Here is a 71,786-nt window from a genome sequence, read left to right as displayed (position 1 = left end):
CAAGACCCACATGTTTCCAAAGCCACCAACTTAGCGCCAAAACCCACAGCCTGTGTATTGTGTATATGAAATGTTCTATTTGATGGCCACTAGAGAAGCCAATAGGTGTTCCATCACTCTATTTTTTGACAAGTTTATGGTTCTTACTTTTCCTAACGGCTCTAAGGGAATCTCCATGTTTGTGAATATTATTCCTTGTTGATTTTCAACCACAAATTTGCATTTTTTTTAAACAGATTGAATAAATAATTCTTGTGAGCTTGGCTTTTTATTTTGTATCATTAGTTTAGGTAAAAAGACAGACATTCAGTGTTCAAAAAGAAACACACACAGTATATATCCATTCATTAATGTGGGAGCCCATAACGATATGATGTAAATTCTTCATTAAGATAAACAATCACAAACGTCTACCTGGGATCACTCTGAAATGCGATCCACTGGCTTGAATCCAACCAATCTTGGGGGACGGTGCTTGGTATGTTCCGTAATTAACTCTGTCTCACAAAGCCAAGCAGTCCTTTCTTTGGGGCTCCCAGCCGCGTGCTAAACGCAGGAATAAAGCAGTTCCCAACAAAAATCAAGGATACAACGTGCTTAAAAATAGTATATTTTATTAGCCATACAAAAGATCACTCATTAATTACAATACTAACTTTATTATCTATTTACTTCCTTGTGGTTGCGGTAGAAGTTGGGAGGACAACTAGATCCCTGAATATCCGTATAATGGAGCGTGTGTATCTTACTGTATGTGGTTAAAGGATCAATATATTACACAAGAGAAAAAGATCCACCTTCAAATAAATACAAAATACCGTTTAGGAGACAATGCATTACCAGGGGCCTTCCTGGGACTAATCAAACGCATAGAATCCACCATGATCCCAAAGGAAGGATCAGTCAGCAATTCCACACTGGAGCACTCACTATTAAATAATTAAATATTTATTGGCATGCAAAATAAAATAAAAATACAAATATAAATACGCAACTTAATCAATACATCGGTTAAAAATACAACTCCCTACAGAATCTGTGCTGGTAGTGGTTAAATTACTATACATAATTGATCTAAAGAATCATCAGAAAATGTACTTATTATAAGTAGGTGGCTTCTCCAAAAATACTGGACACAATTGTGAAAGGTGCGATATGCTCGACACACACACACACACACACACACACACACACACACACACACACACACACACACACACACACACACACACACCCCCCCCCCCCCCCCATCTCACCTCTCTCCACTCCATGCTGTTTCTTCCTCTCCTTGTCCCAAACCCCAGGCTCCTGACACTTCCTCCTGATTGGCTGCAATCAGGATGGAGGAAGCTGCCCAGCCCCCTAGAAAAAAACCTGCTCTCTCCCTGCTCGGGGAAATCCCGCGGCCCCCCAAGCCGGTCAGGTCACTATGTTCACAGAGGTAATACCGGTATACACCTACATGTGCAGTATTACCTCTAATGTTTTATTATACAGAGTGTCCAAATACAGGACAGTCCGGTTCAATACCGCACACCTGGCAACCCTAATTATGATGTACAGCTAAGAAGGAACTAACAAAGTTCCTTGCTGCTACAGAACGGTATCCTGGGTACCATAATTAACGGATGCATGCGCCATTGAGGGTGGATAGGATGAGCGTGAAAAGGGGCAGGGCTAGCACATTATGGCGATTGCCAGTTGGGGAAATAACGTCCGCTACACTACTCTGCAAACATCAAAAACTCTTGAAAAAGGCGCCATTGGGAAGACGATTTGGTGTGCCGGCTTTTTTGACCTTTCCACACAGTACAATTTAGTTAGTACGTTAGCAGCGCCCGCCCCGATCTTTTGGATTATTTCTGTTATTGTGTGCCCTGACTCCTTTACTGGATATAAACATGAGACACAGCCATTGACGTCACTCCTTGATAAAGTGCCAGTAGGCACAAAACACGTTGGGCAATTCTGTGTGTCCTATTTAACAACGGCTAAGGAAAATATACTATGTTTGTGTCCATTGTATCTTTGATTTTAGCTGCGCACTGCTTTTTTTTAACCTTTTCTTTTCGGTTTAGATAATCATTGTTGAGCACACTCCACGTGTCACTTTGCTCCCATGTGGGACTGACCCTTTAACCCCTTAAACACGTCACTGTCATTAGGTCACTTTGCTCCTATGTGGGACCGACCCTTTAACCCATTAATCAACTCACTGTCATTAGGTCACTTTGCTCCTATGTGGGACTGACCCTTTAACCCATTAAACACGTCACTGTCATTAGGTCACTTTGCGCCTACGTGAGACTGACCCTTTAACCCATTAAACATGCTGCTGTCATTAGGTCACCTTGCTCCTTCAGTCTCCTGGATGGGACCCAGTTCTCTGCCTGCACGTATCGACTTTTACCAGGGAACGTGACTCAGGGAGTCGGAATGTAAACAGAGAATAGGTCTCTCGGAGCACACAGCCCTAAAACTGCGCCGGATCTGTGCTGTGACACTAAGGTCCCCGCTTTGGCGTGCGCTGCAGGGAGCCGCCCCTCAATGGGGCCGGGCCCACTGCCAGGGTTGGCCGGCGCATTGCGCGGTCAGATTTTTCTGAAGACAGAAAAACTGTGTTCAGATCTGGCGACGGAGTGCTGGCCACGCCCCCCAGAGGTTCAGCCAATGAGGGCGATCCTGCCGGGTGACGTCATGGCTACACCCCCCGCTACGCCCCCGTCAGGCCCCCCTCTCCGTCTTTCCCACCAGGAACGCCGACACCGCTGCCGAAGCCTAGTCACAGAGTACCGTACCACTGCTGTTTCTTTACATACCCAGGAGTACTACTTTTTAATTTACACCCGCAGGAGTACCTATACTTTTTATCCACAGATTCAGGAGTACTGCTACATTTTATTTACACAATAAGGGGTAGCACTACTTTTTTATAAGCTGCTTTCACAACATGATTACTGGATTTCTGCACAGTACCACTCCTTTTTTATTTATTTTTTTAACAAGGCACGGGTTCTTAATTAATATATCAGAATGTGCTTTTAATAGCCAAGGAGCAGAGTTAATTTTTGACAACATGAGAGACCTTCCCAGGATCTTATCAACCCAGCACAAAGCAAATATTGACCGTGAACCAAATATAATATAATGCGAAATTTATCAGCAGAGAAAAAAGTAAAGAGCTAGAGTACGTGAGACTGCCTTCTAGTGAGTGAGACTGCCTCCCAATTGAGACTGCCATCCAGTGAGTGAGAATACCTCCCAATGACTGGGACTGCCTTCCATTGAGTGAGAACGCCTTCCAATGAGTGAAACTGCCTTGCATAGTGAGACTGCATTCCAATAAGTGAGACTGTCTACCAATGACTGGGACTGCCTTCCATTGAGTGAGACTGGCTTCCAATAAGTGAGACTGTCTACCAATGACTGGGACTGCCTTCCATTGAGTGAGACCGCCTACCAATGAGTGAAACTACCTTGCATACTGAGACTGCCTTCCATAGAGTGAGACTGCCTTCCAATAAGTGGGACTGTCTACCAATGAGTGAAACTGCCTTGCATAGTGAGACTGCCTTCCAATGAGTGAGACTGCCTTCCATTGAGTGAGACTGCCCTCCAATAACTGAAACGGCCTTCTAATGAGTGAGACTGCCTTCCCTTGAGTAAAACTTTCTACTGAGTGAGACTCATCTTGCATGTTTCCAGATAGGAGTGATGTTTGGCTCCCCCTGCTTGGGGGTACTTTGTTCATTACTCATGGGTATTAGAAGCATTCCGATCAGTACACTAATGCTCCCCATATTTGTTGCAGGTTCTGCCAAACTCAATCATACACACCGCATATTGTAAATATTTTCTTCTGGAGCTTAAAAATAACCTCAGAATGAGAACCGGAGCCAAGTACAAACTATCCCCACCCTATACCCACACCTGGGAATGAGGTAACATCTCTAGAGATAACCCCTTCCTGCCTGGTAAGATGCAGGCTTTCTGTAGGGTAGCCTCCATAAGAGTTATTGGGGCAACGGGTGTGTGTAAGGCGGTGACCCTGAATATTATCGGTTATCCAGGGTGTTCCTATGTAAATATTTAGGGGCAGCAGATGTGAATCAGAGGGTTATCCTATTGAAGTCTATAGGGGCAGCTGGTGTGTGCAAGATGGTGATCCAATTAAAGTCTATAGGTGCAGTTGATGTGTGTAAGAAGGGGCTCCTACAGAAGTTTATAGGGGCAGCTGATATATGTAAGGGGGAGATCCTATAGAAGTTTATGGCGGCAGCTGATATGTGTAAGGGTGTGATCTTAATGAGAGTGTCATGTTTTAAAGAATCAGTGTGACCTCGGACCAAAGTGACCTAATGACAGTGACATGTTGATTGGTTTAAACATATAATGTGGGTTCCATTACTGAGATTTCCAGACGCGGTCCTATGACACTATTGTTTCTAATTGATTCTCACAACTGCCCAATTTTCTATAACTCTGCTCAGAGCTAATGTTTAACCACGGATTCAGCAGAAACTTGTATGGAAAAAATGTAACCATGTTTACAAAGTTCAGTCTAAACTTATTAAAAAAAAAGGTTTCTGTGAAACAATTCCTGGGTTTATATGTAATGTAGGGTGACTGTCACTGTCCCCAATCTCTGTCACCCTATAATCCTCCTCATCATCCATGTCCCGTTTCTTCCTTTTCACCCCTTCTCCCCATGACCAAACCTTGTGGGTCTTCTTCAGGAGTCAAACAGGTCAACGATTACGATTTCGATAACGATTTCAGGTGGGGGAGGAAAAAATGTGTACGGGCTACTTACAAGTCTACTTTTAATAAGAATATTACAGTATAAAAGTCCCGGCTCAGTGTTGTCTTTTCATAGTGCTGACACCGGGCCCACAGTTAAAGTTAAACATTACCCAGAAGCCTTTTCATTGGGCCAATAAAAGATGTTATAACAGGTCAGCTGGGATTACAGTGCCTTTTTTCCGATACATTTTTTTCTCATCCCGCAAACGTGGTTAAACATCACCCAGGTTATATGATGCTGTGAGGGCCGCCCAAACATCACCCTAAGTGGTGCTTAATATGATGGATGCGTAAGTTATAGACAGGGAAAATTCTTAGTTAACCTTTGGAGATGGGTCTCAGGGCAGAGCTGAGAGTGGTACCGGAGTCAGGGGGGAGGGGAGGGGGATGGGTGACAATCCAAAAATATCTATGACATTTCAACTCCGAAATTTACTGACCCCCATTCAATGTCAGAGGGGCCAGCGATGTGTTAGCGCAGGGATCGCCAACTTCAGTCCCCCAGGGCCAACAGCAGGTCAGGTTTTAAGGATATCCCTGCTTCAGCACAGGTGGCCCAATCAGTGGCTCAGTGGCACCTGTTGGTGGCCCTTGAGGACTGGAGTTAGTCGCTCCTGTGTTAGGGGCGTTGGGACTGAAGGGGTTAACTGAACCCCCCACCACCACCCCCCACCACACATACACACAAATTACAGCACTACACACTCCCTCTGTCACTGTCCTCTCTGCTTCTTCTCACTGTCACTGTCTCTTTTCTCTGTGATCCAGACGATGACCCTATTGAAGTTAACGGGGACAGAGGATGTATATAAAAGGACGATCCTGGCTTTTATAGGGTGATACCATTTAAGTCTTTATAAGCCTCTGATATGTGTAAAAACAAATAACCTTGATTGTAACACAGTGATCCCGTGAACATTTACAAGGCCAACTGATGTGTGTAAGAGAGCGATCTTGATTTTTATTGAGTGATCCTATTGATGTTGGGTAATCCTATTGAAAGCTGATGTGTGCAAGAGGGTGAGCCTAGTCATTTCTATAGGGGCAGCGTGATGTGTTTAAGAGGGTGATCCTATTAAAGTCTAGAGAGGAAGTTGATGTGTGTAAGAGGGGGATCCACTTAAAGTCCATGGGGGCAACAGATGTGTGTAAGAGGGTGACCCTATAGAAGTCTATGTGAGCAGTTCATGTGTGTAACAGGGTGATCATATTAAGAGTCTATAGGGGCAGCTGATGTGTGTAAAAGGGTGGTCTTGACTTAAAGGTTGATTCTATAAAAGCCTTTGGGGTACACTGATGTGTTTAAGTTAAGAGGGGGATCCTATGAAGTTTTTTGGGGGCAGCTGATTGGATCTCAATAAAGCCTGTTATGTGTGTAATAGATGAGTGTGATGAAGTGTGGGTGAGGTGAACGCTTTGTGATTAGCACAGTGAGGGCTGTGAATGTTGGCTCTCGTTGTGCAAACATGCTAATGGACATTACCTAACGTGCAAACATCCCCTAGTCTATCTGCGGTTAATTCGAAAGCGAAAGGCAATCGCAGAGGTGAGGGAGCTGGCCAGCTTCTCACGCATCCCGGCAGGTCACTTACGCACTGCTGAAATACACGTCATGGGAAACTAGGACGGAATATACGTGAGAAGAAGTCTTATCATTTGTTCCCTTCAGTTAGTTTAACTTGAGATAATATTTATCATGGAGATATTAGAATGAAGATACATTTTATAGATAAAATTAGGGAGTTTGAGAATGTTGGAGAAATAACTATGTGTGTGTGTATATATATATCATCATCATCTTATCCGTTCAGTTGAGTATGACTCTCGGCCACTCTATGGATCAGTGTTCTCCATGTTTTCCGATCTCTCACGGCTTCTTCCAATTCTGCTATGTTCAGTCCAGTATCTTTCTTGATGGTATCTGGCCAGCGAGTTCTTGGGCAGCCTCTTCCTCTTTTGCCACCGATCATTCCAAGCACGACGTCCTGCTCAAGCGACTCGCTTCGCATGATGTGACCAAAGTAGGAGAGCTTTTGCTTTGCTATCTTGGCCTCCACTGAGATTTTCGGTTTGGTCTGTTCCAGGACTGCTTGGTTCGTTATTCTGGCTGTCCACGGAATGCGTAGCAGACGTCTCCAGCACCACAGTTCAAATGCATCGATCTTTCGCCCGTCTGCCTTTCCAGAGTCCAGGTTTCACAGCCATACATTGCTATTGGGAAAACGATCGCACTGACCAGTCTGCATTTGGTTTCCAGGCTGATGTCTTTACTCTTCCAGATGTTGTTCATACTGACCATCACATTTCTTCCAAGTGTCAGCCATCTCTTGATCTCAGGGGTGCAGTCGCCATCGCAATCAATTTTGGAGCCAAGAAAGATAAAATCTTTAACCACTTCAATTTCCTCATTATTGATCTTGATATTAACATTCGCATTGTTTGCTGTTGCCATGATCTTGGTCTTCTTAATGTTCAGGCGCAGTCCAACCTTCTCACTTTCTTCTTTGACTTTCATGCTCAGATGTTCGAGATCCTTCATGTTTTCAGCCAGCAGGGTGGTATCGTCGGCATATCGGAAGTTGTTGATGTTTCTGCCGCCTATTTTCAAGTCAATCTTGGGCTCATCCAGGCCTGCTCGTCGCATGACAGCTTCTGGGTACATGTTGAAAGCTGCTGGTGATAGGATGCATCCATATGGGACATTATAGCCTGTCCCTCCCTTCGCAGGGTGACAGTGACAGACAGAAGGGACTTGTAATAATTGATACACTTTCAGAGGATATCAACATTTAGTGGATGAGGAAAATGCAATCTTAAATTTCGCCACGAGGTGGCAGTGCTAACCTGGCATTGCACGTCTTAAAGCCACTTTGTGTACATTACAGTGACATTCAGCTGTAAGCACCCACTTATAATCAGGCATATTTATGTATGTCACAGAAGGGTGCTACATTTATTCTGATAATAAAAAAGCTTTGTACCTTTGTACATAAACATTTGCGCAACATTGTAACCCAGTAAATTCGCTTCTCCCCTCCACTCGTGATTTGTCAGAGGTCATTAAGGGACGTCTGAATGTCAATACACACGGACTCATCATTGTAGTTCCAAACACACATATTCTCCCATTGTTCTGCTCCTTCTCGCTGCCACTGTCCCCTTTGTCTGTCACGGTCCCCTGTCTATCCCCTCGAAGCGCCCCCCCACCCACAGACATTTCATCCGCCATCAATAAAACATGCCCCTTAAAAAGGGCACCGCTGGCATGGTAACAAGGTCTGCGTAAAATTGGATAAAGGGTAGGCCATGTCCCAGGCCTTAAATGTCAACTACAAGCTTGTCACACAGACTGTCCCCCTGCCTTCTATAATACCCACAGTAAAAGATAAGCACGCCATCAATATTACCAATGGCACTCGAGAGAAGGTGGGACACGCTTTTCTTGTAACTCTTATTTGGGGGGTTCGAAGCTATATGGGTGTTTAGAGAGAGGATTCGCTGTATTTTTAACCCATTCGCTGTCAGAGGGGACCGCAAAGCATTGCTCTGCATGTTATTAAATCAATCTGTATGTTATTATATCACCCTGCACGTTATTATATCTCTCTGCACGTTATTATATCTCTGTGTGTTATTATATCTCTCTGCACATTATTATATCTCTCTGCACATTATTATATCTCTCTGCGTGTTATTATATCTCTCTGCGTGTTATTTTATCTCTCTGCGTGTTATTATATCTCTCTGCACATTATTATATCTCTCTGCGTGTTATTATATCTCTCTGCGTGTTATTATATCTCTCTGCGTGTTATTATATCTCTCTGCACGTTATTATATCTCTCTGCACGTTATTATATCTCTGTGTGTTATTATATCTCTCTGCACATTATTATATCTCTCTGCACATTATTATATCTCTCTGCGTGTTATTATATCTCTCTGCGTGTTATTATATCTCTCTGCATGTTATTATATCTCTCTGCATGTTATTATATCTCTGCATGTTATTATATCTCTCTGCGTGTTATTATATCTCTCTGCATGTTATTATATCTCTGCATGTTATTATATCTCTCTGCATGTTATTATATCTCTGCATGTTATTATATCTCTGCATGTTATTATATCACTCTGCATGTTATTATATCTCTCTGCATGTTATTATATCTCTCTGCACGTTATTATATCTCTCTACGTGTTATTATATCACTATGCGTGTTATAATATCACTTTGTATGTTATTCTATATCTCTGCATGTTATTTCTCTGTGCATGTTAATACTGTATATATCGCTCTAAATGTTATTATATATATTTGCATGTTATCTGTCTGCATTTTATTATATCCCTCAGCTTGTTACTATATCTCTGCACGTTATTATGTCTCTGGGTGTTATTATATCTCTGCGTGTTATTATATCTCTGCGTGTTATTATATCTCTGCGTGTTATTATATCTCTCTGCATGTTATTATATCTCTGCATGTTATTATATTTCTGCATGTTATTATATCTCTGCGTGTTATTATATCTCTGTATGTCATTATATATCTCTGCATGTTATTATATCACTCTGCATGTTATTATATCCCTCTGCGTGTTATTATATCTCTGTATGTTATTATATCTCTGCGTGTTATTATATCTCTGTATGTCATTATATATCTCTGCATGTTATTATATCATTCTGCATGTTATTATATCCCTCTGCGTGTTATTATATCTCTCTGCATGTTATTATATCTCTGCATGTTATTATATCTCTGCGTGTTATTATATCTCTGTATGTCATTATATATCTCTGCATGTTATTATATCTCTCTGCGTGTTATTATATCTCTCTGCGTGTTATTATATATCTCTGCGTGTTATTATATATCTCTGCGTGTTATTATATCTCTCTGCGTGTTATTATATCTCTCTGCATGTTATTATATCTCTGCATGTTATTATATCTCTCTGCGTATTATTATATCTCTCTGCGTGTTATTATATCTCTCTGCGTGTTATTATATCTCTCTGCGTGTTATTATATCTCTGCATGTTATTATATCTCTCTGCATGTTATTATATCTCTCTGTATGTTATTATATCTCTCTGCGTGTTATTATATCTCTGCGTGTTATTATATCTCTGCGTGTTATTATATCTCTCTGCGTGTTATTATCTCTCTGCGTGTTATTATATCTCTGCATGTTATTATATCTCTCTGCGTGTTATTATATCTCTCTGCGTGTTATTATATCTCTCTGCATGTTATTATATCTCTGCATGTTATTATATCTCTCTGCATGTTATTATATCTCTGTGTGTTATTATATCTCTCTACGTGTTATTATATATCTCTGCATGTTATTATATCTCTCTGCATGTTATTATATCTCTCTGCATGTTATTATATCTCTGCGTGTTATTATATCTCTGCATGTCATTATATATCTCTGCATGTTATTATATCTCTCTGCGTGTTATTATATCTCTCTGCGTGTTATTATATCTCTCTGCATGTTATTATATCTCTCTGCGTGTTATTATATCTCTCTGCGTGTTATTATATCTCTGTATGTCATTATATATCTCTGCATGTTATTATATCACTCTGCATGTTATTATATCCCTCTGCGTGTTATTATATCTCTCTGCATGTTATTATATCTCTGCATGTTATCATATCTCTGCGAGTTATTATATCACTCTGTGTGTTATTATATCTCTCTGCGTGTTATTATATCTCTCTGCGTGTTATTATATCTCTGCATGTTATTATATCTCTCTGCGTGTTATTATATCTCTGTGTGTTATTATATCTCTCTACATGTTATTATATATCTCTGCATGTTATTATATCTCTCTGCATGTTATTATATCTCTCTGCGTGTTATTATATCTCTCTGCGTGTTATTATATCTCTCTGCGTGTTATTATATCTCTCTGCGTGTTATTATATCTCTGTATGTAATTATATATCTCTGCATGTTATTATATCACTTTGCATGTTATTATATCACTTTGCATGTTATTATATCCCTCTGCGTGTTATTATATCTCTCTGCATGTTATTATATCTCTGCATGTTATTATATCTCTGCGTGTTATTATATCACTCTGTGTGTTATTATATCTCTCTGCGTGTTATTATATCTCTCTGTGTGTTATTATATCTCTCTGCATGTTATTATATCTCTCTGCGTGTTATTATATCTCTCTGCGTGTTATTATATCTCTCTGCTTGTTATTATATCTCTCTGCGTGTTATTATATCTCTCTGCGTGTTATTATATCTCTCTGCGTGTTATTATATCTCTCTGCATGTTATTATATCTCTCTGCGTGTTATTATATCTCTCTGTGTGTTATTTTATCTCTCTGCGTGTTATTATATATCTCTGCATGTTATTATATCTCTGCGTGTTATTATATCTCTGCATGTTATTATATCCCTCTGCGTGTTATTATATCTCTCTGCGTGTTATTATATATCTCTGCATGTTATTATATATCTGCGTGTTATTATATCTCTGCATGTTATTATATCCCTCTGCGTGTTATTATATCTCTCTGCGTGTTATTATATCTCTCTGCATGTTATTATATCGCTCGGTGTGTTATTATATCTCTCTGCGTGTTATTATATCGCTCTGCGTGTTATTATATCGCTCTGCGTGTTATTATATCTCGCTGCTTGTTATTATATCTCTCTGCGTGTTATTATATCTCTGCATGTTATTATATCTCTCTGCATGTTATTATATCTCTCTGTATGTTATTATATCGCTCTGCGTGTTATTATATCTCTCTGCGTGTTATTATATCGCTCTGCGTGTTATTATATCGCTCTGCGTGTTATTATATCTCTCTGCGTGTTATTATATCTCTCTGCGATGCTCCGGTGGCCCCTCTGGCAGTGTAGGTGTTGCTGTTAAACTGACTGATGCCTGCGGTGCATTATAGATTAGAAGAAAGCTGCGATTGTTCGTTTCCAAGGATCGATGGGCCTTGAAATGAAAATCCATCATTCTTAAGGTCCAATTAATTTACTCACTTCCTCAAAGACTCCAAACTTCAGGTGGTAACACTGCCTGCTAATGAGACTGCCTTCTAGAGAGTGAGACTGCCTTCTAGAGAGTGAGACTGCCTTCTAGAGAGTGAGACTGCCTTCTAGAGAGTGAGACTGCCTTCTAGAAAGTGAGACTGCCTTTCAGTGAGTGATACTGCCTTTCAGTGAGTGATACTGCCTTCTAATGTGTTAGACTGCTCTCAAATAAGTGACACTGCATCCTATTGAGTTAAACTGCCTTCTAATGAATCTGACCACCCTCCAATGAGTGGGACTGGCTTCTAATAAGTGAGCCTGCCTTCTAATGAGCGAGACTGGGCACCAATGAGTGAGGGAGACTGTCTGCAAATGGCTGACATTGCCTTCTAATAATGGAGACTACTGTATCTGCTAATGAGTTAGAGAGCAGTCTAATGAGTGAGACTGTCTTCTAATGACTGAAACTATCTGCCAATTAAGTGACACTGCCTTCTACTGAGTGATACTGTATGCTACTGAGTGACACTGCCTTCTACTGAGTGACACTGCCTTCTACTGAGTGATACTGTATGCTACTGAGTGACACTGCCTTCTACTGAGTGACACTGCCTTCTACTGAGTGACACTGCCTTCTACTGAGTGATACTGTATGCTACTGAGTGACACTGCCTTCTACTGAGTGACACTGCCTTCTACTGAGTGATACTGTATGCTACTGAGTGACACTGCCTTCTAGTGAGTTATACTGTATGCTACTGAGTGACACTGCCTTCTAGCGAGTGACTGCCTGTTAATGAGTGGAACTGTTTGCTTATAAGTGAAACCTGCTTTATAATAAGTGAGACTGCTTGCTGCTGAGTGAGACTGCCTTCTATTTAGTGAGATTGCCTACTACTGAGTAAGAATGCATTTTAATGAGTAATACAGCTTTCTAATAAGTGAGAATGTCTTCTAATGACTGAGACTACCTCCCAGAGTGAGACTGCTTCTAATAAGTGAGGCTACCTTCCAATAAATTAGACTGCCTTCTAATGAGTGAGACTGCCTGCTACAGAGAGAGCCAGTGACAGTAAAAAGTAGCAGAGGGGACACAGAAAGGGGTCCCCTCAATCAAGCAACGAGTATGTTAAGGTTATTTATAGGATGCATTGTATAAGATTATAACCTGGGACTAATTCCCAGTATATAACAGTAAAACAATTACAGACAGGATTTTCCGCCTGTTAACCTTTAGGGTGATCTGATTTTGCTCCCACTAAGGTGTTTGTATAGAGTGATTAGTGTGCAGCGGAGGGACTGCAGTGTAAGCAGGTAACAGGAGCGAGAAATTCCGCTTCTCTAGGTATAAATTTACATGTTGGTGCAGCTGCTGCCCCTGGAAACTGGCAGAGAATCAGCAATTCCTGGCTTCCGAGGACATCCCCTGATCTACCTCCATGTCACCTCGGGCACTACAGGAGTTGGGTTACCTCCATGCCTTAACCCCTGAGACAGAACACCCACCCATGTCACTGTCCTTATTTTAGGCTAATAGACAGTTAATGACAGACACTATTATTGTGTTTTAATTAGGGTAATAAGTGTCCAGCAGTGACTCAGCCTTCCCACACAGGAAGCGCGTCCCACAGAATAATCAGCTGGTGCGCAATTTATACGGGCATTTAAATAATCCTGTGCTGAATACAGAGCCCCCCCCCCCCAGATTATCAGGGACAGGCTCAGACAGTCCTGGGATATCTAATGATGGGTGACCACCTGACTGCATACAGTACATCAGGGACAGGTTCAGACAGTCCTAGGGGAGGGGTGGCATTACTTAGTCGCTGAAGGGCCCCTCCCCAGGGCGATATGTGGGGTGTGGTGAGGGGCCACGTACCCATGGCAGCTAGTGACGATGTTACGTATGAGTCGAGGGTATCCCTCAATGATGGCGGAACAAGCCGGTTGGGTCCCGGCGCTAATATATCTGATATGTTATTTATATAAACCAGCTTCTTTACAAATATGGATCTGAATGACGTTTTAGTGTAAAACCTTATGGCATCTAAACACGCGCGGAACATTCACTGCTTCAGCCCTGCTAAAAAAAACATCTAAACCCCGGCGTGCTGCGACACCTGCTCTGCAAAGGTAAGGCCTTGACCCCGCTGCCTACTACAGCGTCCGCTGCACGGACGAGAGCCCTCCCCTCAATGGCGCTGGACCCGCTGCGAGGGGGGGCTGCAGCGCTGGGGCGAGAGCTTCTCCTGCTCTCAATAGAATTGAGAGGACTCGGGTCGAGCGATAAGGCACGCCCCCCGGCGGTTCAGCCAATCAGGCTGAACCTGTCGGGTGACGTCATGGCCGCGCCCCCGTCACTCCCCCGCCGCGCCCCCCCCCCCCCGGTCTCTCTTCCTGCAGTGAGCTGCAGACCGGGGAATCGGCTGCACGCGCCACCAATCTCGCGGGCGCGCGTTGCAGCAGAAATACCGGGGCCTTAGCCTAAGTATGGCAGCTACAGCATAAGGAAAGTGGCACACTCCAGCGCTCCATGACGTGTTTTGAAGTGATCTCCAGCCCTGCGGAGCGCAGGCGCACGGCGGCGCCGCTGTACGTGTATATATATATATCTGTAGAATCCAGGTCAGCACGGCCGGGCGGATACGCTGGTTTTCTAAGCGATTGACTTCCCATTAAATATACATAGGTTGCTGGTTAAAAATTTAATATCGATGTGTCTGGTTAGTGCTGAAGGTTCAAGAGCCAACACACAGTGGGGCTGCAATATATGGAAAGCACTCAGCTGTAGAGCGGCTTTGCCAACAAACCCCACCACATTAGCAGCTGTTAAAACATAAGGCTTTGCAAACTAAGGATTGGTTGTATGTAGCTGGGCTACGGTGTGGGTGTGATGCTGACATTCTAGAGAGGCAGGAATCAAAGTTGTTCAGCAGTCATGAGAAAGTTTGGTAAGGGCAACCATTTTTAATGTTACCCACAATAATTATATGAAATGAATTTATTAACATTTTTCTTTACATTGCTGTTTGGGATGAAAAAATGAAAGCATATATGAATATATATATATATATATATATATATATATATATATATAATTGCTGCCAGGTGAATGCAGTTTGGGTTCCAGCGACAGCTCTACTTGTGACCTTGGGCAAATCCCTTTATCCCCCTGGTCTTGTGAGGTCCACTTTTTGATCTTTTTGATCTTGAGTAGCTCAGAGCATCCAATGTATCTCCCAGAGCTGGACAAACGTCTTTATTATGTGTGACAGTGATGTACATTTTTTTTAACCTCGGTAATTGTGTCTAGTGCCTCTCTCATGGACCTCTCCTAAACAGCTTCTTGATATCTCATTCTGTGATGTCCATTTCTTGACCATGGCACAGTGATTTTGGTCCCATAACCTGCGATGCTGACAGTTTGACACTTTAGAAGGTAATTTTGGTTCCTGTGGCACAACAGCCTCTTCCAAAACATCTCCCATATGGCCAGCCCCATGATAGCTGATTTTCGACCCTCACAAGGTGATTGTGTTGAATGCTTCTCTCAGACCCATGTCTTAGGCTGCGTCCCCGCTGGCGCTGAGCTTGGTGCGGTTACGTGTGTGTGTGTGTATATATATATACACACGTTCCCGCTCACGCGATGCGCGGGCACATGCTCGGCGCTTTAGTAAATAAAATGTTTAATCTTTCTCGCTCGATAGCCAGCAATGCGCCCCCCCCCGCGCGCAAGTTGCAGGACACCCGGCGCTCATGCTCTAAGCATGAGTGTGCTCAGCACCAGCGGGAACTCAGCCTTAGGCCTGGGACATAGTAAGTCCAAGCTCGCTGGGGCGGGCTGAGCCGCGCTGAGCAGATGCACTAACCCCATGCATCTGTCATCAGTGCGGCTATAGTTTCCCCCTTCGCATGCGTGCTGATGCGTGCGGAGGCTCAGAAACTTTGCTGAGACAGGCAAGTTTCAAATTTGCCGCTCGGGGAAGCAATGTGAGCGGTCACGTGACCGCTCACATCCAATGGGAGCGAGGGACTAGCTCCGCCTCCTGACACGCCTCCGCCCCGCCCCCAGAGCGCGCTCACTGCCTCGCCTGCAAGGACAGGAAAAAGCTCAATTTTCAGCAGGCGAGGCAGAGCAGGAGCGCGGCTCAGAGCGGCTGAAGCCTCTATGTCCCAGGCCTTCGGCCTCGGGCCGAGCCGTGCTCCTGCTCTGCCTCGCCTGCTCAAGCTGGTGCTTTTTTGCGTCCTGGCAGGCGAGGCAGTGAGCGCGCTTTGGGGGTGGAGCGTGGCGGAGGCGTGATGGGAGGCGGGACTAGTCCCTCGCTCCCATTGGATGTTTGTGGTCACGTGACCGCTCCTCCGCTCCCCTCAGCGCCGAAATTCAAACCTTCGTGTCTCCTGAAAATTTCTGAGCCTCCGCACACGTGCGGAAAGCGGCTGCTAAAGCTGCGCTGATCACAGATGAAGGGGGTAAGTTCATCTGCTCAGCGCGGCTCAGCGGGGTCTGTTGGACTATGTCCCAGGCCGTAGCCAGCTGGTTTTGTAATGCATAGTTTGACCCTCAGAAAGTTATTGTTTTTGGTTATTCTAGCTCAATAGCCTATTCCAAAACATCTCCTATACAGCTAGTCTTGTGGTAGTCAATTCTTGACTTTGAGAAAGTCTTGGGCGCTTCTCTTAAATGTCCTGAGCAGCTGGCTCTGTGATGTATCCATAGTCTAACTTTCAGAAGGTCAGTGTGTTGATTATTTTTCTCAGACCTATGTCCTAAGCAGCTGGCCATGATGTGTCATAGTTTGCCCTTCATAAAGTCAGTACTCACACCCACTTGGTCCCTGTAGCGTGGAACATTTGTCCCCCCACCCCGTCCCCTATTCTCACAACTGGTATTTTCTGAGCAGTTCATTCTGCCAGGTCCTCTTCTTGTTGGGGAACTCCATTGGGATCCTGATCCTTCTGAACTCTTCAATACACTTGTTCAGTTCTACCTCCAGTGCCATCCTCTCCTCATTGGGCTGGGAGGGTTCAGGGCAGCTCTCCACCCCGTTCTCTTTCACCTCTTTCTGCACACTGTTTCTATGTGACCCCATGACCTCCCCTTCCTCATGGTTCTTGAGGGACTGGGACAGGTCTAGTGTGCTTGGACGGGGGGGACACTCCTCAGTGGGTGGCGGGCAGCTGTCTATCTCAGGAGGAACCTCATCAGGCGGGAGATCCGAGGAGGTTGGGGCTGAATCGTGGCTATCCAGGCTGGAGCTGGAGAGGTCGTTGCCGCTGTCTGGCTCTTGGGTTTCCCTTGGAGACGATGGCTCTATGTGGTTAGGTTTCTCGTTCTCATTCAATACATCTTCAGCTGGGGAGACAATGAGAGACAAAAAGTTATAGAGAGCAGTTATCTGGAACAATAGGAGGAGTCATAGGGAGCAGTTATATGTAGCAATAGGAGGAGTTATAGGGAGCAGTTATATGTAGCAATAGGAGGAGTCATAGGGAGCAGTTATATGTAGCAATAGGAGGAGTTATAGGGAGCAGTTATATGTAGCAATAGGAGGAGTTAGAGGGAGCAGTTATCTGGAACAATAGGAGTAGTAATAGGGAGCAGTTATATGTAGCAATAGGAGGAGTTAGAGGGAGCAATAAGTGTAATCAAGAGGAGAAATAGGAGTTGTTATAAAAGCAACAGGTGGAGTTTTAGGGAGCGGTTATATGGGGCAATAGGAGTTATAGGGAGCACCAGGATTAGTTACATGGTATTACACAGGCTTAACGTTTTTAATTCAAAGAATCAATTCACGTTTCGATTTGTACTGGTCTTTTGACGAGTAGTGTTAAATGAGCTCCAAGTGTAGGGTTGGGGTTGGGGGGGTCACATCCCTCAGTCCTAGTGAGTTACAAAACACAGAGGTATTCATGACGTTCGACAAAAGCCGAGACATTTAGAAATGTCACTTGTTAGTGCACCGCTGCGTCTGAATACAGAACTCTGGGGACCTGTGGAGATGGCCCGGATCAGAACACCAGTGACAGATGTCTGAGTACACGCAGGAGGTGTGACACCAAGATCCAAAGGCTTAAAGGTGAACTTCCGCTTGGGAACAAAGCGATCTAATAACTGTGACTTTTTTGTTTGTTTTATAACCTTATTTTTCAGCATTTTAAATGTGGTGTCCAAAACAAGGTTACAGATGCCGTGTTACAATTATAGATGGCAAGTGCTTCTATTCAGAGGTAAAAAAAAAACCTGCCTGAAGAAGGGACTTTTGTGGTCCTGTCAGCCATTACTCTTTTTAAAGCTGGAGTACAAGCCGCCGTTTTAAATTATTTTTTTTCCATTCAATATGAGCATCAATACAATCTGCACAATGACATGTGATTAGCTAAGCTGCAGATCGATCCATTCTCCTGTAACCGATCGCCGAATTGGGGGTTATTTAATTCACTGTTAGGGCTGCACAAGAGTACCCAGGATGCAAAGCTCTGTGTGGAAGATCAGGTGACCAGGCAGGCCCTAGATACAATTGGTGCACTGCTAGAGAGAGGGCGAGGCTCAAGAGCAGGAGCCTGTCTCAGAAGAGGAAGGGGGTGTGACTTTGTAAATGTAATGCTTCTTACATTAGAACACATACTTTTTTTTAAAAAGTATTTTCTTCTAGTACAGAACTGATTTACTAAAAAAAACACACACGTAGGATATTGCTTTGTCCGCAGCTCTAACCGCTAGTGAGCTATTAAAAGGTATCACTTGTGCCTTGCATTTCTGTCTCTATTCTTCGGTCTAACACAGTACCATCCTCTATTTGCATCCACAGGTTCAGAGGTAACAAGGAACAAGTTAAGCAATAAAGCAAAATAAATATTTTCCAAACCGTATGAGCGAGGAGGGAAACAAAACGATGTAACTATGAGTTAACGAGAACGAAGAACGATAAGCCAACGAAACACCGAGGAATGTGTCCTGTACTATGAGAGAACACATCCTCAGCCAGTTCTGGAAATCCGTGACATATCTATAGTCAAGGTAACAAGGTTCTATACGTCAAGTAGTGAAGAACAAACAGAAATCCAGGTACCAAGACCATATTTTCATTTTGTTTTTTGCGGCAAAATTGTTGTGTTAAACGGTAGCACAAACCTTCAGAAAATGTGTGTTGTGTGTATTCCATGAAGATCATTGTGCGACGTATACATAGTTATTGTTTAAAATGAATTTTGATGCATTACGTCATGTTGAATGCTATAAATATCTGATCATTTAAATTAAAACAGAATGATGCACATTTTATAATGTAGAACTGGTGTTAGTAGGCCTGTATATAATTAGCATAATACAGTATTATTTATTATAGCCACAGTGAAAACAATACATTTTGGTAACCTACATAATGAAAAATGATATACAATAAATTTCAGGGTTTGAATGCGACTAAGGTTAGGTTTAGGTGACTAACGTAACGTTAAGTTCCCGCGTAAACTTTAACGGCCTCATTGGCAAGCTCTTTTTAGGGCGAGGAAGCCTCATTGGATATGCGATGTTGGGATAACACCTAATTTGCAAATCATTTGCGTCCACTATCACTAACGGCTGTTATAGTTAACGCTACGGAGAAAATACGTCTTAATGTTACGTTACTGTATTTGAAAATACACAGTAAGGCTTAACATGACGTTAAATTAGGTTAATGTAATGTTAGATAACATAACAAAGCTTTGTGGATCTGGGCATGAGTGGGAACAGTAATGAGTGGATCCTCATTAATTAACCGACCCCCTTTGTCCAAGTTTTGAGTGGTTGAGAACAAGGATTAGCTGCTTCGGCAAGCTCTTTTTAGGGTGAGGATGCCCTAAATAAATACCAATAATAATAATAGCATGTTCTTGTATAGCGCTGCTAATTGTACGCAGCGCTTTACAGAGACATTTTGCAGGCACAGGTCCCTGCCCCGTAGAGCTTACAATCTATGTTTTTGGTGCCTGAGACACAGGGAGATAACACTTGCCCAAGGTCACAAGGAGCCGACACCGGGAATTGAACCAGGCTCCCCTGCAGCAATCTCAGTGTCAGTCAGTGTCTTTACTCACTGAGCCACTCCTCCCAAGAGCCAACGCAAGTGACTTCGCACAGATCGAACAAGTATCACAGTGACAATATATTATATCGTTCTTGTGACAAATGCAAAACTTCCCCAAATGTCTCTACAGAACTGTTCAAACCAAACCCAGGAGCAAAATCTCACAAGAGAATATAAAGGATCAGCGAAGGTTACAAAACGCCAGATATAAAGTATATTCTATTTGGGGCAAGGTGCTACTAACAAATATAATTAGTGCGCAAACCAAATATAGAAACTCCTCAAGAATTCAAAACAACAGGGAATATACTTATACTACGGAGTTTCTGTAATATCCTTTGATCATCTATGCATAATAGATGGACTCCAGTATACAGCCGATCTCCCAGTGTATAGAGGAAAGAAATTAAAAAAAATATATAGTGTACTATGCACTCATTTCATGTACTCAGCCATTTAGTGAACCCCCGAGCCAAATCTTCGCAGATCGATTACAGGAGAACGGATTGATTGTCAACGTGGCTAATTACTTATCATTGTGTGAATTTTATTGCTGCACATATTAAAGGGGAACAGGAAACAAACCGGCAGTTTGGACGGCGGCTTGAATGCATCCGATAAAAAGTGCCTGATTTGTGACGGTGCAGTGTTCATGTTTGGCACAATACAAATAAGCAACCTTTGTTGGCGATAATTGCGCATTAATCAGTTATCGGAATTTGATGTATCCAGCCCATAGAATGAGCCCCTTAACCTGAGTCTGGGTGCCCCCCACTCCAACCGGCCTCTCTGAGGACACGACAGCCGCACAGGGATTGTCAATAAGGTTTTCCATAGCTTTCCCAGAAAGGAAAGACGTTTTAAGGAAGGGGTTCAGATTTCCCTTTACTGAGAATGAGGGGGGACCTCACTATAACACAACACCCAGCTGTGACACTTCTCCGGGTTCATCAGAAACTCACTTCATCATCGACCCAGCAGCACACTTGCAGAGAAAGGACTATATAACTTGGCCCACGTTCCCGTGTCTGCAGCCTACGCCAATGGCACCACAAGGTAGGCCCAGAATGATCTTTCAAACATGGACTTCGGAAGAGATGATGATTGGTTGAAGACTGGTGTAGGTAGGGAAGGCTGTTGGTACACTCCATAACTATACTGTTCCATATACACCTTTGGTGTTCTTTTGACACTGATTGACGCAGATTATAAGGCCGAACCGGAGCTCCAAGGTACTGCCGCCATCTTTCCGCTCTACCTTCCGCAAGTTCAAAGTGGCATGCTTAATAGTTAACGGGTCAGTCCCATGTAGGAGCAAAGTGACCTAATTACAGTGACGGGTTGTCTTCTTCTTATTTTTATTATCATTTATTTATAAAGAGTCAACGTATTCTGCAGCGAGATACAATGGGGGAGCAGCATGATATAAATGACATAAACAGAATGACATACAACAGGTGCAAACAGATACAAAAGGTAATGAGAGCCCTGCTCCTGAGAGCTTACAATCTAGCGAGAATAAGGGGCAATGTTGAAACAAAGGGTTATGTGTCTGCTCATTGGTCGGACAGAGTATGTCTCAGGATGGAGTTTGGTCCAGCCACACAGTTGGTCCCGTTAAGGTGTAGGGGTGATGGATGTTAGAGGGTGTCAGATAGAATGGAGAGGTTCAGCTGCACAGCTAGACCAAATGGTTAAAGGGTCAGTCCCATGTAGGAGCAAAGAGACCCAATGACAGTGACTTGCTTAATGGGTTAAATGGCCAGTCCCTCGTAGAAACAAAGTGACCTAATGACAGTGACATGTTTAATGGATTGAAGGGTCAGTCCCATGTAGGAGCAAGGAGACCCAATGACAGTGATGAGTTTAATGGGTTAAAGGTTTGTCTCGTGTATCATAAAGGACTGTGGGTATAAGCCAATACTTTGCAGGCTTCTCCGGAAGGGTTGAAAGGGTTACAGCCCATGGACTTCTAATTAGGTCTGGCTTTAAACAGCTGACATGAAATTGATGCGCTCTAATCTTAGAGCGACCTTCCTAAGAAAGGAGGGGTCAGTAAACGTGTCGTTATGTGTACGGGGGCTGCGCTTGTTACTCGGCAAAAGGATGGAGGAGATGGGGAGGGGGGGGAATAAGCAGAGATGGTAAATCTGATTTAAGCTTTAGATAGCAGTGGGGGGATAGCAGCATTGTATGTGTGTATGTATTTATTTGAGACTGTGTGTGTTTATGGATAGGAGACTGTGTGTATGTATTTATAAGAGACTGTTTTTGTACAGTATTTGTGTGTTTATGTGCATATATTGGGGACTGTTTCAGTGTGTGTGTGTGTGTGTGTTAGACGATGTGTGTGTAGTGATATAAAAAAAATATATACAATATTTATTCATGGATGTCAAAAGAATCCATGTACAATAATTAATAAATTATGTTCAGTGGGCAAGAGAGGGGAAAGCAGGGGACGGAAAAGAAAGGGAAAGAGAGAAAGAAACAGAGGGAGAGAGAAGAAAGGAAGAGAGGAGAATGGAAAAAGAGAGAGCCGGGAAAGAGAAAGGTGTAGGAAAGAGAGAGGAATGGAAGAAAGAGGAAGCGGAGGAGGGAGAGAGTGTGGGAAGATGAGGAGAGTGAGAGAAGTGAGGAAGGGAGAGAAAGAGGAATCTTGCAGATGAGATATACAGTACATGAGATATACAGTACATGAGATATACAGTACATGAGATATACAGTACATGAGATATACAGTACATGAGATATACATGGGATTAATGCACATTTTATACACCGGCAGATATTATGAAAATGTCCATTTCCCATACATGTCACCTGTAAAAATATATGTTACAGACTTGTGCAGTATGTCACGTGGGAGACCTTCTGTCTTTATTCTATGCTCTCCCATATACAGCCCCTGCTTTCTCTACACATTACAGGACAATGAGCCACACAGCAGCGGCTACTTATAAAACATTTACAGGCTTACAGCAGGGACACAGCGGGAGACGGAAACCAGAGGGAGATGGGGAGAGAAGGGGAGAGAGGTAAAGACAGGGAGGGAGAGAGGGAGACAGCGAGAGAGAGAAGGGGGGAGAGGGAGAGACAGGGAGATAGAGAAGGGGAGAGACAGGGAGAGCGGGAGAGACCGGGAGAGAGAGAAGGGGTGAGAGAGGGGGAGGGAGACAGGGCGAGAGAGAAGGGGAGAGACAGTGAGAGAGAGGTGGGGAGGGAAAGACATAGAGAGGGAGAGAAACAGATAGAGTGGGCAAGGGAGAGAGACAAGGAGGGAGAGAGATGGAGAGGAATAGACCGAGAGGGAGACAGGGCGAGAGAGATGGAGAGAGAAGGGGAGAGAGGGATAGACAGAGAGGGAGACAGGGCGAGAGAGATGGAGAGAGAAGGGGAGAGAGGGATAGACAGAGAGGGAGACAGGGCGAGAGAGAAGAGGAGAGAGAGACAGGGAGGGAGGGAGGGAAAGAGGGAGAGACATGGAGAGGGAGTGAAACAGTGAGAGTGGGCGAGGGAGAAAGACAAGGAGGGAGAGAGAGGGAAAGAAAGAGAGAGAGACAGAGTGGGAGAGAGAGGGAGGGAGATGGAGAGAGAAGGGGAGAGGGGGGGGAGGAGAAAGAGAGGGAGCATGAGGGAAAGGCAGGAGAGAGGGGACGAAAGAGATTGAGAGAGAGAGAGGGGAGGAGAAAAAGAGAGAGGGGGAGATTGGGGGAAGGCAGAGGGGGAGAGAAATGTGGGGAATAAATACAGTACTGTACATTCCTTTAGTATATACACTGTGTGTGTGTGTATATAGATGTGTGGTGTGTGGTGTGTGTGTGTGTGTGTGTGTCTCTCTCTCTCTCTATATATATATATCTCTATATATATCTATCTCAATAGGTGTTTATAGGTAGCGGTTATATGGAGGAATAGGATGAGTTATATTATAGAGCACATTTTATAATGGTGAAAACTTGAAGGAAAATATATACATTTTTAGCTGAGTGTCTACATTTCATTTTCTGAAGCCAATTCTAAATCGTTCCAAGTCTCGTTTCCCGAGGTTCTTTACCTGGTACAAGACAGGGTGATAATACCGGGGGTGATAATACCGGCTCTGAAGTCTCTCTCAGATCCGGGAGCGTTATCGCTGCGCCTGGAACATAAAAATATAATAAATAGATATCATTACATTTAAAATAAAAAAAATCATCAGCTCCACTTCACCCCACACAGGCTTTCGGAGCGACATTGAAAACAATATTTACGTAAATCAAAAGGATTTTATTCCAGCCCCAGATACAATTCAGAAAGTATTTTTTTACTTTTAGAAATTCCCTATCCTCTTCCTTTCCCCTCCTAACTCCGACCATCGCAGTGACACCCTCCAGCGAATCCTAACTCCGACCATCGCAGTGACGCCCTCCAGCGAATCCTAACTCCGACCATCGCAGTGACAAGCTCCAGCGTATCCTAACTCCGACCGTCGCAGTGACACCCTCCAGCGAATCCTAACTCCGACCGTCGCAGTGACACCCTCCAGCGAATCCTAACTCCGACCGTCGCAGTGACACCCTCCAGCGAATCCTAACTCCGACCGTCGCAGTGACACCCTCCAGCGAATCCTAACTCCGACCATCGCAGTGACACCCTCCAGCGAATTCCAACTCCGACCATCGCAGTGACACCCTCCAGCGATTCCTAACTCCGACCATCGCAGTGACACCCTCCAGCGAATCCTAACTCCGACCATCGCAGTGACACCCTCCAGCGAATCCTAACTCCGACCATCGCAGTGACACCCTCCAGCGAATCCTAACTCCGACCATCGCAGTGACACCCTCCAGCGAATCCTAACTCTGACCATCGCAGTGACACCCTCCAGCGAATCCTAACTCCGACCATCGCAGTGACACCCTCCAGCGAATCCTAACTCCGACCATCGCAGTGACACCCTCCAGCGAATCCTAACTCCGACCATCGCAGTGACACCCTCCAGCAAATCCTAACTCCGACCATCGCAGTAACACCCTCCAGCGAATCCTAACTCCGACCATCGCAGTGACACCCTCCAGCGAATCCTAACTCCGACCATCGCAGTGACACCCTCCAGCGATTCCTAACTCCGACCATCGCAGTGACACCCTCCAGCGAATTCTAACTCCGACCATCGCAGTGACACCCTCCAGCGAATCCTAACTCCGACCATCGCAGTGACACCCTCCAGCGAATCCTAACTCCGACCATCGCAGTGACACCCTCCAGCAAATCCTAACTCCGACCATCGCAGTAACACCCTCCAGCGAATCCTAACTCCGACCATCGCAGTGACACCCTCCAGCGAATCCTAACTCCGACCATCGCAGTGACACCCTCCAGCGAATCCTAACTCCGACCATCGCAGTGACACCCTCCAGCAAATCCTAACTCCGACCATCGCAGTAACACCCTCCAGCGAATCCTAACTCCGACCATCGCAGTGACACCCTCCAGCGAATCCTAACTCTGACCATCGCAGTGACACCCTCCAGCGAATCCTAACTCCGACCATCGCAGTGACACCCTCCAGTGAATCCTAACTCTGACCGTCGCAGTGACACCCTCCAGCGAATCCTAACTCCGACCGTCGCAGTGACACCCTCCAGCGAATTCCAACTCCGACCATCGCAGTGACACCCTCCAGCGAATCCTAACTCCGACCATCGCAGTGACACCCTCCAGCGAATCCTAACTCCGACCATCGCAGTGACACCCTCCAGCGAATCCTAACTCCGACCATCGCAGTGACACCCTCCAGCGAATCCTAACTCCGACCATCGCAGTGACACCCTCCAGCGAATCCTAACTCCGACCATCGCAGTGACACCCTCCAGCGAATCCTAACTCTGACCATCGCAGTGACACCCTCCAGCGAATCCTAACTCCGACCATCGCAGTGACACCCTCCAGCGAATCCTAACTCCGACCATCGCAGTGACACCCTCCAGCGAATCCTAACTCCGACCATCGCAGTGACACCCTCCAGCGAATCCTAACTCCGACCATCGCAGTGACACCGTCCAGCGAATCCTAACTCCTACCATCGCAGTGACACCCTCCAGCGAATCCTAACTCCGACCATCGCAGTGACACCCTCCAGCGAATCCTAACTCCGACCATCGCAGTGACACCCTCCAGCGAATCCTAACTCCGACCATCGCAGTGACACCGTCCAGCGAATCCTAACTCCGACCATCGCAGTGACACCCTCCAGCGAATCCTAACTCCGACCATCGCAGTGACACCCTCCAGCGAATCCTAACTCCGACCATCGCAGTGACACCCTCCAGCGAATCCTAACTCCGACCATCGCAGTGACACCTTCCAGCGAATCCTAACTCCGACCATCGCAGTGACACCGTCCAGCGAATCCTAACTCCGACCATCGCAGTGACACCGTCCAGCGAATCCTAACTCCTACCATCGCAGTGACACCCTCCAGCGAATCCTAACTCCGACCATCGCAGTGACACCCGCAAGCGAATCCTAACTCCGACCATCGCAGTGACACCCTCCAGCGAATCCTAACTCCGACCATCGCAGTGACACCCTCCAGCGAATCCTAACTCCGACCATCGCAGTGACACCCTCCAGCGAATCCTAACTCCGACCATCGCAGTGACACCCTCCAGCGAATCCTAACTCCGACCATCGCAGTGACACCCTCCAGCGAATCCTAACTCCGACCATCGCAGTGACACCCTCCAGCGAATCCTAACTCCGACCATCGCAGTGATAACCCACCAGCGAATCCTAACTCCGACCATCGCAGTGACACCCTCCAGTGAATCCTAACTCCGACCATCGCAGTGACACCCTCCAGCGAATCCTAACTCCGACCATCGCAGTGACACCCTCCAGCGAATCCTAACTCCGACCTTCGCAGTGACACCCTCCAGCGAATTCCAACTCCGACCATCGCAGTGACACCCTCCAGTGAATCCTAACTCCGACCATCGCAGTGACACCCTCCAGCGAATTCCAACTCCGACCATCGCAGTGACACCCTCCAGCGAATCCTAACTCTGACCATCGCAGTGACACCCTCCAGCGAATCCTAACTCCGACCATCGCAGTGACACCCTCCAGCGAATCCTAACTCCGACCATCGCAGTGACACCGTCCAGCGAATCCTAACTCCTACCATCGCAGTGACACCCTCCAGCGAATCCTAACTCCGACCATCGCAGTGACACCCGCAAGCGAATCCTAACTCCGACCATCGCAGTGACACCCTCCAGCGAATCCTAACTCCGACCATCGCAGTGACACCCTCCAGCGAATCCTAACTCCGACCATCGCAGTGACACCTTCCAGCGAATCCTAACTCCGACCATCGCAGTGACACCCTCCAGCGAATCCTAACTCCGACCATCGCAGTGACACCCTCCAGCGAATCCTAACTCCGACCATCGCAGTGACACCCTCCAGCGAATCCTAACTCCGACCATCGCAGTGACACCCTCCAGCGAATCCTAACTCCGACCATCGCAGTGATAACCCACCAGCGAATCCTAACTCCGACCATCGCAGTGACACCCTCCAGTGAATCCTAACTCCGACCATCGCAGTGACACCCTCCAGCGAATCCTAACTCCGACCATCGCAGTGACACCCTCCAGCGAATCCTAACTCCGACCTTCGCAGTGACACCCTCCAGCGAATTCCAACTCCGACCATCGCAGTGACACCCTCCAGTGAATCCTAACTCCGACCATCGCAGTGACACCCTACAGCGAATCCTAACTCCGACCATCGCAGTGACACCCTCCAGCGAATCCTAACTCCGACCATCGCAGTGACACCGTCCAGCGAATCCTAACTCCGACCATCGCAGTGACACCCTCCAGCGAATCCTAACTCCGACCATCGCAGTGACACCCTCCAGCGAATCCTAACTCCGACCATCGCAGTGACACCCTCCAGCGAATCCTAACTCCGACCATCGCAGTGACACCTTCCAGCGAATCCTAACTCCGACCATCGCAGTGACACCCTCCAGCGAATCCTAACTCCGACCATCGCAGTGACACCGTCCAGCGAATCCTAACTCCTACCATCGCAGTGACACCCTCCAGCGAATCCTAACTCCGACCATCGCAGTGACACCCGCAAGCGAATCCTAACTCCGACCATCGCAGTGACACCCTCCAGCGAATCCTAACTCCGACCATCGCAGTGACACCCTCCAGCGAATCCTAACTCCGACCATCGCAGTGACACCGTCCAGCGAATCCTAACTCCGACCATCGCAGTGACACCCTCCAGCGAATCCTAACTCCGACCATCGCAGTGACACCCTCCAGCGAATCCTAACTCCGACCATCGCAGTGACACCCTCCAGCGAATCCTAACTCCGACCATCGCAGTGACACCCTCCAGCAAATCCTAACTCCGACCATCGCAGTGACACCCTCCAGCGAATTCTAACCCGACCATCGCAGTGACACCCTCCAGCGAATCCTAACTCCGACCATCGCAGTGATAACCCACCAGCGAATCCTAACTCCGACCATCGCAGTGACACCCTCCAGTGAATCCTAACTCCGACCATCGCAGTGACACCCTCCAGCGAATCCTAACTCCGACCATCGCAGTGACACCCTCCAGCGAATCCTAACTCCGACCTTCGCAGTGACACCCTCCAGCGAATTCCAACTCCGACCATCGCAGTGACACCCTCCAGTGAATCCTAACTCCGACCATCGCAGTGACACCCTCCAGCGAATTCCAACTCCGACCATCGCAGTGACACCCTCCAGCGAATCCTAACTCTGACCATCGCAGTGACACCCTCCAGCGAATCCTAACTCCGACCATCGCAGTGACACCCTCCAGCGAATCCTAACTCCGACCATCGCAGTGACACCCTCCAGCGAATCCTAACTCCGACCATCGCAGTGACACCCTCCAGCGAATCCTAACTCCTACCATCGCAGTGACACCCTCCGATGAAGGCCGATGATGCTCAACCATGGCTCACAAACCCCTCATGCCATCCACTGCACAGGCGCAGCCGCCCAGATGATTCATCGCCAGCTGCGAGATGGGCCCCAGCTACCCAAAGCACAATAAGCCCAGCTTACTCGCCAATCCATGCCACTACCAGGCATTACCGTACCACCAAGTCCCATCTGGCAAGGTTACCTCGCACTTCCCCTCCAACTAGCCGCCAACAACAGAGCTCTTTAACGCTCTTAAATTAGCCCTGGACCTTCAGACCTGCCAAGAACTTCCAAACCGTCCTGGAGGAACATTAACCGAGTCAAAATCCATGATATAATCACCCGACCCAAATGGAACCATATGAACGAACGCCGCCCCTTTTATTGGGGTAAAGCTCCATCCCGGGTGCTATTCTTTCAAAGCTCGTTGGCATAATTGCCTTCTGTAGCAGACGGCTCTGGCTCCCCACGCGGTCCAGAGGAGAGATCTGATGGCACCTCGCTTCCGAGTTCCGCGCCACTCCATAAGTTCAACGAGATGCAGCAAGCCATTGTCCCAGGAACAGACCTCTGACTGCAGCTGGTGTATTACCTCCTGCACCCCGAGGAACGGGGGACTCGACATCCAAACACTCAGTGATGAGCGAAGGATTTCCTACCCTCCAGCATACATAGTTACACAGTAGATGAGGTTGGAAAAAGACATACATTCATCAAGTTCAACCTATGTTAAGTTTATACGTCAGATACTTTACCCTATATCCGTACTTACAGAATATTGATCCAAAGGAAGGCAAACAAAAAACCCCATACAAATGTATGATCTTCCCCCAGGCCGAAACCACCACCACGCCCCCCCACCGGCACAATAGCAAGTTAAGGGAGGAAGGAGAGAGGAGGAGCTTAGACTTATCGGTCATGCCAGTTGGTCGTTTAAGGCTCCGTGATAGTTTCTGCTGGGCTCTTTAAATAGAGCCACAAATATAACTCAGTCCAGCTCTGCAGCATCCTGCATCACCTCATTTAGGGCTGGTACCTTAAATAGCCTCTGATGAGAAGAGCATGCGTTTTATACTCTGTGGGATTTCTACCTGTTTTTAAATAAAAAATTTGATGCTGCATTAGAATTTCTATGAAAGAGAAGGAGGAAAGCTTCCAGGCACACAGACTTTGATGATAAAGGTGATTTATTCAGCAAAAACGACCTAACGAGACCTGCAATCTGAAGTGTTTCCTTGACTGGCGTTATTTTATTTTTCAGTAGTGGATCTACGCCTCGACGCCTCCGTCACCTTCTCCATTATTCGATATACGCTGGAAGTCTTAATATGGATCCAGAATTATTTATGTCATCAGCTGGCTCCATTTGTGTGCTGCTTCCTTCTTTGTTAGTCTTTTGTGGTTAAATGTTAGTTTGTTGCTGTTGCCCTTTCATGGTGTCTTTATGGGTTCTATTTATTCTAGACTGTGTTCACTTTTGTGTACCGTTTAAATCTAGGTTTTATACCTTCAATATCGGGGACTGTCCACTGGGACACTGTGGGTGGGATTGGTCCTCTCTTATCTGACACTGTGGGGTACAGACATCTGCTTCGCAACTGCCCCGCTGGCTAACATCGTACTGCCCTCGCTACTATGGTGTAGCGTCTGGTAGCCACAACAGTGGAGGGGGGCGTTTTGGTATTCCCTGTCAGACGCCGCCGACCAACCCCAAATAAATCTCTGACACAAATCATGGTGTTAAATGTCCACAATCCGTTTTTATTGGAATTAAAACATCACCAATAATGCCTGATCAGATTGCCCTTCCATTGGGGAACCAGACCCATGGAACCACCACTAGGACACACCACGTGACTGACCATGGCCAACTAGATGGACACTGACAGGCCCACCGCCCTAGCCAGGGTCTGCCACCGCCTTCCCCACCATATAAACCCCCAAATTCATGCTGTAGTCAGTAAAGGTGCAATCTGATCAAGCCCATCACAGCCATAGGAAAGGGAATTGTACCTCCTAAAATGTACCCCTCTCCCAACCTATCCAAAGCCTGTTCCACAGCCCCTTTGGAAGGCCAAATTAAATATGTCCAGATGGATGTCTGACAAATGGACCCCATCTTCCCTATACATCCCCTCATATCCATCTTCAAGATGTACATGTTTAACGCCACTCCATCCAAACTTCTGATAAATGTGGCCACCTTTTTAGTCGACTTTTTCTGCCCCCTTCCTTCTACCTTCAGATCCCGAGCCCCCAACCATACCATCCGACAAATCATTTCAGGCCACACTACCATCGCTTTTCCGAATGCTACATACCGTGTAATTGAGCCACATCACTTTTTATAGCATCAAATAAAATCAACAGTCTTAACTTTTCCCGAATCATTGCCCCCAATATGATGAACCAAGACTTTTGATTCCTCCTGAGATCTCTGGATGCGGAGCAGCTCGGGTAAAGTCTGGTGTGCCCAACGCATACCTCAATATCCCAGCCAAGATATGTCCAGCTCCAACGAATATATGAATCCCCACATATCCAGAATCAACACTGAGCAGAACCTAAGGATAAGAACCAAACTTGTCCTTAGCCTCTCCCCTTTTATTTTACCATGGCAAGTACAGTATCATCGAATATACTCATTATAACTCTGGGATTTCCACCACCCAATCCTCTTAGTCACTTCCTCCCCTAACCCCAACCTCGCTGCCTCTGTTGCCGCACCAATCTGGAGTGAGTAGGAAAAAAGTAAAGGTTGGATCTACTCCTACCTGCGCCAGACCCAACCTGAACATTTTCCCAAACTGATAGCGGAGCTTCCCAGATTCAGGAATCAGTAAGTGATCACCCTCACCTGACCCTCCTTTTTAAACCTGTTTAACTCCCTTCCCCTCCCCTCTCTCTTGACTTCCCTAATCTACTAATCACCCACATAACGCTTTCCTCATAAAGGAACCTTTCCCTCCCATCATGTCCCTGTAACAGTGTGGATCCCCTATCAGATAGACAGGGAAAACCTGTTTACATAGCAGCACCGAGAAGGTTAATTTTAAAGCAGGGTGTCTTAATTAATTTCCTCAGCTATCTCGTTAGCACACTTTTAAAAACCCTGCAGTAGTGACTGCAGGGATCTCTCTGGTCCAGGAAGCTGAGTGCACCTGGGCCGCACAAGATGGGACACGCTGTACAACAGTCAGACCCCCTAGGCCGCTGTGGCGGATACCCGGGTCTTGGACTTCCCAACCCCTACACCGGCAGGAGGAAGCGGGGGGGCCCTGACGGTAAACCTTACCCCACACTGAACTCTGTTTTATTGTTGGTAAGGGGCTTAGCCCTCCAACGCACAGATAGGGAGGGAATGTCTGATGTTAGTCAGAGCTCCATGCGGAGATAGTTTTGTTATTTTTTGTTTTCTCCTTATAGGCTGAACAGAAGCAATATTTTATGTTTGGGCGAAATAAAAGCCTACATTTGTTTTCCAAGAGCAGTCTCCTGTTGTCACCTCTGCACATACTGTATCTCCTACACATAGTGTCAGAAGTCGGGATGAGAGGTGGCCCTTGGATTTAAAAGGGGCCCTGGAGACCGTGACTTTTTTGTGCCTTTTTTGCTACAATTCCTGCAACAGCTTGAGCAACAGGGTTAAAAACGGAAGAACCACGTACAGAGGTGACCACAAATAAAGAGCTACAGACCCAGGCAGAAAACCAAAGTAGATTTACCCCAAGCTGGGATATTAGTCCCACTGTTAACATATTCACTGGCCTGGTAGTTAGAGATTTATAAACAAAATGCCTAGTCCCAAGGGTCGAGATAATCTAAGAACAGAGGAAAGGAAATCTCACCAGCAATTACATAGCAAGGATATCACGATTAAACAATCCGATAAGGGTCAGAACGTTGTTGTTCTAAACACCATGGTGTAGGTGAAGGAGAATGTACATCTCCTATCCGACCGTACCTGTTACTCGATCCTGCTCAAAGATCCAACAGATGTTTTAGTGAGAGAACTAAAAATAATATTGAATCGTGACTTCGAAAGTAGAGCTGTATCCAATTGATGTAATTGATAAACCAAGTAGTACTGATCAGCCTAAATTGCTTAGATTTACAGGGACGTTTAACAATCAATGGCCTCACATTCGAGATATTCTCCATAGACACTGGAACAGCCTACTACAGGACACCACAGAGGGTTCTCATAAATAGCCCATCACTAGAGAGCAGCAGAGCAAGGGATTTAAATGATGTCCTTGTACACAGTCACAACGCAATGGTAACCAACAGAACGTGGATCGATAAACAACAAACCATGGGCTCATTCAAAAGCTCAACATGTAAAGCCTACCAGTACATGGCTCCTGCTAAATCATTCGAGAACCCGGGACGGTTCTAGGTTATTCACTATTCTTAAAATGCAAAACTACGGCGGAAGCAACAGAAAATATGTGGGCTGGACCAGTCGACAACTTTGTCACAGAGTTTTGGAACACATTGGAGCAATACGAAATGAACTTGACACCTCCGTAGCTAGGCAGGTGAATGACGCGCATGATGGCGACTTTTTGGTATAGTCCCAAGTATCAGGAAAGGAGGCATGAAAGGGGAAGCTAAACGGATCTATACGTTGCAAACGTCCACATGGTCTTAACGAAGGATTTATGCTTGCACCCTTTTTAGATTAAGATCGTATTCCATGCTTTCATATAGTATTTACAACTTGGCATAGGATCGGACTACGGCCCGTGGAGAATCCATTATCCTCTGTCTTTTTAATTATCATAATCTCCATGTGAAATATACATTGTACAGTACTCTCTCTCTTCAGCTCTGGGATCATTATGAATTTTGAGTCTTGATGTATTGGAATTTCCAGAATTCTACAATTAGACTGTAAGCTCCTCGGAGCAGGGACTCCTCTTCCTTAATGTCTAAAGCACTTATTCCCATGATCTGTTATTTATATTATCTGTTATTTATTGGATTACCACATGTATTACTGCTGTGAAGCGCTATGTACATTAATGGCGCTATATAAATAAAGACATACAATACAATACAATACAGAAGATATTACATTCATTTTGCATTAAGGATTTGTGGGGCTAAATTATCTGTCATTATTTAAAAATAAATGTATTCAAATAATCTAAGCATATTTTTTTTAAAACCATTTTTACCAACATTTTACGAATATACATCTTATAGACAGAAAGTAGGTAATTCAAGTGCTTTTCCATTTCTTACAGTACCTTTAAAATTATGCTCATTCCCCCCTATGGTTTTGTAGAATATATCGTTGTTGTAGAAGAGGTAACGTCATTAACTACATTCTTTGAGTACAGAGGAAAAAGCCATGAAATTTTCTTTTTTTACAGGAAAAAATCTGTATTTAAAAAAGGAAGGTATTTTTAAATGTCAATTTCTGAAGATTAGGGATCTTTAATGAGTCTGCAATAGGGAATTAGCCCTGTCTCAATGAGGCTTCACTAGTAAACCTCAGTGGTCTGAGGAATCCAGCAGGGAGCTGGTTAATTGCAGCTAACAATTAACCAGTTTCCACCTGGTTAATCAGACCAGTGTGGATGCCTCTTGCTGTGAACTAACAGAGAGACTCTTGAGCACACAGGATCACTGTGTGCTGATTTCAATACACCAAAGGAACAGGCCTCTCTTCCAGGGTGTAGCAAACCCAGTAACCTACCAGGGACTGGCCCCTCAACGAACACCCATCCGGACCCAGAGACTGACCAAAGGGCACCTGCTTTGAGGTACCTCTTGAGACTTTGGGGTGATAGGCTGGTAAGGGTATTTTCCTCCCAGTCTTGCAGATATGGACTGGGGACATGAGTTAGCCCTTACACAGCGATAGGCTGTTTGCTTATTTGTTTATTTTTGTTTGCTGTGCATTGTTAAAAAGGGACAGGCTAAATAAAACCATGTTTTAATTTCCCCAAAAGAGCAATCATAGCAATAAATGGCACGCCACTGTTAATAAAGACATGCAGGTATAATTCTGCTTCTGGTGCTTACCTCCCAATGGTCCCGGCGTCTCAAGGCTGGGCCTGATAATGGCACAAAAATGAAGGAAAGGAGGAGCACACAGGAGGCTTGATTTGAGTTTTGAAAAACTTCAATAAGGTGCTCACAGCATCAGAGCTTTAGCACAGATAACGTTTCAGGACTAATAGGTCTGAGGAAGGGACACATTAGTCCTGAGACGTTATCTATACTAAAGCTCTGATGCTGTGAACACCTTATTGAAGTTTTCAAAACTCAAATCAAGTGTCCTGTGTGCTCTTCATTTCCCCCAAACTGTCTCCCCGTGTGTACCTCTGCACGTCTCTTACAGAGTCCATAATATGTTTTTTCTTTACTAAGCCAATATTCATGAAAAACGGTAAAAAATGCACTTGATGAGTTTTACCTCTACAATGATGATATACAGTACATTATATTAATCTAAATAGTTAACTTAATGCATCACTGCATTGTCTGCCTGAAAATATATCTTTGTGTATTAATTAACTGATTTTTCACCTATAATAAAACATTCTATTAGAACTGTATATCTCAACACAAAACACTCGTGGGGCACGAAATGGTTACCCCATCTGAGCGTCTGATTACCATGACAACATGGAGCTTTAGAAGACCCTCCCCCCTCCGTGTCTGGTTACGCAAGAAGAAGCATCTTGTATGATGTGGAACGCGTCGGGTCACGTGACTGATAACATTGGGCCAGTCGGATCAAGTCCTGCGAGTACGGATGAGCGGTGGTGCGTTGCCATTGTGATTGTATAGCACGAGGAACGCCACCGCTCATTCAACAGACGGTATAGTTATTTGAACTAGCTGATTATGAGTAAGAGCAGGAACATTGATTCTTGGTAGGGACTATTTCAACCAGTTTTATAAAAAAAAAAAATCTCTTCAATTTTTACTTACTATCTATACTGGGCTCACACATTACTGATACAGCACAGACATAACAGTGTGACTGGAGACATTTTGGATACATTTTTGACTTTATTAGTATTGAATCTTGGATTCTGGGGTTATCCATTTGCTATTTTGTTGCTAACGAGTGCAATATTTTGCTTGGGAGGCTGCTCCTGCAGTGTTTTGCAATAACTGGATGCAGCTTAGCATAGAGGTTCTATTATTTCATATCCAGCAACAGTGTTACTCCCGCTGATCCCATCACTGCTTCCTACGTGACTACATCAGAGGCAGTGCATGATTCAATAAAGTGTTGATGACATGAATTATCCAACTATTGTATGCACGCTGATACCATTGCAAGTATACTCTAAGATTAATTATCATTATTCCCTGCTATTTCTAAGCCATTGACTCTACACATCTTTCCTCCCAGGACTGGATTTGACACGGTTTTAAATTTAAATATTTAGTTTACATTTTTTTCAATTCACTGACCATTATTTTAATAGTTTAGCTCCAATAAAATAGTTGTTTTAACTTTACTAAAATTTCCTATATCACACGGATGGATTTTTTGTTATTATATCTCTGCATGTTATTATATAGCTCTGCGCGTTCTCTCAGCGTGTTATTATATAGCTCTGCGCGTTCTCTCTGCGTGTTATTATATCTCTGTATGTTATTATATCTCTGCGTGTTATTATATCTCTCTGCGTGTTATTATATCTCTGCATGTTATTACATCTCTCTGCGTGTTATTACATCTCTCTGCGTGTTATTACATCTCTCTGCGTGTTATTACATCTCTCTGCGTGTTATATCGCTTTGAAAGTTATTATATCGTTCTGCATATTATTATATCTATCTACATGTTATTATATAGCTCTGCTTGTAATTTCCTATATCACATGGATGGATTTTTTGCTTTTATATCGATTTTGTGTTATTATAGCTCTGCGCGTTATCTCTCTGCGTGTTATTATATAGCTCTGCGCGTTCTCTCTGCGTGTTAATATCTCTGCGTGTTATTACATCTCTCTGCGTGTTATTACATCTCTCTGCGTGTTATTACATCTCGCTGCGTGTTATTACATCTCTCTGCGTGTTATTACATCTCTCTGCGTGTTATTACATCTCTCTGCGTGTTATTACATCTCTCTGCGTGTTATTACATCTCTCTGCGTGTTATATCGCTTTGAAAGTTATTATATCGTTCTGCATGTTATTATATCTATCTACATGTTATTATACAGCTCTGCGTGTTATTATATAGCTCTGCATGTTATTATATATCGTTCTGCATGTTATTATATAGCTCGGCGTGTTATTATATATCGTTCTGCATGTTATTATATAGCTCTGCGTGTTATTATATATCGTTCTGCATGTTATTATATAGCTCGGCGTGTTATTATATATTGCTCTCCATGTTATTATATCACTCTGCATGTTATTATATCACTTTGTATGTTATTATATATTGCTCTGCATGTTATTATATCACTGTGCGTATTATTATATATTGCTCTGCATGTTATTATATCTCTGCATGTTATTATATCACTTTGTATGTTATTATATATAGCTCTGCATGTTATTATATAGCTCTGCATGTTATTATATCGCTGTGCGTGTTATTATATATTGCTCTCCATGTTATTATATCACTTTGTATTTTATTATATCACTTTGTATGTAATTATATATTGCCCTGTGTGTTATTATATAGCTCTGCATGTTATTATATATTGTTCTGAGTGTTATTATATAGCTCTGTGTGTTATTATATATCTCTGCATGTTATTATATATCTCTGCATGTTATTATATATTGCTCTGAGTGTTATTATATATCTCTGCATGTAATTATATATTGTTCTGAGTGTTATTATATATCTCTGCATGTTATTTTATCACTTTGTATGTAATTATATATTGCTCTGAGTGTTATTATATAGCTCTGCATGTAATTATATATTGTTCTGAGTGTTATTATATATCTCTGCATGTTATTTTATCACTTTGTATGTAATTATATATTGCTCTGAGTGTTATTATATAGCTCTGCATGTAATTATATATTGCTCTGAGTGTTATTATATATCTCTGCATGTTATTATATATTGCTCTGAGTGTTATTATATATCTCTGCATGTTATTATATATTGCTCTGAGTGTTATTATATACTGTAGCTCTGCATGTAATTATATATTGTTCTGAGTGTTATTATATATCTCTGCATGTTATTTTATCACTTTGTATGTAATTATATATTGCTCTGAGTGTTATTATATAGCTCTGCATGTTATTATATATTGCTCTGTGTGTTATTATATAGCTCTGCATGTTATTATATATTGCTCTGTGTGTTATTATATAGCTCTGTATGTAATTATATATTGCTATGTGTGTTATTATATAGCTCTGCATGTAATTATATATTGTTCTGAGTGTTATTATATATCTCTGCATGTTATTTTATCGCACAGGTGCCACAAACCTTCCGGAGACCCAATGGGTTAACACATTAAACACAAGCCGTTACATCGGTGTACAATGCCGTATGCTAATACTAGCGGATGTATATACACACCATGTGCCATCTGGAGCGTACGCACATGTGGGGGCTAAATGGGGGAGGAGGGAGGCAGCTGGGGACAGTCAGGAAATTGGCTTCCAGGACGTTGGTTCCAAATGTCATCTTCTAGAAGCAGCTGTTGACACTGTGTGTATACAGGGCAGCGGGGTCTGCTAATCTCATGAGTGCCACGTCCCGCGATCAGCCACACGCTGTTTATACTGTGACCTGTGGGGTCATCCTACAAATGCCCGGTCTATCTGGGGTTTGGGATACCTTGCACAAACATTTAGGAAGCGTCTGGGTCCCAAGGGGTTTACGGTGGGATGGGGTAAGAGGCTGTGACAGAGGGGCAGTCGTGGGAAAAGGGGAATTCAAGCGGAGATAGAGAAGGACGGCAGAGGGAAGGAGGACACGCAGTGCTGTAATGTGGGGGGTTCAGTTACCCCAGTCAGTGTCAGAGTGCCTAATACAGACTAGCCCTTCTCTCTATCCCCTGATCCTTCTCTGTCACTGTTCCCTCTGTTCCTTCTCTGTCACTGTCCCCTCTGCTCCTTCTCTGTCACTGTCCCCTCTGCTCCTTCTCTGTCTCTGTCCCCTCTGCTCCTTCTGTCTCTGTCCCCTCTGCTCCTTCTCTGTCTCTGTCCCCTCTGCTCCTTCTCTGTCTCTGTCCCCTCTGCTCCTTCTCTGTCCCCTCTGCTCCTTCTCTGTCCCCTCTGCTCCTTCTCTGTCTCTGTCCCCTCTGCTCCTTCTCTGTCCCCTCTGCTCCTTCTCTGTCTCTGTCCCCTCTGCTCCTTCTCTGTCCCCTCTGCTCCTTCTCTGTCCCCTCTGCTCCTTCTCTGTCCCCTCTGCTCCTTCTCTGTCACTGTCCCCTCTGCTCCTTCTCTGTCTCTGTCCCCTCTGCTCCTTCTCTGTCTCTGTCCCCTCTGCTCCTTCTCTGTCTCATCTGCTCCTTCTCTCTGTCTCTGTCCCCTCTGCTCCTTCTCTCTGTCTCCTCTGCTCCTTCTCTCTGTCTCTGTCCCCTCTGCTCCTTCTCTGTCTCTGTCCCCTCTGCTCCTTCTCTCTGTCTCTGTCCCATCTGCTCCTTCTCTCTGTCTCTGTCCCCTCTGCTCCTTCTCTGTCACTGTTCCCTCTGTTCCTTCTCTGTCTCTGTCCCCTCTGCTCCTTCTCTGTCTCTGTCCCCTCTGCTCCTTCTCTGTCTCATCTGCTCCTTCTCTCTGTCTCTGTACCCTCTGCTCCTTCTCTCTGTCTCCTCTGCTCCTTCTCTCTGTCTCTGTCCCCTCTGCTCCTTCTCTGTCTCTGTCCCCTCTGCTCCTTCTCTCTGTCTCTGTCCCATCTGCTCCTTCTCTCTGTCTCTGTCCCCTCTGCTCCTTCTCTGTCTCTGTCCCCTCTGCTCCTTCTGTCTCTGTCCCCTCTGCTCCTTCTCTGTCTCTGTCCCCTCTGCTCCTTCTCTGTCTCTGTCCCCTCTGCTCCTTCTCTGTCTCTGTCCCCTCTGCTCCTTCTCTGTCCCCTCTGCTCCTTCTCTGTCCCCTCTGCTCCTTCTCTGTCTCTGTCCCCTCTGCTCCTTCTCTGTCTCTGTCCCCTCTGCTCCTTCTCTGTCCCCTCTGCTCCTTCTCTGTCCCCTCTGCTCCTTCTCTGTCCCCTCTGCTCCTTCTCTGTCACTGTCCCCTCTGCTCCTTCTCTGTCTCTGTCCCCTCTGCTCCTTCTCTGTCTCATCTGCTCCTTCTCTCTGTCTCTGTCCCCTCTGCTCCTTCTCTCTGTCTCCTCTGCTCCTTCTCTCTGTCTCTGTCCCCTCTGCTCCTTCTCTGTCTCTGAGTGCCTAATACAGACTAGCCCTTCTCTCTATCCCCTGATCCTTCTCTGTCACTGTCCCCTCTGCTCCTTCTCTGTCACTGTCCCCTCTGCTCCTTCTCTGTCTCTGTCCCCTCTGCTCCTTCTCTGTCCCCTCTGCTCCTTCTCTGTCCCCTCTGCTCCTTCTCTGTCCCCTCTGCTCCTTCTCTGTCACTGTCCCCTCTGCTCCTTCTCTGTCTCTGTCCCCTCTGCTCCTTCTCTGTCTCATCTGCTCCTTCTCTCTGTCTCTGTCCCCTCTGCTCCTTCTCTCTGTCTCCTCTGCTCCTTCTCTCTGTCTCTGTCCCCTCTGCTCCTTCTCTGTCTCTGAGTGCCTAATACAGACTAGCCCTTCTCTCTATCCCCTGATCCTTCTCTGTCACTGTTCCCTCTGTTCCTTCTCTGTCACTGTCCCCTCTGCTCCTTCTCTGTCACTGTCCCCTCTGCTCCTTCTCTGTCTCTGTCCCCTCTGCTCCTTCTGTCTCTGTCCCCTCTGCTCCTTCTCTGTCTCTGTCCCCTCTGCTCCTTCTCTGTCTCTGTCCCCTCTGCTCCTTCTCTGTCCCCTCTGCTCCTTCTCTGTCCCCTCTGCTCCTTCTCTGTCTCTGTCCCCTCTGCTCCTTCTCTGTCCCCTCTGCTCCTTCTCTGTCTCTGTCCCCTCTGCTCCTTCTCTGTCCCCTCTGCTCCTTCTCTGTCTCTGTCCCCTCTGCTCCTTCTCTGTCTCTGTCCCCTCTGCTCCTTCTCTGTCTCATCTGCTCCTTCTCTCTGTCTCTGTCCCCTCTGCTCCTTCTCTCTGTCTCCGCTGCTCCTTCTCTCTGTCTCTGTCCCCTCTGCTCCTTCTCTGTCTCTGTCCCCTCTGCTCCTTCTCTCTGTCTCTGTCCCATCTGCTCCTTCTCTCTGTCTCTGTCCCCTCTGCTCCTTCTCTGTCTCTATCCCCTCTGCTCCTTCTCTCTGTCTCTGTCCCCTCTGCTCCTTCTCTCTGTCTCCTCTGCTCCTTCTCTCTGTCTCTGTCCCCTCTGCTCCTTCTCTCTCTTTGTCCCCTCTGCTCCTTCTCTCTGTCTCTATCCCCTCTGATCCTTCTCTGTCTCTGTCCCCTCTGATCCTTCTCCGTCTCTGTCCCCTCTGCTCCTTCTCTGTCACTGTCCCCTCTGCTCCTTCTCTGTCTCTGTCCCCTCTGCTCCTTCTGTCTCTGTCCCCTCTGCTCCTTCTCTGTCTCTGTCCCCTCTGCTCCTTCTCTGTCTCTGTCCCCTCTGCTCCTTCTCTGTCTCTGTCCCCTCTGCTCCTTCTCTGTCCCCTCTGCTCCTTCTCTGTCCCCTCTGCTCCTTCTCTGTCTCTGTCCCCTCTGCTCCTTCTCTGTCCCCTCTGCTCCTTCTCTGTCTCTGTCCCTCTGCTCCTTCTCTGTCCCCTCTGCTCCTTCTCTGTCCCCTCTGCTCCTTCTCTGTCCCCTCTGCTCCTTCTCTGTCACTGTCCCCTCTGCTCCTTCTCTGTCTCTGTCCCCTCTGCTCCTTCTCTGTCTCTGTCCCCTCTGCTCCTTCTCTCTGTCTCTGTCCCCTCTGCTCCTTCTCTCTGTCTCCTCTGCTCCTTCTCTCTGTCTCTGTCCCCTCTGCTCCTTCTCTGTCTCTGAGTGCCTAATACAGACTAGCCCTTCTCTCTATCCCCTGATCCTTCTCTGTCACTGTTCCCTCTGTTCCTTCTCTGTCACTGTCCCCTCTGCTCCTTCTCTGTCACTGTCCCCTCTGCTCCTTCTCTGTCTCTGTCCCCTCTGCTCCTTCTGTCTCTGTCCCCTCTGCTCCTTCTCTGTCTCTGTCCCCTCTGCTCCTTCTCTGTCTCTGTCCCCTCTGCTCCTTCTCTGTCCCCTCTGCTCCTTCTCTGTCCCCTCTGCTCCTTCTCTGTCTCTGTCCCCTCTGCTCCTTCTCTGTCCCCTCTGCTCCTTCTCTGTCTCTGTCCCCTCTGCTCCTTCTCTGTCCCCTCTGCTCCTTCTCTGTCTCTGTCCCCTCTGCTCCTTCTCTGTCTCTGTCCCCTCTGCTCCTTCTCTGTCTCATCTGCTCCTTCTCTCTGTCTCTGTCCCCTCTGCTCCTTCTCTCTGTCTCCTCTGCTCCTTCTCTCTGTCTCTGTCCCCTCTGCTCCTTCTCTGTCTCTGTCCCCTCTGCTCCTTCTCTCTGTCTCTGTCCCATCTGCTCCTTCTCTCTGTCTCTGTCCCCTCTGCTCCTTCTCTGTCTCTGTCCCCTCTGCTCCTTCTCTCTGTCTCTGTTCCCTCTGCTCCTTCTCTCTGTCTCTATCCCCTCTGATCCTTCTCTGTCTCTGTCCCCTCTGCTCCTTCTCTCTGTCTCCTCTGCTCCTTCTCTCTCCCCTCTGCTCCTTCTCTCTCTTTGTCCCCTCTGCTCCTTCTCTCTGTCTCTATCCCCTCTGATCCTTCTCTGTCTCTGTCCCCTCTGATCCTTCTCCGTCTCTGTCCCCTCTGATCCTTCTCTGTCACTGTCCCCTCTGCTCCTTCTCTGTCTCTGTCCCCTCTGCTCCTTCTGTCTCTGTCCCCTCTGCTCCTTCTCTGTCTCTGTCCCCTCTGCTCCTTCTCTGTCTCTGTCCCCTCTGCTCCTTCTCTGTCTCTGTCCCCTCTGCTCCTTCTCTGTCCCCTCTGCTCCTTCTCTGTCCCCTCTGCTCCTTCTCTGTCTCTGTCCCCTCTGCTCCTTCTCTGTCCCCTCTGCTCCTTCTCTGTCTCTGTCCCCTCTGCTCCTTCTCTGTCCCCTCTGCTCCTTCTCTGTCCCCTCTGCTCCTTCTCTGTCCCCTCTGCTCCTTCTCTGTCACTGTCCCCTCTGCTCCTTCTCTGTCTCTGTCCCCTCTGCTCCTTCTCTGTCTCTGTCCCCTCTGCTCCTTCTCTGTCTCATCTGCTCCTTCTCTCTGTCTCTGTCCCCTCTGCTCCTTCTCTCTGTCTCCTCTGCTCCTTCTCTCTGTCTCTGTCCCCTCTGCTCCTTCTCTGTCTCTGAGTGCCTAATACAGACTAGCCCTTCTCTCTATCCCCTGATCCTTCTCTGTCACTGTTCCCTCTGTTCCTTCTCTGTCACTGTCCCCTCTGCTCCTTCTCTGTCACTGTCCCCTCTGCTCCTTCTCTGTCTCTGTCCCCTCTGCTCCTTCTGTCTCTGTCCCCTCTGCTCCTTCTCTGTCTCTGTCCCCTCTGCTCCTTCTCTGTCCCCTCTGCTCCTTCTCTGTCCCCTCTGCTCCTTCTCTGTCCCCTCTGCTCCTTCTCTGTCTCTGTCCCCTCTGCTCCTTCTCTGTCCCCTCTGCTCCTTCTCTGTCTCTGTCCCCTCTGCTCCTTCTCTGTCCCCTCTGCTCCTTCTCTGTCCCCTCTGCTCCTTCTCTGTCTCTGTCCCCTCTGCTCCTTCTCTCTGTCTCCTCTGCTCCTTCTCTCTGTCTCTGTCCCCTCTGCTCCTTCTCTCTCTTTGTCCCCTCTGCTCCTTCTCTCTGTCTCTATCCCCTCTGATCCTTCTCTGTCTCTGTCCCCTCTGATCCTTCTCCGTCTCTGTCCCCTCTGCTCCTTCTCTGTCACTGTCCCCTCTGCTCCTTCTCTGTCTCTGTCCCCTCTGCTCCTTCTGTCTCTGTCCCCCCTGCTCCTTCTGTCTCTGTCCCCCCTGCTCCTTCTCTGTCTCTGTCCCCTCTGCTCCTTCTCTGTCTCTGTCCCCTCTGCTCCTTCTCTGTCTCTGTCCCCTCTGCTCCTTCTCTGTCCCCTCTGCTCCTTCTCTGTCCCCTCTGCTCCTTCTCTGTCTCTGTCCCCTCTGCTCCTTCTCTGTCCCCTCTGCTCCTTCTCTGTCTCTGTCCCCTCTGCTCCTTCTCTGTCCCCTCTGCTCCTTCTCTGTCCCCTCTGCTCCTTCTCTGTCCCCTCTGCTCCTTCTCTGTCACTGTCCCCTCTGCTCCTTCTCTGTCTCTGTCCCCTCTGCTCCTTCTCTGTCTCTGTCCCCTCTGCTCCTTCTCTGTCTCATCTGCTCCTTCTCTCTGTCTCTGTCCCCTCTGCTCCTTCTCTCTGTCTCCTCTGCTCCTTCTCTCTGTCTCTGTCCCCTCTGCTCCTTCTCTGTCTCTGAGTGCCTAATACAGACTAGCCCTTCTCTCTATCCCCTGACCCTTCTCTGTCACTGTTCCCTCTGTTCCTTCTCTGTCACTGTCCCCTCTGCTCCTTCTCTGTCACTGTCCCCTCTGCTCCTTCTCTGTCTCTGTCCCCTCTGCTCCTTCTGTCTCTGTCCCCTCTGCTCCTTCTCTGTCTCTGTCCCCTCTGCTCCTTCTCTGTCCCCTCTGCTCCTTCTCTGTCCCCTCTGCTCCTTCTCTGTCTCTGTCCCCTCTGCTCCTTCTCTGTCCCCTCTGCTCCTTCTCTGTCCCCTCTGCTCCTTCTCTGTCACTGTCCCCTCTGCTCCTTCTCTGTCTCTGTCCCCTCTGCTCCTTCTCTGTCCCCTCTGCTCCTTCTCTGTCTCTGTCCCCTCTGCTCCTTCTCTGTCCCCTCTGCTCCTTCTCTGTCCCCTCTGCTCCTTCTCTGTCACTGTCCCCTCTGCTCCTTCTCTGTCTCTGTCCCCTCTGCTCCTTCTCTGTCTCTGTCCCCTCTGCTCCTTCTCTGTCTCATCTGCTCCTTCTCTCTGTCTCTGTCCCCTCTGCTCCTTCTCTCTGTCTCCTCTGCTCCTTCTCTCTGTCTCTGTCCCCTCTGCTCCTTCTCTGTCTCTGTCCCCTCTGCTCATTCTCTCTGTCTCTGTTCCCTCTGCTCCTTCTCTCTGTCTCTATCCCCTCTGATCCTTCTCTGTCTCTGTCCCCTCTGCTCCTTCTCTCTGTCTCCTCTGCTCCTTCTCTCTGTCTCTGTCCCCTCTGCTCCTTCTCTCTCTTTGTCCCCTCTGCTCCTTCTCTCTGTCTCTATCCCCTCTGATCCTTCTCTGTCTCTGTCCCCTCTGATCCTTCTCCGTCTCTGTCCCCTCTGCTCCTTCTCTCTGTCACTGTCCCCTCTGCTCCTTCTCTCTATCACTGTCCCCTCTCTGTGTACCATTTTTGTCCTTTTGCCTGTGCTCTGTCCCCATCACTATCCCTCTTCTCTGCCACCATCCCCTCTAACGCAGAATTACAATCATGACAATGACACTGGCTGTCATTTATTTTCTTGTTTGCAGCCATTTTTTTTCTCTACCTCTTTTCATTTGCTTAAAACAAAAGGATTTTTCCCGCAGCAGGATTAATAAAGGATTTAGGTTATCAGGTGGCATTAGACCCCACGCTGCCCTACGATTACACCGCTACCCTGACCTCACATCATTTCATTAATGGGACTTTGATTTTTATTTTCCCATTTGCCCAAAAACCGAGGAAAAAACATGAAAATTCAAATGCATGAAGTGATTATGCAGAAATACAGCAGACTGCAACCAAGCGTTTCCAAGAGCCAGGCCCTGGGCCTACGGCAGGGGCGCAACCAGGCCTTGAGTTTGGAGAGAACCAAATTATATGTCTACCCCCAAACTGTGGGATATTCTCATATGTGTATATTTGCTTCTTGTGTCTAATATTATGTATATATTTATACATTATGTTTGTATATACTATATACAACTAACATAGGCGATTGCTGACTATTTCTGAGCTAGTCTATTCAAGAAGCACCAGTATAAACAAGAAAGGAGGAACAGGAAGAGGAGGTTTATATAGGGCTGGCTGGAGACATGGGACATGGGACAGGTGCAGGTGATTATCTCATTATGATCTGTAGTGAGTTGTACACTGTCAAAGGTAGTCAGGATCAGCCGTCCTGGTGGTAGCGAGGAAGAACGGCAGAATATGAGCAGGAAGGACCCGAGTTCAACTCCCATCTGGGACATCTCTGACATCCCTACACTCACACATATTTTCACCGCCTTCCTCTACTCTGGTAACTTTTCCTCCTTCAAGCACGCAACAGTTAGACCCTTACTCAAAAACAGCAAGCTTGACCCTACCTGTCTCTCATTATCGCCCTGTCTACCTCCTGCCTATTGCCTTTAAACTCCTTGAACGCCTTCTATTCTCTCACCACCTATTCTCTCCTAGTTCCTCTACAATCTGTTTTCTGCACTGCTCACTCCACCGAAACAGCCCTCACTAAAATAACTACCGTAATGACCTTTATGCTGCAAAAGACACAGGTCATTACACTTTGCTCATATCACATCAACTTCTTTGCAGCCTTTGATACCTTGGACTACCCACTTCTCCATCACATTCTCAATACTCGGTATTCAAAACAGAGCTCTATCTTAGATTTCCTCTTACCTCTCCCATTGTACTTTTAATGTCTTGTTTGTTAACACCTGCTGCAACCTCTTCTATTTACTCTTTACACACTCTCTGTAGGTGACCTTATCACATCTCAAATATCACCTCTATGCTGATGACACACAAATGTACCTTTCAACTCCTGACTTTACACCTACAATACAAACCAAAGTCACTGAATCTCTCTCCGCTATATCATCCAGGATGCCGACTCAAACTAAGGCTGCGCTTATAGTACTGGCTACGGCGACGGTGCGCAGCGGATTCGCAAGTACTTGAAGTCCATCGCGGGTGCCCATAGTGGGATTGACCGCTACGGCGATGCGACAAAGCTACCAAAATCTCTGAAGTAAAGGGAATTTTACATTTACAGCGGAGTCAGCGGGACGTCAGCAGCACGTGAGCGGTTCAGCCAATGAGGGCGAACCGCTCACGGCCACGCCCCATTGCCCTCCCTTGGTCTCCTGCACCAGTGTGCAGGAATCGCAATAGCAACGGCTGACGTCAGCGGTCGCATAGCCAGTACTAGAAGCGCAGCCTTAACATGCCAAAGACGGAGCTCCTCATACATCCGCTCAAGTCTGGCCATACTGCCTCTTTCTACATTACTGTTGGAAGTACTCTCATACAGTACACCAAGTATCACAAGTAGCGGCCTAAGGCCTCGTTTATAGTTGCGGCATCAGTGCGCGTAACCTGCAGGCGGGAGGCGACAGGGAGACGTGGCCGTCACATCACGTGAGTGGTTCGCCCTCATTGGGTGAACCGCTCACGTGACGCAGCCCTCGCGTGACAAGAAATATTTCAAATGTCTGTTCAAAATTTGCGCGCTTGGACGCGTCGGTCACACGTACCATATGCACGCTCAATGGACAACATTAATTTGTTTGGGCGTTGCGAGCACACCCGCCACCACTATAAATGAGGCCTAAGTGTAACATTTGACTCCTCCCTCACATTCTCCTCATCTTCACAATGTAGCTAAAACGTGTAATATTTGTCCTCCGTAACATTGCAAAGATATGCCCCCCTGTCGCTCTACTGCTAAAACTCTGACACAGACCCTCGTACTCTCCCGTCTCGACTATTATAACCTCCTGCTGTCCGGCCTTCCTGCCTCTCACCTGTCTCCCCTACAATCTATCCTAAACACGGCTGAATCACATTACTCTCTCCTAAATCTGTCTCAGCGTCTCTCCTGCTGAAACCCCTCTCCTTGCTTCCTATTAAATCCCGTGTAGCCCCCTTTCCCTATGCCTGCGGGTGACTACGCTTGTGGCTATACCTGTCTGCTCACAGGAGGCCTAAGCCTCTGTACTGGGAGCGTGGGGTGAGCCCTTTCTCCTTGCGTGCAGCTCCTCCAGCTATTGAGGGATCCCAGCAGCGCGGGATGATTCCACATAGGACTATTACAGTAATAAACACGCGCGCAGGTATGTAACAACGGTTTACTAACATGCTCATATACAGAGACAATAATGGTAATACCCCAATACAAATACCCAACACCAACAGTGAGTCCCCCAAAGTACTGAGGGTGCCGTGGGCACCTGTAACCCGATGTCCGCACGAGCAGGCCCATCCAAATGTGAGGTAGCGCTACCCCCCTTGTGTTGTGATGGTGCTCGGTGGGTACCTTCCTGACTACGACCAGGGTATGGTGGAGATCCGGAATTAGCAGGGCCGCAACGTGATCCCACGACGCGGGGTCTGCCAAATCCTCTCTCGCCTTAAGGTGGTGATCCACCTCGTGGGGGAACTCCCAGATGGAGTGTCTCCTGTAAAGTCTATAGGGCCCGGGGTCTGGTCCCAGGCCACCGCGTGGCCGTCTGATCACTGGTGCAAATACTATTACAGCAGTACTAAGGGGAGTGTCCCTATCTGGGGCCTTCCCTGCAATACGCAGATACTGTGACTCGGCCTAGCTGGGGCCTATGGGGCAATACTGGTCTATTCCAGGGAAGCACAGCTCCCTGGACCCTACCTGCTCTGTTGACTCCCTCAGCAGCATTGGCGCGCGGTATCTGTTCGCGCCAAAGCTATCACCTCCTTCCTGCTCTCCTCCTCGAGCCCTATTGGCTCCAACGCCCCATGTGGTGCCTACCCCAGAGGACTGTGGGACATGTAATCCCTTGCCGTCTCCTGCGGAGCCCCTAAAATGGCCGCCGCAATCCCGGACTCTCTGCGCATGCGCAATGCCCTGCACATGCGCACAAACAAAGATGGCGGCTGCCACCTCCCGAGTCCGTCGCCGGCAGCACCACGCAGCAGCTCTCTCTCACCAGAGGTAAGGTGGGGGGGGGGAGGAGGGCTCTGCTACACTCGTATTACTTACAAAATTCTCCTCACTTTTAAGGCTTTACACTCTTTTCCCCTCTTTACAGGTACATCTCAGCCCTAATTTCTCGCTATACACCTGCCCGACTCTTGCGTTCTGCTCAAGGATGTGTTCTTTCTACCCCCTTTGTATCTAAAGCCCTCTCCCACCTTAATCCTTTCTCACTGACTGCCCCGCACCTCTGGAATGCCCTTCCCCTCAATACCCGACTAGCACCCTCTCTATCCACCTATAAGACCCACCTTAAAACACACCAGCTTAACGAAGAATTTGGGCAGCTCCACTGGCTGACGCTATACATCTCGTATGCACTGACCGTGACCCCTTGCAGACGCACTTACCAGCACACAGCCCTTCTGTCTCTGTAAGTTCTCCCCACTTAGATTGTAAGCTCTTCGGGGCAGGGACTCCTTTTCCTATTGTTTTAAGCGCTTATTCCCATAGTGTTATAATATTTTGTCACGTATTGTAAAGCGCTATGTACCTGGATGGCACTATATAAATAAAGACATACATACATGATGTGGCTTGGGGGGGGATGGGGGGTTAGAGGGTCCCTACCTGTTCTGGTGTAGGGACCGCAGTGGTGACTGCAGCTTGGCCAGAGGCATCCTGTATGGTGCTGGCCCCACCTCCTCTGATACTGGGATCCAATCAACAGAGGGGGCGGGGCCAGCCTGACAGGAAGTCACAGTTAACCTACGGCTGCACTGGAGGAGGTAGCGCACACACACACACACACACACACACACACACACACACACACACACACACACACACACACACACACACACACACACACACACACACACACACACACACACACACACACACACACACACACACACACACACACACACACACACACACACACACACACACACACACATTTAATATTAATTTTAAAAATATTTTACTAGGAGAAAATACATTGTTACCTCTCATTATCAAGTATATCCTACAGTGTGTATGTATATGTGTGTGTTTATGTATGTATGTATGTTTTATATATCATACACATTTGAAGTTATGGTGGGTGAAAAAGGCGACAAGAAACCTTCACCGTGTAGCATTCCCATGCTGTGTTTAAAATCTGTGTTAACAGCAAGCATTAGCTTATTAGGGTTCCATGTAAAATGGATTTCAGGCAAAAGGTGACCATGGTGTGGTCATTTGCATGTAATTTCCCAGAATCCCTTGCTGCAGTGGAAGCACTGTATGCTAGGTGATAATGGTGAAAGGCAGGGTTGCAGACCTGTCTAAGACATGTCAATGTGCTCACACACACACACGTTCAAGGGTGGCTCACGGTGTGCTCTGTACACAAAATGGAGTCTTGCTTGAGCATGCAGTGCAGATCAACAAGATGGGAGTCCTTCACCATCCCAATAAGAAAGAAAGATCAGAAAAAGCTTGTTGGTATCCGTCACTTCACCTGACAAAGGGACTGCAACGCCCGAAACGCAGATTTCTCTCAAAAAATAAAAAGCGAAGTTTGTAAAATGTCATTGTGACCATATCTAACTTTTAAGTGCTATCATCATAACGCTTTTTCATATAAATAAATTTTAATTTTTAAAAATATATATTTTCAAAAACAATAACTGTGGCGAACGTATAAAAAAAAACCGAGGATGTTATCTCGGCTGTTAAATAGGTGCACTTGGGACTCCCGGTTTCCCCTATCCAGACCCAAAATATATAGATCAATACAAATAACATGAAAGCACTCGAAAAAGGGCTAAAGCATACTAGTATTATTTCATATATTGTGATTTATATGTATGTATATATACGATATATATATACGACTAGCTGAGAGACCCGGCGTTGCCCGGGATGTAAATGCGTAATAGCGGAGGGGGGGGGGAAGGGGAGTGGAGGGGGGGGGAAGGGCAGCGGAGGGGGGGGGGGAAAGGGGAGCGGAGGGGGGGGGGGAAAGGGGAGCGGAGGGGAGGGGAAAGGGGAGAGGAGGGGGGGGGAAAGGGGAGCGGAGGGGGGGGGGGAAGGAGCGGAGCTGGGGGGAAGGGGGAGCGGAGGGGGGGGAAGGGGGAGCGGAGGGGGGGGGAAAGGGGAGCGGAGGGGGGGAAAGGGGGAGTGGGGGGGGAATGGGGAGTGGGGGGGGAATGGGGAATGGGGGGGAAAAGGAGAGGGGGGGAGAAGGGGGGGGAAAGGGGAGTGGGGGGGGGGAAAGGGGAGAGGGGGGGTGGAGAGCAGGGGGCATATGTATTGTCATAATTTATGTATCTGCATGCCCTCTCCCCCCCCGTCCGGGCGTCCGTTCCCCCGCTGTCTCGGCGGCTGGCCGCTCCCCCTTCTTGGTTTCGCGATGGCTCCGGGCTCGCTCTTCGCTCCCCCGTTCCCCGTGACTCGGGGCTCGCTCCCCCGTTCCCCGTGACTCGGGGCTCGCTCCCCCGTGACGCGCTCCCCCGTTCCCCGTGACGCGCTCCCCCCCCCTTTGCGATCGCTTGGTCCCCCGATGTGTCGGACTGAGGCGCGTGCAGGCGGCGGCGGCAGGAAGCGCGTGCATGTGTGGGCCTGTGTGGGCCTGGCCTGTGTGGGCCTGTGGCACGAGGCTGAAATAGGTGAGTTACTGGGGCCATCAGTTGAGGCGGGACGCGCAGTGGTGTGACTTACCTGGGCGGGTGGGCGGGCGGGCGGGAGGTGTGTGTGTGTGTGTGGTTGGACCTTTGGCCCGTCACTCCGCCTCAGGCCAATGAGAGGTGTGCGGGGGCGAGCGGGCCAAGGGACCAATGAGATTGCTGCTAGGGACAGGGAACACACCAGGGAAACATACATACAATGCTTTCAGAAATATATAGTAAGATATATATATATATACGATATATATATATATATATATATTAGCCTCAAATCACAAAATATGAAATATAATAATAGCATGTTCTTGTATAGCGCTACTAGTTTTATGTAGCGCTTTACAGAGACATTTTGCAGGCACAGGTTCCTGCCCCGTGGAGCTTACAACCTATTTTTTTCTGGTGCCTGAGGCACAGGGAGATAAAGTGACTTGCCCAAGGTCACAAGGAACCGACACCGGGAATTGAGCCAGGCTCCCCTGCTGCAAACTCAGTGCAGTCAGTGTCTTTACTCACTGAGCCGCTCCTTCTACTAATATGCTCTAGCCGAGGGGTGCGCAAAGATTTCACCTCCCGGCGTCAAATGACCCCGCGCCAGGTACAGTGACAGTGTTGGGGGGTCAGTGCAGGAATAGCAGAGTGGGCTGCAGGATGGAGGTGTAGGGACAGTGTTGGGGGGTCAGTGCAGGAATAGGCGCAGAGGAATGGAGATGCAGTGACAGTGTTGGGGGGTCAGTGCAGGAATAGCAGCGAGGGCTGCAGGATGGAGGTCAGTGACAGTGGTGGGATCAGTGCAGGAATAGCAGAGAGGGCTGTAGGATGGAGGTGCAGGGACAGTGTTAGAGGGTCAGTGCAGGAATAGCAGAGGGGCTGAAGGATGGAGGTGCAGTGACAGTGTTGGGGGTCAGTGCAGGAATACAGAGGGCTGCAGGATGGAGGTGCAGTGACAGTGTTGGGGGGTCAGTGCAGGAATAGCAGAGGATGGAGGTGCAGTGACAGTGTTGGGGGGTCAGTGCAGGAATAGCAGAGATGGCTGCAGGATGGAGGTGCAGCGACAGTGTTGGGGGGTCAGTGCAGGAATAGCAGAGGATGGAGGTGCAATGACAGTGTTGGGGGTCAGTGCAGGAATAGCAGAGGGATAGAGGTGCAGTGACAGTGTTGGGGGGTCAGTGCAGGAATAGCAGAGGGATAGAGGTACAGTGACAGTGTTGGGGGGTCAGTGCAGGAATAGCAGAGGATGGAGGTACAGTGACAGTGTTGGGGGGTCAGTGCAGGAATAGCAGAGTGGGCTGCAGGATGGAGGTGTAGGGACAGTGTTGGGGGGTCAGTGCAGGAATAGGCGCAGAGGGATGGAGATGCAGTGACAGTGTTGGGGGGTCAGTGCAGGAATAGCAGCGAGGGCTGCAGGATGGAGGTCAGTGACAGTGTTGGGATCAGTGCAGGAATAGCAGAGAGGGCTGCAGGATGGAGGTGCAGGGACAGTGTTAGAGGGTCAGTGCAGGAATAGCAGAGGGGCTGAAGGATGGAGGTGCAGTGACAGTGTTGGGGGTCAGTGCAGGAATACAGAGGGCTGCAGGATGGAGGTGCAGTGACAGTGTTGGGGGTCAGTGCAGGAATGCAGAGGGCTGCAGGATGGAGATGAAGGGACAGTGTTGGGGGTCAGTGCAGGAATAGCAGAGGTGGCTGCAGGATGGAGGTGCAGTGACAGTGTTGGGGGGTCAGTGCAGGAATTACAGTGGGATGGAGGTGTAGTGACAGTGTTGGGGGGGTCAGTGCAGGAATAGCAGAGAGGGCTGCAGGATGGAGGTGTAGTGACAGTGTTGAGGGTCAGTGCAGAAATAGCAGATGGGTCAGTGCAGGAATAGCAGAGGGCTGCAGGATGAAGGTGTAGTGACAGTGTTGGGGGTCAGTGCAGAAATAGCAGGTGGGTCAGTGCAGGAAAAGCAGAGAGGGCTGCAGGATGGAGGTGTAGTGACAGCTGTATGTGTGTGGGGGGTCAGTACAGGAATAGCAGAGAGGGCTGCAGTGCAGGGTGGAGGTGCACTGACAGAGCTGTCTGTGTGTGGTGTCAAAACTGGAATAGCAGAGAGGACTGCAGGGTGGAGGTGCAGTGACAGAGGTGTGTGTGTGTGTGTTGGGCCAGCACCGGAATAGCAGAGACGGCTGAAGGTTGTATGTACTGTATATGTGCCGGTATCTGCTCATTAGAGGGCGGAAGATACCTACTGGAATAGGATTCTCTGCTGCATTGCAAAAAGACATCACTGGACTTCCCACTCTTAAAGTGACAGTGTCTAATTTTATTTGATTTATTCTTCTTAATTAACACTAAAAAGGCAACAAATCATAACTTAGAAAAAGAACTGGAAGTCTGTGCTTAGAATAAAGGAGCAACCAAGGGCACGAATCCTGAGCCCATTAACTCCAACACTGCCAGTGGGGCCTACAATGTATTATTATTTTCAGGGGCTTGGAAGTATACGCAGATACTCATCATCATTGTACAGCAAAGCGTCTTCAATATCCGTGTACAGATACTTAGCAACATTATACAGTGCAGCGTGTTCATTATCAGTATATAGACATACGTGGCATTATTATACAGTGCAGTGTGTTCATTATCAGTGTATCGATACTCTGCATTATTATACAGCGTAGCGTGTTCATTATCAGTATATAAATAATAGGCATCATTATACAGCGCAGTGTGTTAATTCTCATGGTATAGATACTCGGCGTTATTATATAGTGCAGCATGTTCTTTATCAGGAGACTAGAAGTGTATAGAGATACTCAGCATCCTATACATAGCGCAGTATATTCATTTTCATGGGTTTAAATCTTCTACATAACAATAGGCGGCTGCAAAGCTACAGCTTTTTCTCATTGGCATATCCGATTAACCCCTAGAGAGCCAGCAATGCATTGTGAACTCTATTTTGGAGTTGCAATAATGAAAAATCATATATTCCGTGCGTAATTTCACCCTCAACCTCTGTAGGGAGGGAGGGGGTAGGCAGGGGGTCTTCTGAGACGAACCGCGTTAATGGTAGCTCTGGGGGAGCCCTGGTTCCTGAGATGCATGCTGGGAAGGGTGCCGACAGAAGAGTCCCCATCAGGGCAAACAAAATTGTGTTCAAATCTCCTGCGTTATGTCGGCCAATAGGAAGCGGCACCATCATCTGTTACTGCTTCCGGTTGGCCCGTGTGACGCAGGGATTGAAATACCATGAAATTACCAAAAGAACCTTTCCGAGTAAGTATCTCAGGATGAAATAACCGGCGTCACTTTTCCCGGTAAGTATCTCAGGATGAAATAACCGGCGGCACTTTTCCCGGTAAGTATCTCAGGATGAAATAACCGGCGGCACCGTTCCCGGTATGTATCTCATGATGAAATTAACCAGCGGCAGCTTTCCCGGTATGTATCTCATGATGAAATTAACCAGCGGCAGCTTTCCCGGTATGTATCTCATGATGAAATTAACCAGCGGCAGCTTTACCGGTAAGCATCTCAGGATGAAATAACCAGCGGCACCTTTCCCGGTATGTCTCTCAGCATGAAATTAACCAGTGGCAGCTTTCCTGGTATGTATCTCAGCATGAAATAACCGGTGGCAGCTTTCCTGGTATGTATCTCAGCATGAAATAACCGGTGGCACTTTTCCCGGTAAGTATTTCAGGCACCAGTGGGTCTCCGGAGCTGACATGAATGCGGTTCATCTCTGGCGACCCGCTGCTTCTAACCTATGTATACAAAATAATAATAATTGCTCATTTAAAACATGTGCGCCAGCTGGGGACACAGGGGCTTATGCTATATACGCTGACGTGGGCAAAGCAGCTATTTTGGCCTGAAATTCGCTATTGATTTAAGTGGGGAATTTTGTCCAGAAATGGCCCGATCGGCCACTTGCTGCAGGTGGATCTCCAATAAGCCTCTTAGGCCTCAAATCCTAACTGCGAAACAATTCAAAACACATGTAGAGCTGAGCGGGAAAATGCAGATTTCCTCTTTTACCATTTCAAAGCCTCTCACTGACGTTCGAGCAGAGGTTTTTTTGTTTTAATTGCAGAATTGTGCAGGGACTAAAAGTCTACATCCTGATGATAAATATTTAGACGGGAGGAATTTGTTAGGCTGCCAGTAAAAAAACCTCCTCAGATGGCGGAACTTTTTGCGGGCCTCAAAGATTCAGCGGTTTGTCACGTCAAAGGAGGTTTTTTTTCCTCGCACTTCTTTAATCAGCAGTGAATTAATAAATCTGCCAGTGCGTTTTGGAAACCCGGAGGAATATAAAAATTAAAAAACAAGACAAACATAAAATTTTGCGACAGTTCAAACAATTCAGCAGAGGCGTAATTGTTTTTGATCAGCTCTAGACGCACGCTGATTTTGCTAATGCCTAATGCAGGAAGGAAACAGCTGTCAGTTCAGAGTCACAGTGATCAGCACTTTTTGGGTAAAATTGTAATGGTGGCCATTTTCAAGCCCCACCAAAAATAGTTTTTTGTTTTTTTTTCATCAATATACCAGAGGATAAAAAAGTAGCTGAGGATTTCTCAATAATGAATAGTAACCCCAATTATATGCGCAACCGTTATACACCAATCAACAGACATCGGTATCACAAGCCCCTCCCACAGCAATAACGATTCGATTTTAAAAAGTCTACGCAAACCCCCATGACTGGGTACGGAATAAAGGGAGGGAGGAAGAGGTGGAGGAAACTCGGCAAGGTGCGGCATCTTCATCCGATCAACCCAGGGGACAACGTTCATCCGGAGAGACAAGGGGTCGAAGTCTACGGGAGCACACCAAATGGAAGGGTTTGGATAAGAGAGATGACGGGAGTCAATAAACCAAGGAAGTTTGAAGTCTACTCCTACACAAGGTTTAGCAGGAGACAAAGGAGAGGAAGAGGAGGGACGGGAGAGCAGTGTTTGTTTGTTTTTAGGCTATATGGTGTGTGTCACTCACGGTAGAAAACGTATTCGGTGTAAGATGTCCAGATCTTGTCTTCAGTTTGGTCGTGTGCGAAGGCGCAGGTTCCGGTGGAGTTACAGGCCACCATATGGAATCCGGCATCTGCGAGCCTGTCGAAGGCCTGTTCCAGGAAGGTGAACTTCAGATAATACCTGGACGTGTATCTTTCGGGGGGCCGGTCTGGGTCCCGGCTCTCGTTCAATGTGTCCCCGAAGACCTCCTTGGCCAGTGAGGTCTTGCCACAGACCATGATCCTTGCCACGCGTCGAAACTTGGCATCCGTCTGGCTGTCCCTGCCCAGTGTGTAGGAGCCGCGGTACCCAATTGTGATGAAACCGGAGCAGTGGAGATCTGGCACGGCAGATTGGTTGCTGGTGGCAGCGGCCAGTGTGGCGCTTACTGATGCCAGGTTCCTGGTGACCTCGGCGTTGGGGGACTGCTCCTCAGAGTCGCTTTGGAAGGGGTCATCTCCAATGGAGTTCTGCTTGCTGACCTTGGGTGCCAGGATCTTGACCAGCTCTGGAAGTTTGAAGTACTCAGCTTCTCTCTGCAGCCGGCTCCTCTCTGGAAAGTGGTCAGGGAGCACCAGCTGCTGGTCCCTCATGTAATCCAAGACGTATCGGAAGAGAAAACCGTCACGGTCTAAGAAGAAGCGCCCTTTGCTGTCCCGGGCTAATGGGTGAGCGTTTCTTTGACCAAACATCTCCCAGAGGAGAGAGCCAGGAACGCTGATTAGCGTGGGGTAACGGGTGATGTACACCTGCCCACCAACGTTGAGTTCTATGATGTCCGGGAATGGGGGCAGCTCTTCTCCGGGTCTGATGCAGCTTGTGTGGTCTGGAAGAGCCATCTTTTTTTCTGTGTATCCTGTCAGAAAAAAGTCAAGGGGACAGAGAGAGCGAGACGTGAAACTCTTTGGCATGAGAGGAAGTCACCAAGTTAACACATGACCAAAAAATCTGGGTTAGCTCAATTTATGGAGCACAGCACCCCGAATTCACGTCAGCAAACTTGTAATGATTGTCAACTCAATATGCCGTTTGCCTTATTATGTAACTACAACAGCCACTATTGTGATATGTTAATTGCTTGCATTAAGGTTATTCATACAAAAAAGCATGGCATCTCTGATTTTTCTACCTGGCTTCTGTGAAATGTAAGAGGCTCATTAAACGGGTTTTTAAACTTGATGCACATTCCAATCGAGAAAAGTTTGTCAACTCATAGCTGGCGGAGACTTCAATATTAGGAGATTATTCCAAAAATAAGGCTGAAACTGTCCATGTCCCGTTAGGTTATAACCTCTCCCTATAACTCTTCGTATTGCTTCATATAACAACTTCCTCATACAGTACGTCTACTGTTCCATATAACTTTTCCCTATAACTCCTATTTCTTCTTCCCCTTCACTCTCCTGCTCCCTCTCATTTGTCCTGTTCCCCCTCACACTCCATCTTCTCCCATCTACCTTTCCTGCTCCATCTCCCTCTCTTCTGCTCCCCCATCTCTCTGCTTCCCCCCTTCCCTCTCCTGCTCCCCCATCTCTCTTCACCTCCCTCCTTCCTCTACTGTTCCCCTTTCGCTCCTTCTCCTCCTTCCCTCTGCTGCTCCCCCTTCCCTCTCCTGCTCCCTCTTCTCTCTCCTCCTCTCTCCCCTTGTCCCTCTTCTCTCTCCTGCCCTCCCATCTCTCCCCTGCTCAACTTCCCCCCCTCTCCTGCTTTTCCTTCTCCTGCTCTCTCTTATCTCACCTGTTTCTCCCCTCTCACTCCAGCTTCTCCCCGTTTATCCTGCTTCCCCTCTCTCTGCTTCTTTCCTCTTCTTTCTTTCTCCCCCTCTCTCTGCTTCTCTCCCTCACATCCCCTCTCCCTCCTCCCCTGCTCCCCTTCTCTCCCCCGTCGCTCTCCTGTCCCCCCTTCTCTCCCTGCTGCCTCCTCTCTCTTCACTGCCCCCCCATCTCTCTCTTTTAACTATTTATAGGTCTCTTTAAAGCTATCAAAATGGATTAAAGAGAAAGCAATTCTGCTAATCGCCGCTGCTTCCAGATTAATCCACAGATGCTAATTCCTCCTCCTTTTTCCATGCAGGCTCTGGATTCCAAATAAGGGAATCACAGAGGGCAGATAAAACAATATTTATATTGTATTGCGTCTGCAGAGCCCTGGTGAGGCCTACAACACCTTCCAGAAGCTCACGGACGTCCAGATCCACAGAGCTTTTAAGTGACTTACCACGACGCTGTTAACGTCTAGTTATGGGTTGATGCGTATCTCCAAAACTCAATAACATAAGGTTAAGTCCGGTTTAACAACTAGACAGGGCAGTGCGTTAACTATAACGCAGCATCATACTAATGATATGCAAAAGAGGCGTTCCCCCGAACAACGCGTTTTCCACATGGCTCCAATAACGTTAACGCCGGCAATTAACATTACGTTAGTTGGGTTATACCCAAACTTGACGTTACATCCAGAGTCTGAAATCTGGCTTTTTGCAGGGTCTGGATAGGGTGTAACACCACAGTTAGGGATAATTTAAGTAATATAGCGTTATTCCCCTCTCCTCTATTTTTTTACTTCAATTAAAACCCTATTTCAGGGTGTGGATGGGAGTAAGGCTAAGACATACTTAACGTCAGGTTGCTGGCACATCGCTCAATGTTATGTTATCATAAAAATGGCGTTAAGCCCATGCTAATGAGATATACAATGGCCGTTGTTTTTGCATGTAATGAGCTTTGTCGATATGCGTTAACCTTCAGGGGTATAACATCCGTTACTGATTAGCCCTGAGATCATGGAGCTCTGTATCTGGCTCCAATGGCCTTCATTTGATATTCGCCGATGTCGGCGGTCAGGCCGAATATCCCTGAGTAAGGGTTATCTTCAGGCCGGAAACGGACACTACGCCATGTATAATCTTACCCACTTAACAGCAGCAGTCCTGTTGTGACAAGGGGCCGATGTACCGAGCGTTGCAAATGATACATTTATCTATATTTATTTAAACATTTCAGGATCTAATTTTGGACCTTTATCAAGATAGCCGGACACATGAGTTTTTGCGAGTGCTTCTTTCGTTGATATATTTCTCCATCTACGCCATTGACGTAAAAAAAAAAAAAAAAATTGGACCGCCCTTAAAAAAAAACCTGTTAATAGCATTAGCGCAGAATGAAGTTGCTATGTTTCAACCTAAAAATGTATCTGTCGCAGCCCGAATGTTTCATTATATAGGTTATCAAAATGTGTCGTTTTCACAGCAGGGTTATTACTAGGGTTGGGCAGAGGAGTTTGGGGAGCGCAGATTGTCACCAAATATAAAATATAAAAAAACAGGAAAAACACAAATTGTGCAGATAATGTAAATAGTGAGCTTATAGTGCTAGAAGTAAACTTTGAGGTGTGCGCCCACATTTCACAATATGAAATACAGCAGGGCCCCGCTTCTCGGCGCTCCGCATTTCGGCGATACGGCGGCACCGGGAAGGGGACCGCCATCTTGGATCCTCAGTTGCGCATGCGCAGAACGGGCAGGTTGCGCCCGGCGTGCATGCGCAGACTCTAGGCTGCGCACACATGCTGTAGTTTGCGTGCGCCGACCATAGGTCGCGCATGCGCAGAACGGCAAAAATGCCGATTTGCGCATGCAAACAACTGAAAATTGCCGGATCCGCTTTCCGGCGATTTTCACTATACGGCGGGCCCCTGGAACGGAACCCGCCGTATACCCGGGGCCCTGCTGTAAAGCAATTCCAAAACTCTGTTTGGTGCCTCAGTGTCGGTAGTATCAGATCCTGTAATGGTGGTCTGGCCAAACGATCATCAGTGTCATGGAGTTCTCAGGAGAAAAAGATGGAAGATACCATATTGCCATCTGTATATTCATCAATTTATAGCACAAAATATTGAAATCACACTTACATACAAGCGTGATAAATCGGCATGTAGAACTAAAGTTGTGATCAGTATCTCTGATCACTGCTGCTCGATGCGGTGCCACAAAATTCGTGCTCTGTGATCCGGTGTGTCTCCGGCTTGTGACGCTTCCGGTCTTCCGGTTAGTGACGCTTCCGGTCTTCCGGTTACGTCACTTCCGGTAGTTCGAACGCAATGGAATTCAAAGATGGTGGGCACTGGACGTCGGCAAGGCGAGCAGGGAATGGCAGCAATTGCGACTCAATGCGTTTTGCATGGCTTCGGCTTCGTCAGGAGTCAGCGGTGCCATGGACCCGCCTTAAGCACCAAACAGAGTTTTGGAATTGCTTTATTTCATATTGTGAAATGTGAGTGGACACCTCAAAGATTACTTCTAGCACTATAACCCCATTTTTTTCATTATCTGCACAATTTGTGTTTTTCCTGTTTTTTATATTTGGTGACAATCTGCGCTCCCCAAACTCCGCTGCCAAGTACTTTACAGAGGAAGACATCTGACCGTCCTCAAAAGGGGTTTGAAGCTGCATTTTTTTCACCACTATTTTTCATAGATCACTTATTTTGCACAAAAGCACTTTTATTTCAATACACTACTTCACGTTAAGAGCGCCTTATTCACTTCTTTTTGCGTCACTTATTACAAGGGATGCCAGGCGGCTTCTCTAAAAATACTGGACACAATGGTGAAAGGTGTGACGCGCTCGACACATACACACACACACACACACCCTTCTGACCTCTCCATGCTGTTTCCTCCTCTCCTTAGCCCCAACCCCAGGATTCTGACACCTCCCCCTGATTGGCTGCATTACCAAGCCCCCCTAGCAACAGCCCTGTTCTCTCCCTGCTTGGGGAAATCCCGTGACCCCCCAAGCCGGTCAGGTCATTATGTCCAGAGAGGTAATACCGGACACATACTGCACACGGTATTAACTCATATATATTTTTTTGCACATAATATTACACCAATCAAAGCGGAACCGGCGATTTTCGTTATGCGCAGACCGGCAATGCGCCGTTCTACGCATGCGCAACATCGGCAAAAAACAAACATTCTGCGCATGCCCGACCCCGGACCAGCCCGTTCTGCGCATGCGCAACCCCCGGACTGGCCCGTTCTGCGCATGCGTGGACATGGCGGCCCCCTTCTCGGTGCCGCCGTATCACCGAAAAGCGGGACGCCGAGAAGCGGGGCCTTGCTGTATCTCTAAGTCACGTAAGGTCCTTCATACTGTACATACAACACACGTTTCATGAAGGCGTGTACTGTTTTAAAACAAAAATGGCTCAGCAACGGGAGGGTTTTTAATGGCAGGAGACTGCTTAGTAGACATGGGTCTAATTCCCTTGTTAATTTCATGTTGCTCCACAAATATTTTCTGGTATGAGAAAACATGCAACAAAAGCAACATCTTAAAAATTGTAATAAAAATAAATTAAACATGCTAAAAAAAAACATTGATAAAGCAACAGATTCCTCCACCCCCTTCGTACCTTTTATTTTTAACTAGCTGAGAGACCCGGCGTTGCCCGGGATGTAAATGCGTAATAGGTAGTATTATTTATAAATCGTGGAACAATAGGTGACTGTTTGTTGTAAAGGTTGGATAATAATATTGAAAAGAAAGATGGAAGAAAATGTAATACGATGTTGTATAAAAATGGTTTATTGTAAACACACCACAGTACAATGTATATTTTGGTGGCATAAGTGATGTAAAAATCTGAGTCGTGTGTCCTGCTAGGGTGTGAGGCGGCGGGTGGCGCGTGGGTTGTGAGTGCTGTGTGCGAGTGGGGGTCCTGCTAGGGTGTGAGGCGGCGGGTGGTGCGTGGGTTGTGAGTGCTGTCTGTGAGTGGGGGTCCTGCAAGGGTGTGAGGCGGCGGCTGGCGCGTGGGTTGTGAGTGCTGTCTGTGAGTGGGGGTCCTGCTAGGGTGTGAGGCGGTGGGTCAGTGATGTCGGTGCGTAGGGGCGGGAGCCAGCAGGTGTGTGTGGCGGCAGGTATGTGTCGAGTGTGGCGGGTGTCTGTTGAGTGCGTGCAGCGGCTGTGAGGCGGTGGGTGAAAGGCAGAGGCGGCCAGAGTAAGGGCGGGTGAAAGGCAGAGGCGGGGGTGGGGAGGCGGTAAGGCGGGCATGAAGGCGAAGGGCGGCGGGAAGGGGAGGAGGGGGTGGAGGAAGGGGGCAAGGGGTGGAGGAGGGGGGCAAGGGGTGGAGGAGGGGGGCAAGGGGTGGAGGAGGGGGGCAAGGGGTGGAGGAGGGGGGAAGGGTTAGAGGAGGGGGGGGGGGAAGGGTTAGAGGAGGGGGGGGGAAGGGTTAGAGGAGGGGGGGGAAGGGTTAGAGGAGGGGGGGGAAGGGTTAGAGGAGGGGGGGAAGGGTTAGAGGACGGGGGGGAAGGGTTAGAGGAGGGGGGGAAGGGTTAGAGGAGGGGGGGGAAGGGTTAGAGGAGGGGGTGGAAGTGTGGGAGGGGGTGGGAGGGGAAAGGGGAAAAAGAGGTGATGGGGGGGGGGGAAGAGGAGCGGAGGGGGGGTGGAAAGGGGAGCGGAGGGGGGGTGGAAAGGGGAGCGGAGGGGGGGTGGAAAGGGGAGCGGAGGGGGGGTGAAGGGGAGCGGGGGGGGAAGGGGAGCGGGGGGGGGAAGGGGAGCGGGGGGGGGAAGGGGAGAAGTGGTGGGAAGGGGGAGGAGGGGGGAGGTGGTGGAAAGGGGGAGAAGGGGGGAGGTGGTGGAAAGGGGGAGAAGGGGGGAGGTGGTGGGAAGGGGGGAGGTGGTGGGAAGGAGGAGGAGGGGGAAGGTGGTGGAAAGGGAGAGAAGGGGGGATGTGGTGGGAAGGGGGAGGAGGGGGAAGGTGGTGGGAAGGGGGAGGAGGGGGAAGGTGGTGGGAAGGGGGAGGAGGGGGGAGGTGGTGGGAAGGGGGGAGGTGGTGGGAAGGAGGGGAGGGTGGAGGTGGTGGGAAGGGGGGAGGTGGTGGGAAGGGGGGGGAGGTGGTGGGAAGGGGGGGAGGTGGTGGAAAGGGGGGGGGAGGCGGTGGGAAGGGGGGTGGGAGGCGGTGGGAAGGGGGGGGGGAGGCGGTGGGAAGGGGGGGAGGGAGGCGGTGGGAAGGGGGGGGGAGGCGGTGGGAAGGGGGGGAGGCGGTGGGAAGGGGGGGTGGGAGGCGGTGGGAAGGGGGGGTGGGAGGCGGTGGGAAGGGAGGGGGAGGCGGTGGGAAGGGGTGGGGGGAGGCGGTGGGAAGGGGGGCTGGGAGGCGGTGGGAAGGGGGGGGAGGCGGTGGGAAGGGGGGGGCGGTGGGAAGGGGGGGGGCGGTGGGAAGGGGGGGGAGGCGGTGGGAAGGTGGAGGGAAGGGGGGGGGAGGCGGAGGGAAGGGGGGGGAGGCGGAGGGAAGGGGGGGGGAGGCGGAGGGAAGGGGGGGGGGAGGCGGTGGGAAGGGGGGAGGCAGTGGGAAGGGGGGGGGAGGTGGTGGGAAGGGGGGGGAGGCGGTGGGAAGGGGGGGTGGAGAGGAGGTGAAGGGGGGGGGTGGAGGGGAGGTGAAGGGGGGGTGGAGGGGAGGTGAAGGGGGGGGTGGATGGGAGGTGAAGGTGGGGGGGTGGAGGGGAGGTGAAGGGGGGGTGGAGGGGAGGTGAAGGGGGGGGAGTGGAAGGGAGGTGAAGGGGGGGGGTGGAAGGGAGGTGAAGGGGGGGGTGGAAGGGAGGTGAAGGGGGGGGTGGAAGGGAGGGGGGTGGAGGGGGGGTGGAAGGGAGGGGGGTGGAGGGGAGGTGAAGGGGGGGGGGGGTGGAGGGGAGGTGAAGGGGGGGAGGTAAATGGGGAGGTGAAAGGGAGAAGTGGAGTGAGGGGAGGTGAAAGGGGGTGAGGGGAGGTGATGGGGGGTGAGGGGAGGTGAAGGCCGCTCACTCACCCGTCCGGCAGGTCCCACGTGGATCTGAGGCGGGAGGCAGCGTGTTGTGGCCGCTCTCCCGCTGTGTCCCGGGCGCTCGCTCGCTCCCCCGCTGACTGTAGCGGCGCCGGGGGGGGGGGGGGTGTATCGGGGAGACACTGACACTGGAGGGGAGGGGGGGGGGTGGAGGGGAGGTGAAGGGGGGGTGAATGGGGGTGGAAGGGAGGTGAAGGCCGCTCACTCACCCATCTGGCACGTCCCACGTGGATCTGAGGCGGGAGGCAGCGTGTTGTGTCCGCTCCCCCGCTGTGTCCCGGGCGCCGCCATCTTGGGTACTCGGCGCCGCGAGGCAGCCTGCCTGGCCACTGGCTGTTCCCCCGCCGGGGAGGGGTGAGTTGTAGCGCCGGGGAGGGGGGGGCATGTATATGTGTGGGGGGGGGGAGAGGTGGGAGATATAGAGGGGGGTCTCGCACGGCCGCTGAGGTGGGGGGGGGGCGCTGAAGGGGTAATAATAGTGTGTGTGTCCCACTGACTGTAGCGGCGCCGGGGGGGGGGGGGGGGGTCGGGGTGAAAGCGCGGGAGACACAGGGAGAGGAGGAGGTGCGCGCGGGTGCTGCTAACACTGTGAGCCCCGCTAATGTATGTAACAGTGTGTGTGTGTGTGTCACTGTGTGTGTGTGTCACTGTGTGTGTGTCTGTCACTGTGTATGTGTGTGTCCCTGTGTCCCTGTGTGTGTGTGTGTGTGTGTGTGTGTGTGTGTGTGTGTGTGTGTCTGTCAGTGTGTGTGTGTGTGTGTGTGTGTGTGTGTGTGTGTGTCTGTCACTGTGTGTGTGTGTGTGTGTCCCTGTGTGTGTGTGTCCCTGTGTGTGTGTCCCTGTGTGTGTGTGTGTGTGTGTGTGTGTGTGTGTCCCTGTGTGTGTGTCCCTGTGTTCCCTGTGTGTGTGTGTGTGTCCCTGTGTTCCCTGTGTGTGTGTGTCCCTGTGTGTCCTTTGGCCCGTCACTCCGCCTCAGGCCAATGAGAGGTGTGCGGGGGCGGGCCAAGGGACCAATGAGATTTCCCCTAGGGACACCGGACATCCAGGCAGGCAAACATACAGTGCTTTCACTAATATAGTATAAGATACCCCATTTTTTTTTACCAGGTCCCCGAAACGCTCTATTTTCAGACCCGGGGACGCCCTGGTTCGAGATACAGTACCCCCTGGGGAAACAAAATGGTGGGTTAAAATGCCATCCTCTGTGGCTTCCTATTGGCATTCTTGACACAGGGGATTTAATTACCAGCAGCGCCTTCACCGGTATCTCGGGGATCAGGGGTTCGGTGGAGCTGAAATGAATGTGGTTCAGCTCTGGGGACCCCCTGATTCCCATCCTGGTAAAAAAAAAAAGAGGGGGTGGGTGGAGGCTGCTTAAAAGAATAGAAGAGCCTGTGAAAGTTTGCACTGATACTTGGTATTGCTATATATTTCAACATACTTAGTTCAATTATTTTAACAATGCATTGCAGGCCCCTTATTATAGGTCGTATAGCGTAATAGGAGGAGTTATAGGGAGGGGCTATATAGCATAATAGGAGGAGTTATAAAAAGAGGTTTTATGGGGCAATAGGAGGTGTTATATGGAGACGTTATATGGAGCAATAGGAGGAGTTATATGGACGGGTTATATGGGGCAATAGGAGGAGTTATAGGGAGGGGCTATATAGCATAATAGGAGGAGTTATAAAAAGAGGTTTTATGGGGCAATAGGAGGTGTTATATGGAGAGGTTATATGGAGCAATAGAAGGAGTTATAGGGAGGGGTTATATGGAACAATAGGAATTATATGGACGGGTTATATGGGGCAATAGGAGGAGTTATAGGGAGGGGTTATATGGAACAATAGGAGTTATATGGACGGGTTATATGGGGCAATAGGAGGAGTTATATGGATGGGTTATATGGAGCAATAGGAGGAGTTATATGGATGGGTTATATGGAGCAATAGGAGGAGTTATATGGATGAGTTATATGGAACAGAGAAAGTTATAAGAAGTGGTTATATGGTCCAATTAGTTATTGGGAGCGGTTATATGTAGCAATTGGAGGAGTGACAGGGAGAGGTTATATGGAGCTGTAGGTAGGGTTATAGGGCACGGATATATGGAGCAATAGGAGGAGTCATATAGAAGAATGAAAAGATGCACAGATTATTATACGGTATGTATTAGTCTGCAGCTGCCTGGTTGGAATGCTGCCTTGCGTGGAACAGTTTTACACTTAGAAGACTATACTCCATTAGATGGCACTCTCATTAAAATGCAGTCTCAAGCATCACAAGACAGTCTCACTCATTGGAAGATTCTGTCCTTCACTAGAAGGCAGTGTCACTCATTGAGGGGCAGTCTCAATCATTAGGGGGGTGTTCACTCATTAAAAGATGGTTTCACTGAAAGGCAGTCTCGCTCATTGGGAGCTACTATTTCTCATTGGAAGGCACCCTCACTCATTAGAAGGCAGTTTAACTCAGAAGGTATTTTCAGTCATTGGGAGGCAGTGTCACTCATTGGGAGGCAGTGTCACTCATTGGAAGTCATGTCACTCATTGGGAGGCAGTGTCACTCATTGGGAGGCTGTGTCACTCATTGGGAGGCAGTATCACTCATTGGGAGGCTGTGTCACTCATTGGGAGGCTGTGTCACTCATTGGGAGGCTGTGTCACTCATTGGGAGGCTGTGTCACTCATTGGGAGGCAGTGTCACTCATTGGGAGGCAGTGTCACTCATTGGGAGGCAGTGTCACTCATTGGAAGTCATGTCACTCATTGGGAGGCAGTGTCACTCATTGGGAGGCTGTGTCACTCATTGGGAGGCAGTATCACTCATTGGGAGGCTGTGTCACTCATTGGGAGGCTGTGTCACTCATTGGGAGACTGTGTCACTCATTGGGAGGCAGTGTCACTCATTGGGAGGCTGTGTCACTCATTGGGAGGCTGTGTCACTCATTGGGAGGCTGTGTCACTCATTGGGAGGCTGTCACTCATTGGGAGGCAGTGTCACTCATTGGGAGGCAGTGTCACTCATTGAAAATCAGTCTCACTCATTGAAAGGCAGTCTCACTCTTTGGGAGGCCGTCTCACTCATTGAAAGGCAGTCTCACTCATTGGGAGGCAGTCTCATACATTGAAAGGCAGTCTCATACATTGAAAGGAAGTCTCACTCTTTGGGAGGCAGTCTCACTCATTGAAAGGCAGTCTCACTCTTTGGGAGGCAGTCTCACTCATTGAAAGGCAGTCTCACTCTTTGGGAGGCAGTCTCACTCATTGAAAGGCAGTCTAACTCTTTGAAAGGCAGTCTAACTCTTTGAAAGGCAGTCTCACTCATTGGGAGGCAGTCTCATACATTGAAAGGCAGTCTCATACATTGAAAGGAAGTACTGTATTGGCCTGAATATAGTACGGCCTCGCACATAATACAACCCTAAAGTTTTGAAGGTGTTCTACATGAAAAATAAAAGGTGTTAGCTAGGCTGCACATATAATACGAGTACAGTTTTCGGAAGGTAATTTTTAAGGAAAAAACATAGTACTATATTCGGCCAATACGGTATTACTCATTGGGAGGCAGTCTCACGCATTAGAAGGCCGTTTAGCTCATATGAAGGTATTTTCACTCCTCGGAGTGCTGTGTCACTCATTGAAAGGCAACATAACTCATTGGGCGCCCGTCTTATTCATTGGGGAAGCCCCACTCATTAGTCTGCGCTTATAGTGCCGGTGACTTCGACGCGACGGTGACGTCACACTGCGGTCGTTGGAAAAATCAAATTGACTTGACTTCCAGCGATTGCGACGGTCACTTCTACTATAAGCGAACGTGAGAGCGGCAATACATTTGTTTTGCCGTGACAACGCGTCACCAGCCCTATAAGCGCGGCCTTAGAAGGCAGTCCCATTGGACGTCCATCTAAATCATGAGCACACCGTCTCACTCACTCCCAGCACAGATCTCCTCTCACACTGATGCAGAACCTCCCTTCTAGATGTCAAAACCAGCCCTATGACATCCGGCCTAGAGTCGTCCCCCCACCCAGACCTCACACCTTTGGGTTATGGGAGATACGTGTGCTGGGATTCTGCCCCACTGCTCACACTCTTTCAACAAGAGACCTCAACTCCTGCATACACCGGGCCATTCTCACCGCATCACAGCAGATGTCCTGTATTATCTGTCCAGTTTGTTAACCCTATTCAGATGTCGGCTTAACCCATAATTAAAGGTTAATCAACCGCGCCACTAAACACATCCGCCTCCAGACACTCGCTCTCTCTCACACTGTTTTTCTCTGTGTTGTCTTCATCAGCACCTGAAAACCCCAGAAGAAGAAGCTAGTCATTTCTAACCCTACATAAACCCTGCACACAAAAAAAATTAAACTTACAAGCAGATCTACCTGTGGGATCCTTCCCGGGAAGCAAGAAATCCCTAGGATTGTGTTCTTGGTATTCCAAATGCGCTCTCACCCTCCTCCTCTCTGGCTTGTCTCTCTCCCTCTCTCTCTTCCTCCTCTCATTCTCCCCTATGCCAGCTCTGATGCTGCTTTAATTTGCTTCAGCACAGTGCGGGGGAGAGACACTCCCCCTTGTGTGTGTGTGTGAACGTCATTTTAAATGCATGCCTGCTTTGTTAAAGTAAAGAAATAATTAATTCCGCCAAGAGACTGGGAGATTAAAAACTGCTGTGTTTATATCACGGGCAGGCAAGTGGGAGAGGAGTGACTCCGGATTATCAGGGGCAGTCTAAAGACAGTCCTGGATTTATACAGTATCTCATGTAGAGTGACCTCTTGACTGCAGATTATCAGGGACAGTCTCATACAGTCCTGGGTTTACATCGAATGTAGGGTAACCTGACTGCAGACATCAGGGACAGGCTCAGACAGACCTGTAAACCAGGTTCCTCTGGCAGTGAATGGGTTTACAGTACAACAATAGCAATGCGAAAAAAAAGCGCATTGAAATTTTAATCTGGTTAATCTAATCCCCTGGTCCCTGTAACCCGCAGAGCATCTGCCCGCCCTGCCCGAATCCCATAAAAGGCTTAGCATGTCGGAAGCTGAAGGAGTCCCAGGAAACACGGCGGACCCTCATCACATGTAATTAATCCGCCACGGGGTGGAGGGAGCTGGTTGGCAAAAGTCTCACGGCTGCAGAAAACAGCACCCGTTTTGTCAAGGACCCTTTAACCCATTATACGCATCACTATCATTAGGTCACTTTGATCCTACATGGCACTGACCCTCTAACCCAGCGGTGCGCAAAGTGGGGGGGGGGGAGAATTTCATGGGGGGCGCGGTGGCTACAGAGGTCCTGCGCTCTCCCCCAAGGCACTTAAATCAAGTGCCGGGGGGGACCGCCTGAGGCCTCTGCAGCTTCTCTTACCTGATCTTCGGCGACGCGTCGCCATGGTAACTGGCGTCAAATTACGCCGCAGGGTCACGTTGCCATGGTCATTGGACGCCGCAGGAGAGGGGGCGCGAGGCAGGGGGGGTGCACCCCAGCTCTAACCCATTAAACACGTCACTGTCATTAGGTCACTCTGATTCTGCATGCAGATATTCCTATCTGCATGCAGATATTCCTACCAATAAAGGAATAGGGAGCAAGGTTGTACAGAGTGATGGGATTGTTGTAGTGATACAGTAGCAGTGGATGTTGTAGGATTGACATGCGGGTTTATTTTTAGGGTGACCTTATTACAAGACGCCGGCTCAGTCACTCATGATTTTGTATCTCCCACTAGATTTACCATAGCGAGTAATTGCTCTGACCCTATATACAGAAATACTGTAATAGCGGGGAAAGTAGACCGGGCGGGGCCTATCTCTGGGCTTTGAGAGTACCATCAGTTGTTTTTAAAATTCTTAATTGTTCTGCATCGGCCCTTCGGTTTTAAAGCAAAACGCTCTATCATGTAAGCACTGGCAAAGTTTCCTGTTATATCAGCCTCCTCCTATCTCTGCTCTGTCTGATCTCTCAGTTTTCTGTTATATCAGCCTCCTCCTATCTCTGCTCTGTCTGATCTCTCAGTTTCCTGTGATATCAGCCTCCTCCTTATCTCTGCTCTGTCTGATCTCTCAGTTTCCTGTGATATCAGCCTCCTCCTATCTCTGCTCTGTCTGATCTCTCAGTTTCCTGTGTTATCAGCCTCCTCCTATCTCTGCTCTGTCTGATTTCCCAGTTTTCTGTGATATCAGCCTCCTATCTCTGCTCTGTCTGATCTCTCAGTTTCCTGTGATATCAGCCTCCTCCTATCTCTGCGCTGTCTGATCTCTCAGGTTCCTGTGATATCAGCCTCCTCCTATCTCTGCTCTGTCTGATCTCTCAGTTTCCTGTGATATCAGCCTCCTCCTATCTCTGCTCTGTCTGATCTCTCAGTTTCCTGTGATATCAGCCTCCTCCTTATCTCTGCTCTGTCTGATCTCAGTTTCTTGTGATATCAGCCTCCTCCTATCTCTGCTCTGTCTGATCTCTGAGTTTCCTGTGATATCAGCCTCCTCCCTATCTCTGCTCTGTCTGATCTCTGAGTTTCCTGTGATATCAGCCTCCTCCTTATCTCTGCTCTGTCTGATCTCTCAGTTTCCTGTGATATCAGCCTCCTATCTCTGCTCTGTCTGATCTCTCAGTTTCCTGTGATATCAGCCTCCTCCTTATCTATGCTCTGTCTGATCTCTCAGTTTCCTGTGATATCAGCCTCCTCCTTATCTCTGCTCTGTCTGATCTCTCAGTTTCCTGTGATATCAGCCTCCTCCTTATCTCTGCTCTGTCTGATCTCAGTTTCCTGTGATATCAGCCTCCTCCTATCTCTGCTCTGTCTGATTTCTCAGTTTCCTGTGACCTCCTCCTATCTCTGTTCTGTCTGATCTCAGTTTCCTGTGATATCAGCCTCCTATCTCTGCTCTGTCTGATCTCTCGGTTTCCTGTGATATCAGCCTCCTCCCTATCTCTGCTCTGTCTGATCTCTGAGTTTCCTATGATATCAGCCTCCTCCTTATCTCTGCTCTGTCTGATCTCTCAGTTTCCTGTGATATCAGCCTCCTCCTATCTCTGCTCTGTCTGATCTCTGAGTTTCCTGTGATATCAGCCTCCTCCCTATCTCTGCTCTGTCTGATCTCTGAGTTTCCTGTGATATCAGCCTCCTCCTTATCTCTGCTCTGTCTGATCTCTCAGTTTCCTGTGATATCAGCCTCCTATCTCTGCTCTGTCTGATCTCTCAGTTTCCTGTGATATCAGCCTCCTCCTTATCTATGCTCTGTCTGATCTCTCAGTTTCCTGTGATATCAGCCTCCTCCTTATCTCTGCTCTGTCTGATCTCTCAGTTTCCTGTGATATCAGCCTCCTCCTTATCTCTGCTCTGTCTGATCTCTCAGTTTCCTGTGATATCAGCCTCCTCCTATCTCTGCTCTGTCTGATCTCTCAGTTTCCTGTGATATCAGCCTCCTCCTTATCTCTGCTCTGTCTGATCTCTCAGTTTCCTGTGATATCAGCCTCCTTATCTCTGCTCTGTCTGATCTCTCAGTTTCCTGTGATAT

At 47.9% G+C, this 71,786-nt stretch overlaps 2 protein-coding genes across 5 annotated transcripts in view; one reads left to right on the top strand and one right to left on the bottom strand.

Annotated features, from left to right (window-relative positions):
* LOC142467388 (Krueppel-like factor 5) overlaps nucleotides 1-258 on the top strand; it is a 24,397-nt gene extending 24,139 nt beyond the window's left edge. The window contains exon 4 of the mRNA XM_075573011.1: nucleotides 1-258. This exon is cut by the window's left edge and continues 5,010 nt beyond it. The gene's annotated coding sequence lies outside the window, so the exon portion shown is untranslated.
* A 15,911-nt stretch (nucleotides 259-16,169) lies between these two features.
* Nucleotides 16,170-68,938, bottom strand: LOC142467387 (BTB/POZ domain-containing protein KCTD12-like). 4 transcript variants are annotated; one of them, XM_075573007.1, is made up of 4 exons: nucleotides 68,649-68,938; nucleotides 56,415-57,287; nucleotides 23,967-24,050; nucleotides 16,170-17,193 (listed from the first exon to the last, which is right to left on the bottom strand). In XM_075573007.1, the coding sequence occupies exons 2-4, from the start codon at nucleotides 57,268-57,270 to the stop codon at nucleotides 16,718-16,720; spliced, it is 1,416 nt and encodes a 471-aa protein (XP_075429122.1). In that variant the 5' UTR covers nucleotides 57,271-57,287; nucleotides 68,649-68,938; the 3' UTR covers nucleotides 16,170-16,717. The 4 variants fall into 4 exon arrangements, with proteins under 4 accessions (XP_075429122.1, XP_075429121.1, XP_075429124.1 ...); XM_075573006.1 differs by having other exon boundaries at nucleotides 68,637-68,923; XM_075573009.1 differs by lacking the exon at nucleotides 68,649-68,938 and adding an exon at nucleotides 57,561-57,919.
* Nucleotides 68,939-71,786: the final 2,848 nt, after the last annotated feature.

The sequence above is a fragment of the Ascaphus truei genome, chromosome 16 (assembly GCF_040206685.1).
Source record: "Ascaphus truei isolate aAscTru1 chromosome 16, aAscTru1.hap1, whole genome shotgun sequence".
In the NCBI taxonomy this organism is placed as follows: Eukaryota; Metazoa; Chordata; class Amphibia; order Anura; family Ascaphidae; genus Ascaphus; species Ascaphus truei.
The sequence above is the reverse complement of the archived record's forward strand: the minus strand, read 5'-3'. Positions and strand labels throughout refer to the sequence as shown.

Bases quoted from the DNA above. Each gene is read 5' to 3' on its own strand.
- LOC142467387 (XM_075573007.1), bottom strand. From the start codon at position 57,270: ATGGCTCTTCCAGACCACACAAGCTGCATCAGACCCGGAGAAGAGCTG. The intron at 24,051-56,414 runs GTGAGTGACACA...TTTATGTTCCAG, and splicing joins CACCGAATACGTTTTCTACC to GCGCAGCGATAACGCTCCCG. The intron at 17,194-23,966 runs GTAAAGAACCTC...TTGTCTCCCCAG, and splicing joins ATCACCCTGTCTTGTACCAG to CTGAAGATGTATTGAATGAG.